Genomic DNA, 60,948 nt, shown 5'->3' on the forward strand with positions numbered 1-60,948 from the left:
CATTATTGCCAGATACAATATAGGTTTAATTATATTTTATCACTTTATCAGGGTTGTCAGCTCGCTGAAATAGGCGTTAAAACTTAAAATGCGTCACATAGTTTCATTTAGGCTGAATATACATGAGTGGATCAAGGCTTACATTTATATATTTTTATAGTTTTGATTATTTTATTAGTTTGTTTGTTCTTGGGAATAAATTACGCACAGTTTCACGAGGTCGACCTCGCCCTAAAATAGAAATTTAGATGTTCATAATTATAATTTTATCGTCTTTTGATTATTCAATTGAAAATTATTGGTAGACCGTATCCATAATATGGATGTTATAATGGATGCTCATGAATTTATAGATTTAAATTGGAAAATAAATAAGAATATCAATTCTAGTTTTAGTTCTAGTAGTGCCTATTCGTTAAATTGTGCACCGAGCTTTCTGAACAACGAAGGCTATACTAATGGTTTCCGAATTATCAATGATGGAAATAAATATTTAATAGAAATAACATATTTATAGTTAACTAGCGGTCCGCCCCGGCTTCGCCCGTGGTACATAATATTTACGTTTTCTCTACATAAGAACCATCCTCGTACTTCAAGGAATATAATAAAAAAAGAATTATCGAAATCGGTTGAGCCGTTCTCGAGTTATGCGCTTACCAACACATTTTGCGATTCATTTTTATATATAAGATGTATTCATAAAAAACATCGTGTCACAGACCGCAGTCTAATAAGTAACCAACACACATTTTTTTATATATTTTTTGTAGGTATGAGAATTCCTCGTAAACTATTCTATAAGGACAATAATTTGATATTACATCTAATTTACCTGAATAAAACGCAACGTGAACAAACCGCCTAAGATATACATTACGATTATTATTTTATAATTGATCTTTACAAGGCACCTTAACAGATGTAGGCATGTTTCTTGTTTGATAATATAATGTGAGAACTTATAATTATTGTTAAGTGCTAAAATGTCGTTATATACAGAATCATTGTGATGACGACGGCGACTAAACATTATTCATTATTCTTCACTCTGGGCGTTATCGAGAGATTTTTACCTGATTTTCTCATGTCAAAAATGATGGAAGTTTTTCATTTTGTGTTTTTTCACTGAACTGTTATAAGTAGGTATCTAAATTATATCTATCTATCCATTGAATATGAAAGAAAAAAGATTTTAACAGTTTTAACAGCCATCGTTTCGTTACCTATTTAATTAGTGTGACCAATATTGTAACTTCCAGTTTTGTATCTGCAATAACATTCACTACGGTCTTCTGTAAGATTTAACTCTGACTCTATAGTTACCGGGATTGAATGTTAATAAATATCAATATCAAAGGAAACGCTATAAAAGTTGTAAGTATTTTCATAATCAGTAAAGTAATTTTTGTATTCATCCATATCAAATTTACGAAAAATCTAACCTTACCCTTTATAATATTGCACTATATGTAAACTATTTGGATTCAGATCTAGTAGTATTGATCAGATTCTCGTCTCCATTCCATTTCTGAATTCCTGACCTTAATCAAGTGGGTTTCACAGCCACGTACATAGCTTAGTGCATTTCATTACACCGGGTAAAACCCCACAGATACCTGCTATTTTCCTAGAATATACCACACACACCACTATATAGAACTACCTATATATCTTTGTGACAAATGTCGTCTTGTCGTCAATCAATTGTGGTATTTTCATAAGTAATGATATGACGAATGTATCAAGGTTCTATTATAAGGTAAGTGGAATTTTAGGCGGAAATATCTCTGCTAACAAGTTAATAACTGCGTTAAAAACAACCGACTTCAAACTTGCACTTGCAACATTTACAAATACAGATAAAAATGCTCATACAATAAAAACTACTGGGCCCATCCGAATAAAATTTTTATGGGACCAATTCGACACCATCCCGCATCGAACAAAAAAAGAATCACGTAAATCGGTTCAGAAACCACGGAGTAATCGGTGTACATACATAAAATAAAAAAAACATACCGGCCGAATTGATAACCTCCTCCTTTTTTTTGAAGTTGGTTAATAATATTAACTTTCTGAAATTATTCTTTCGTGCCATCTAGCGGGATCTGTAATCTGTAGGTATGATTATTAAGTTTTATACAGAGAGAGATTATTGTCTGGATTAGCACATAGGCAAGCTTTTTCCTGGATGCGTGTGTGAAGGTACGGGTCAAATCTAGTAGAAAACGGATTTGCTGGCCAATTAAAAACGCCATTTAGTTTCAATTTCCGAAAAGCTTATTCAACGATTTTAAAATCTAAAGTGAATTAATTACATACGCTTTAGCATAGATTGATAGAAAAACAAAACTCAAATTATACACTACTTACTTTAATTGAATTCAATTTCTCAAGAAATATAAGTGTTTTCTACGTATTCCAATGCAAACTAAAATTAAATATAAAATTTCCATAACGATTTTCTCAATTCAAGTTCAAGTTAAAAGCTACCAACCGCAACCGGGAAATCCCTCAATGGGTGCAATGTACTGTTAATATTATGTAGTTACAGGTTTGTTTCTATACCTACTTTATATTATTTTTAAAATAATTGCTCTAATGAATTTTTGGAAAGGATTAAATAAATAAAACAACAATGTACTTTACAATTTATTATATTCATAAAATTAATGAAACACACATATCATATTAATAAATAATTTAATCAAGTAGATACTTTAAAACAGCAACCCCAACGTCTTCTTCAACGTGATTTCTAAGCACATATAGAGCATAATTTAAAGTAAAATGTATGCCTAAACTACAAAAATTTTACAGGTGAAAACGCGGGCTAAGATCTTCTTTCTTACGTTCAAAAGATGAAATATTTAATTTGTTTTGTGTACAGGGTAAAGACGTATACAGTATCTCTATAATAATTTAATTAGTACTTCTCTTATACTAATAGGTACTTATTAGCAATAACAATTGCACACTTACATCCAACATAATACAATTATTATCTAATTCAAAGCGAAATAAAAACTATAATTAAAACGCGCAATTAATTGTTCGAGAACTCATCAAGTTTTTATTACATTTTAAACGATTTGTTAACTGAAGTAGATACTAATACACGCAGAAACTGTGATTACAATTATTTATTTTTATTACCTACTAGCTCTCGCACAAACTATATATCTTCACGATTTGATAACATTTTTGCTCTAATCAAAACCCTACAGTCTATAATATTCCCCCTTTGCTTCCAAGAAAAAAGGTTCGATGCTCGACTTACGCTCAGGGACAACGGGTTTGTACACTAACAAACTGACTATATGTCTTCTACCTGTTATAGTACTTACAACAACGTATATATATAAGTACCTACATATAATATTATAATACTACTAAGTACTATAGCTTTCCACCCGCGGCTTCGTCCGCGTTTTCAAAGAAAAACCCGCATGGTTCCCGTTCCCGTGGGATTTTCGGGATAAAACCTATCCTTTGTGTTAATCCAAGATACCCTCTATATCTGTGCTAAATTTCATTGTAATCGGTTCAGTAGTATTTGCGTGAAAGAGTAACAAACATACACATACATCCGTCCTCACAAACTTTTGCATTTATAATATTAGTCGGAAAAGCATATTATCATTATTTACTTATTATATGGGGAATAGCGAGTGACTAATATTGGTTGATAATAGAATACAGATTGAGCGTACTAAAAGTGGTTTGTGATTCAAAAAAAAGATCAAAATTGTTTATTTGGAACAATAAAAAGTAAAAACACACATTACAAAAAATTATGAACGATGGCACCCATATAAGCTTAAATATGCTGTGCCACAGGTGCCAAGCCCGCCTTCATGCAGATATTTTTCCGATAAAACTTACCTACTTCTTCAGAATACTATTGCACTTTTTTTTATCTAGTAAACTAGCGCCCTCTAGCGTCTCAATATGGCAACACTGCGTTGAGCGAATGAATTTATTCACAGCATTGCATTGTTAAGTAATTGATCAATTATTGAGGCTAGTAACATTGTGTAAAGTATTTAATAGGGACACCTGACTGTAATCATTGTTGAGTCATTATGTCATCGATAGATATTGAAATTACTGTTATTTTATACATAATATTCATGACTACTTCCCTGTTGCGTTGCTCTTGTTGGAGAAACAAGAACACCTACATGATATACAATGAATATTAAATAAATCACACGTCGCAGGGATGACTGTTTGTTTGTTTTTCTAATTCAAAATCAAAACCTTTGAGACGATTTTCTCTCCTATGCTCGATAAATTGAGAATAGGAGGATTTGCGAGGAAATCGCTATGTATAAGACCGCCAAAATTATTAGGTTATGTTTTGGAGTAATAAAGTAATAAATAAAGAAGTTTTGAAATTTCTTCATTAATGGAGCCTGCAATTTTGCACTAATTAAGACTATTTTTTCATTAGATTCAGAACACAATTTATTATTTGAAAAACGACTCTTTAATAACATTTTCTAGTTATTATAAAACAAATTTATGTTTTGTGTTGATATTATTCGAAATATAATAATTAGTTTGGCTAAAGCACTAAGATAACAAATAAGTCGTGTAGTCTGCAGAGTTGTAGGTATTTTATAGACTTTCTTAGATCACATTACACGTGGAGTTTATCAAAGAAATATAAATAAATTTCTACATAATCCGATCATAATAATTTAATTAGCATAGTCACGGTGAATATCGCAATGCTTTTTTTTAGTACCTATATCAGACAAACTTGTAATTATGTAATACTGGTTTTCTTTTCCTCTGCTCCTATACATTTCCTATCCCTTTTCCAACCCCTCAAAGTTACTACAAACAAAAGCTTAGGTATACATATTAGTTACTAGCTTTCCGCCCGCGGCTTCGCCCGCATTTTCAAAGATAAACCCGCATAGTTCTCGTTCCCGTGGGATTACCGGGATAAAACCTATCCTATGTGTTAATCCAAGTTACCCTCTATATGTGTGCTAAAATTCATTGTAATCGGTTCAGTAGTTTTTGCGTGAAAGAGTAACAAACATCCATACAAACTTTCACATTTATAATATTAATAATTACCTATTCTCACCAGCTTTTTAAAAAAATCTGTTTAAACATACTTAACATCAAAATAGAGTTACTCTGCAATTATATTTGCTTCATGTTTAAAAGAATCTTACAAATATTTAAAGTGAATGGACGTATGTTTATTTTTATCGGGTCGTGAAATTTTGGAAAAACATGGCCTGGATTAGCAATAAGATTTTCAAGGTGAACACCGCGGCTTTTAGCTAAACTTTAATATTTATGGTATGTCAATTGAATTCGGTTTAAACAGTTCAAACAGCGTTTAAACGGTGTGACAATGATCGGGTTATCAACAGATTGATAGTGTAACAATCGACCGCACCTTACCGGACCTTGGTCGTCAAGGTTACAGTGAAACTTTCATTCAGCACTTCCTACATTTTTTCAAAATGAATTAATTATTTAGATAACATTATAAGGTCACGTGATTAGGGGTCAAGAACATATGGTTTGTGACACATACGGTCAAATATATGTGTAATATAATTTATAGCAAGCACGAATATGAATTTAAATAATGTGTTGAAATTTTTGTTTTTATTTTTATAGTGCATCTATTACATATAGGTAATATTGATTTGTCTGTTTGTTTTGTCAAAGATATTCATATGAAAGTAAGCTTATGCTATCCAGACATACCTACTATTACGTAATAAATTCATATAAAACATTTGACTCGGAAGTAAGTCCCTGGAGCAATTAGTTTTAAATTATATTTTCGTTGTATATTCCCAAAGGGTTCCCAAATCGCCAATTAAAATAATTAAAAAGCATGAATGGTTTTTCAAAAGCTGATTAAATTACAACCTCATTATTGCGAGGCAGACATTTGCAAAATCATTGTATTTCATTAATTACGCCATTTTGTTTTTCAAATATAGGATTGTTTAAGTATAAAAATGTGATAATTTTATAAATGCCGATGCGTGGGCTTACCGGAAAACTTATTTAGGTTGAATTATTGCGAATTTATAGCCCGGAAAATAGCTCTACCGTAGATAATGTAATGCTGTAAGTAAATAACAAGATTGTTTTCTGTATTTTATATTTTATATTATTATTGAAAATTTTAGAAGTCTTGTAATTCAGAGATGTCCACAAATAATAAGAGAAAAAAGTTTAATTCATTAAAACCGAATTGATTGAATGACAAAACAAAAACTAATGAAAATTTTGCTTTTCGAACAAAAAATATATCAAAAGAAAAAACTATGTCGCTTTATTATAACAGGCAAATCTAAATAAACCATCATCATCACCAAATTTGTTATTATGTTGAAATATAAGCTTCCTATAAAGATTTAGATTTATTACATATCTACTACGATTTTATGGCGCGACAAAGTGCACGTAGGCAGATTGCACATGTTTACAAACTTGTGATTCTTGATAATTTTCCCACGATTTTTTCCTTCACCAATAAGATGTGTTGTGTTATGTGTAAAGCGCGTCACACACGGTGACCCATCCTGTTACAAATGACCCACAAAATTTCGGGTCATTTGTAACAGGATGGCGGTTCTACAGGGGTCTTAGTACGCAATGCCAATAAGAAAAATGATGGTCAGAACGCTGATACCGGATACCTTAAGATACTATAATATAAAATATAACCGTATCTTAAGATAAAATATTATAGTATCTTCACCGTGTGTTACGCGCTTAAATGTAAATCATGCACTGTAATCACATATTGTGATAATCATAAGCTGAACATTTTGTTTGAATGCGCTCCGGAACTACTCGACCGATTTCGAAAATTATTTCAATGCTCGATATATACGTGATCTCTGAGTGAGTGAGAGCTATATAATATATGAACCACGTTCGAAGCCAAAGTACTACTAGTAGTAGCAAGGTAAGTAGTATTATAAATGCTATTTCAAATGTATATTTATAAAAAAACTAGCTGTGCTCCGCGGTTTTACCCACAGTGCTCAGCTCGTGTTGGTCTTAGCGAAATGATATATGTATAGCTAATAGCTTTCCTCGGTAAATGGGCTATCTAACACTAAAAGAATTTTTCAAATCGGACCAGTAGTTCTCGAGATTAGCGCGTTCAAACAAACAAACAAACTCTTCAGCTTTATAATACATATTAGTATACATAGATAACGATCCCATAGAGCGCGTGTTAAAATATCGTTGAACACGAGTTTATTCAATGTTTTGTGTTCACTTCACGCCTCAATAGCTCTCAACGGATATATTAAAACCTAAACACGACTTCAATAACTTCCAGAAACAGCTCGCGTGTGCTTTTATCTATTTGAGTGAACTTTTTCTGAAGCCCCTACTACGGTTGTCGATCTCACTAAATAGGTATCGAGTTTCGAGATTCGAGAAAATATGGTTGCGTTATTATGCAGTGTAAATAGCGGGTTATTTAAATTCTTTATTTGCATAAAACATGGTGTGGAGATGTTACAATTTTATACAGGAAGTCCATACATGTTATGCCATATAAATATTAGCATGCAAAATTTTGTATTTATGAATTCAAATTCAAAATATTTGCTGACTGTATGATTAGCAATGTTAAAATAACGTTGAATTTATTTAAATATTACATATACATATTGTTATGCTTAAAAATTATCTTATCGAAGACAAATGATAAAATTTGATTTATTTACACGGATATGTTTTTGTTTATTTATCTCTATGATTATTTTCATCTGATTTTCATCAATGAACGGCATGGCAAGGGCGCATCTAGTCATACTAATATTATAAATGCGTAAGTTTGTAATTTGTATGTTTTTTATTCCTTCAATAATCAATTGCTCATTGCTCATCACCGATTTCATGAAATTTGGCAAAGACAGAAAGAAGTTGCATTAACACACAGGATAGTTTTTATCCCGAAAATCCCACGGAAACGGGAACAATGAAAGGAACAAAGAAAGAAACCATTTATTCAAACACACACAACACACATATAAAATAGCATTGTAAATTATAAATCATAGGTAATAGAAAACATAAATTTAAGTGTGGTTGCATGCGCTAAAAAAGGAAGCCACTCAGGATACCTGAGGCATCAGCACTGATTTTCAGTGACCCCCTTACGACATCCAGATTGTCAGCTGCTTTACTGGATAATAATAATAAATAAGAACAAAGTAATAAATAAATATAATTCGTGGAGTACACAAATAAGATACCATAAAAATAACTACGCTAAAAATAACAATGCGGGTTTTCCTCCTCTCCTCCTCGAACGAAGCTGTGGGCGTAAAGCAAGTATTGTATAATTACTATTGGCTAATGACTGTGTTATTGGCATCAGTTTTTACAGCAATCGGAAGGCAATTAGCTTTATATATAAGTTTTTAGACTTAGGGCGTCTGTGCTTAGCTTCCGTTTCCTAATAACATGACCTAGAACAATGACAATATCACTTGTTACACAAATCATTGCTATTGCTTTGAGGAAACATGTCGTAATGGATTTATTCAAAACGGACGTTGGTATCGTGAAGGTACAATGGGAGCAAGGATGTTGGGAACAAAGAATATGTTTTAATAATTATAAGTTTATGTGGTTGTTTCGCTATCCTAAAGTTTTTAAGGGCGTGACATCGACGAACTATTATTAGGAACATTTATTCCATAATTTTTAGGACTAGGTACTTAATTTAAGAAGTCTTATATTGCATGCTATTTATATTAAAAACATCCTACCTGTTTTATTTCTAACTGTTCTCCTTTACAGAATATTTCCTGAAAGAAATTGCTTACTATAAAGCCTCCTGCTTTGCAGGTTCTTGGCACGCTTAATGAACAAATAGGTACCTATCTATTCCACTAGTTTTGTAGCCATTTCGGCGACATTGATTTTTTTCTAATACCATAAAATTGTTGCTATCTAATAAATTAATAATCTATATTTACATATAACAATGAGAGGATAATGTGTTTTTGTCAAAAAGTAATCTACTGATTTAACTTTAATAAAAGTTCTTAACCTAACATTTGGACTGTATTTTGATCTCGGGTCAACACGGGCGCAGTCGCTGTAAGTAGCTACTATCTATACAAAAGAGGGGTGAAATAATGAGCATATGGATTGAAGATTGTATTCCATCACCAAGAATAAAAAAACAAATGCTTTTTAAGGTAACATACAAAATTGGCTAATGCAACTAATTTCGTCGCGCCAAATTCCAAAGATTTTAAAACATTACAACCACAAAATACATTGAAATCTACTCGTATATATACGTAAAAACCCTACAATTCTCTACCTACAACCATAACACATTGAACTTAATAAAAAACACATAATTCATTTTAATTGGACGCTAATCGGCAAAAACTGTAACACACGTACGGGATAAAAATATCGACACGGCTATATACATCAAAATAGACGATAATTGGCGTTTACAAGGATAAGACATAACCAATGTAGAACCAATTAAAGTATTATATTATCTTAGGTATAACCAAGTATAGAGACAGCCTCTCGTAAATCTTTTAGCGGAAGTTCATACAATCCACAGACCGATAACAATTAAGCTATTAAGAGAGGTGATAATATTTGTTATTAGTTCTAATTACAGAATTCTTGAGACCTTCCATGTAATATAAACTATTGGGATACACGTGGCTTCACTCGAGTATATTTATTCTTCCTATTTGAAAGTTGAAGCTTTCATGTCTCAAAAGGGCCTGTATCTTTTCCATAGCATAATTTTCTATAATTCATTAAAATCAGCTTAACTGGTTTAAGGGTAAAGAATAGCGTAATAGATCTACAGACAGACAGACAGAAGTTACGTTTCGTAGAGGTAAAGTATTTAGAAACCGGAATATAACACATTCCTATACTTAGTTAATAGTTCATTAGATTGCTATCTTTAAATAAATGTTCACCAATTATGCGAGTTACTTAGAAAAACATTGCAGAAATTAAATTATCAACGCCTGATATGATAATCTTGTTCAACAACACTTCGGATAATTTCTGCGTGTTATTTTATCGAAATCATATTATGTGAGACGATTGCAAATCTACAGGTTAAGAGTTTGCTGAACAAAAACTATTAAATTACTAGCGGTCCGCCCCGGCTTCGCCCGTGGTACATATTTACGTTTTCTCTACATAAAAACCATCCTCGTACTTCAAGGAATATAATAAAAAAAGAATTATCGAAATCGGTTCAGCCGTTCTCGAGTTATGCGCTTACCAACACATTTTGCGATTCATTTTTATATATAAGACTAGCGGTCCGCCCCGGCTTCGCCCGTGGTACATATTTACGTTTTCTCTACATAAAAACCATCCTCGTACTTCAAGGAATATAATAAAAAAAGAATTATCGAAATCGGTTCAGCCGTTCTCGAGTTATGCGCTTACCAACACATTTTGCGATTCATTTTTATATATAAGATAAGATTTCTGTTAACACTTTTTTACCTGTTGAACACATTATACATATTTAATCTGTATTTCTTATCTAACATGATTATCCATTTTACTTATAATATTTTAAACAATGCATATTACCTATTTTTATGTCAATAAAGTTTTTCATGTCAATAATCGAAACTAATTGGAAGTTTGTTACGTTTTAACTCTTAACTAATCCGCGAATTTTAATAATTATTTTACCATTAAAAAGATTTTTGTTTAGCGAATGACATAATTATAGGTTATTTTTTGTTCCAGGTCAACCCGGGCGGTCCAGGATAAGCAGCTACATAGTACATATGTAATCTACAACGATAATTTGGAAATTGGAAATAGTCAGCTTTGAATTTTTTAAAGGTTTATTATATACCTGTAAAAAATCCTGTATATAGGTACTATAGGTAGTAGGGTTCGATAAGTCTCGTTTCAGCGTGACACAGAAACCTCATATTATTTATCATTATGTTCTTGGCCCTTCACCCAAATTATTTTAAAATTTCACAAACATCATGAATTTAACATTTCTTATAAAAAATCATATATTTCCTCATTATAAGGTCTGTTATAACATTAACTGCGCATTCAAATTGGGCGAAATTAAGAAATTTTCCGGCCACGGTAGGTACTTCATATCGTCGCGGAAAAGCCTTTTACAAATTTAAACCAACCTTTATTTCACCCCCTTTAGTTTTTAAGCTTTTCGAAAAATTCGTATATGGCTAAATCTAAAATGCCTTGTGTGCCTATAAAGGCATAGAGGTTCAATTTCATCAAAATCGAATAGAAAGTATTAGAGCTTATAATTATTAAGTTTGAACACCACACAAACTCTCCAACATACCTTATTCTATCCAATTCGTTTATAAAAACGTTACAATACAAAGAGTTAAAACAATTAATAAACGTTTAACTCTAGTAACTATATAAAATAACCTCTGACAATACATTGTCATGCAAAACTACAGAGGTCTACCTTCAGTACCTGTCACACGACTTATGGAAGGTCGCGAACTAATAAAAAATCTAACAATTGATTTATTACTATAAGTATTACTTTACTAAATTGCTATGTATGAAAAGGCAATATTAAATATGATATAAGGACCTTTGACTTGAGGGCTATAGAATTAATTAATGAATTCAAACTATTTTAAAATCTCAATAAGGTAATTAGGATAATCATCTAAGTCTATTGTAGTTTGAAATTGGCGACGGTATGGTTGGACGGTACGGTTGGGATGTATGAGAGAAAGTTTTCTAGGGATCGGTTCAGAAGTTTAACAGGTGAAATCTGTATTTATATATTTGAGAGCGTCTATTAATAATAAATTGTTTATATCTCAAAGCTTTCAGACAAAATTCAAAAGCTCAACATACAAAAATGACTTAAGCATTTTCCGCTACTCATACCAAACGAAACAAAAACCAAGTACCAATCCGTTGCAGTAAAAGCAATGAATAAGAAGACTGAATACACAAGAACCACGTTGAATATAATATTTGGTCTATCGCACTGCGGGGTCGCGCGCGTCATTAGGTAATCACTTCCCAGCCGTGTGAATTACCCGGTTAACTGCCCTCTATGAGTTAATAAAACCAACAAACAGATATACGCACTCTTCTTTATACACATTTTGTTTTTAGTGAATAAGAAACACGAGTAGACAGAGTACAATAAGGTATTTAGGAGGAAGATAATCAATTTCATCAATTTCATGATGATGTAGCCCAGTATGTTCCATCTGGTGATAAACTACCACGCTTCACCACTACCACGGTCAAGTCCAGGTTGGCGGAGGTCACATTTCAAACTTTTTGATTCTTCGACATGCCGCGCCGGTTACCTCACGATGTTTTCCTTCACCGTTCAAGAAGTGGTGATGTTATAAACAAAGGCGTACATTGATAAATCAATTTGTATCCTGCACTCCCGCCTGGTCTCGAACCCCTGACTTATCGATTTGTCCGAGGTTCTCACCACTGAGCTACCACTGCTTTTCTATTGCGAAAAATTCTATGGTCACCAATAAATATTTTTTAAAGCGCCTGCTACATTTATTAGAGCAAAATATATTATCCATGTCATGTCGCGCTAAAAACTGAACGTTTCAATAATCGTTTGAACTAATTATATGACAAGGAGGAAAGATTTTGTCGCTGCAACGATTTGATTTTTTGTTTGTTAGAAAATAATTCAGAAACAACTTGATAATTACAATTAAGTAACATTTAAAGACTATTTTAGCTCGAATGAAGCCGGGCCAATCTACAACAATAATAATTATTAGTATATAAGTAGGTTAGATAGATATACCTAATAAGTGTTACTACAAAAAGCATATAGTACATGTTTTTTTGTAGTTTCATATGGAATAAATGTTCCCGTAATATTTAACCCACTGGCCCACTTGGCTATATCATATACTCTCATACTCTGGTACTGAGAGAGTTTATTCTATTCTGGCAAACTAGGTAGGTCTTTGTTAAACAAACGTTGAAGAACATTTCCCACAAATCATTGCAAAAATTAAAAAAGCGTGTTTGCCGAACACACGTGTCAGAAGAATCACTTCAAAGATAAGAAAATCGTCGCCTTACTCTATGACGTGACGGTATTGCCATGACGCGATCTTAAAATTTTACTCTCAACGCACTTAAAGAAGTTTAACTTCAAAATAAATATACCTACATAAAATTTTGGTTTGCACACTGGTTACGCCCATGTGTGTTCGTCTGCTTTTCTATCTGCATGATAACAGCGTATCACGACGAAACTTGAATTCATACATATATTAAACTCAAGGTTCTATGTTCATAATATTCTTCCAATTTATTCACATTAAAATAAAAGAGGCGCAGGATAAAATTTTTGTTTGAATTTGTTTTTTATATGTTAACGGAAATGTATGTAATCCGTCATTGTATAAAATTCCTAGGAAATGTAATGTACTTAATTGCTAAAATCGCACGGAAATGTGTGAAATAAATTATTTTATACACATTTCCTAGGAAATCTATACATTTCCTAAATAGCAATTGGAAATGTAAAACATCTAAGATATTGGAAAGTACGCGGGACGAGGGGGGGAGGGCCGAAAATTCGTAATCAAAAATTTTTGGTTTGGATAAGGGGGTGGGTTAGGTTAGGTTCGTGTTTTTTAAAACTACATAGAAATAGGAGCCCCACGAGTGGGGCTCCTTTGGCTCGCGACCGTCTTTTTGTAGAATTTTGGAAAAAGACGAATTTCGGTATATTACAAAATGCCGGCCGTTTGTAATACGGCGCATTATACAATCCGACTGGGACGTGTACACGGGGACAGCGGGACGAGGGGACTGATGAATTTTAAATCTGTAATATCTTCGAAAATACATATTCACTTAAATCATACGGTGTAAAGGCCATATAGATCTATATTAAATGAACAATGTATTCAAGGTATTTAATTAATGAAATATTCCAGATTAAGATACTTACAAAGGACATTAAACATTACATACAAAAATATTGTTCTGCTGTTAAGAAAACGAATATTATGACTCCGAAGAATAGTCGACATGAAGGCAAAACTGGAATTTTAGATACTCAAACATTATTAATGTAAATGATCTTTTGTAGAATAATTTTATTCACGTTATACATTAAAATATGGAAAATTTTAAGGCGAGAGTTGGTAAAAAAAACATAATACAGGTTGTTTCTTAAAAAATAACTTGTTTAGCATCTTTTACAATCAAACGATTTTACATAATCGCTCAAATAATTAATTAAAGAACGTAGAGGTTCAAATAACCTAGCTTTTAATGCTCTAAGACCTAGCTTATCTTACTAATATTATACTTAAATGCGAAAGTTTGTGAGGATGTGTGTGTGCGTGTACATGTGTTTGTTACTCTTTCACGCAAATACTACTGAACCAATTACAATGAAATTTAGCACACATGTAGAGAGTAACTTGGATAAACACATAGGTTTTATCCCGGAAATCCCACGGGATCGGGAACTATGCGGGTTTTTATTTGAAAACGCGGGCGAAGCCGCGGGCGGAAAGCTAGTATGTATTTTATATATTCCTAGCTTTCAGCGGCTTCGCCCGCTTGATCTAACACTTAACAAAAAATTTACTAAATCCTTCCTCGAGAACCACAACCAGAAATTCCCCATCAACATTTGTTGCGTAATTTTAGAGCTAAAGCATATTGATACACAGACATTTGTTTAGTGCTATGCCCTATATTTTAGTGATGATCAACGAATAATATGCGAATGTCCAGAAATCTAGTTGCGACAAAAAAACATAGGAACTATATTATAAAATCTTCTCTAAAAAATCTGTGCGGATCAGCTGATCCGTACACGGTACAGTACAGCGTTTTCGCGCTTTTACATTCGAATACAGTCGAAGGGTGGTATGGTGGTGGTGGTCCAAAGGATTCAGAGATCAGTGCGCTCAAATAAACAAACTTTTAAGTTTTCTTAAGACCGTGCACGCGGTCCGTGCGCTGTTTGGCTCAAATATGTGATTTTTCAAACCAGATTATCCATCAACCACTTATCTTACAAACATGTGAATTATTAATAATTTTAGGAAATGTTATTGTCTATGTTGTTAGTTAAGAGTTTTTTTTCAATTAATAAAGTATTTGTGAATACCATCCAGATAACTGAGCCGACAATTACTTGATTTCACTTTTATAGTGTCAATTTCGAAGTTAAAATTATCTTGTCCCAAACAACAATAAAATAAATTAATAATACTTACTGGTTTTCGCTGCATACATTTATTCTGTATTAAAATATATTCATAAAATAGTTCTTGGAATATCATAAAAAAACTAGATTTTTAAATATTATAATGTCATAGTAAAGTGTTTTTGTGTGAGCTTTCAAGCGTCTGCCAGATTTAATAGTCCACGGAACGTGTCTAACGTTCAAACGTTATAACGTTGTTCTCACGTTAAACGTGTCTTTGCTGAATTTACGATATTCGATTACTGCGAATAATATTAACACACACTACATACACCCCCTTCTAAAATAAAAAAAAAGAATGATTTGCATAATTGACAAAAATTAGCAAACATTAACATTTGGGAGTCACAGTCAACTCAAATTTATATACCTATTACTAGCGTCCCGACTCCCGCCCCGGCTTCGCACGGGTGCAATGCTGATAATAAATACACTACAGAAAAACTGTGAACGTTGTACATATATAAAAAAGCGGCCCGCTCCGGCTTAGCACGGGTATAAAATAATATATAGCCTATAGCCATATAGATCTATATTAAATGAACAATGTATTCAAGGTATTTAATTGGTTAAGGATTAATGCTGTATTGGCTAAAATCGCTTCGAAAATTAGCCATTATTTGTCGTAAAAAGTAAATGACAAAAAAAAGTTATTGTGGGTTATCCATAAGAGATAGACATATATACCATCGCGGACTTTTCTGTAGACCTTTTCAATGTGTACAATACTTAGTACAATATTTTGATAAAACTCGTAGGGTTCAGCCTGCGTTTGCAATCTAAGCGGAAAAAATGTAACTATTTACGACATCACATTAGAAACCTCAAAAATAACAGTACTTCTCCACTATTTAGTGGATGTTATTATACATATAAACCTTCCTCTTGAATCACTCTATCTATTAAAAAAAACCGCATCAAAATCCGTTGCGTAGTTTCAAAGATTTAAGCGTACAAAGGGACATAGGGACAGAGAAAGCGACTTTGTTTTATACTATGTAGTGATGGGTTGTATGGGCGGACAATATCCTTTAAAATGATATCAGACTTTAATATCTTATATAACTTTGCATGCGAACAAATTATGACATGATTTGTAAATAGTTCTGTAAGTTACGAACACTTTTTGATGATTCCCAAAAACAAGAATTTCGTATTAGGTCACTTTCATTCTCAGCGTGCGATATGACTAGACAGTGCATAAAGAGAGGTAACCGAACGAAAGAACACGAGCAACCACCTGCAACCGAGACAGAAAGGTAAACGGGTGACCCTGAAAATTTTCCGGCGATATTTTCACTAAAGGTTTAAAATAGTCGCCGTTCCAAGGGGTGAGGAATTACTGTGGGAATTACATATACTGTTAGAGAAGATCGCCGACGCGGACGCTGCAGTTTCAGCGTATTGTGGATATGACGACGGCTGACCTCAATTCGGCGACTCATGTTATTTTAATTTAATTAAAAATTCATTCTATATTCGATCGTCAAGTAGATTAGAATATTTTTTAGATATAATATTTTATTGTAATTTTTTATTAATTAAAGTAAGTATTAGAAAGTTTTTGGTTTTTTTCCAATCTGTGGCTGTCGCATACTTATTTCACCTCAAAGATATTTTGTTTTATCGTTGTATATGATTATCATTGTTTACATTGGCTTATTTTCGTGTTCTCTCTTAGGGTTTCCTGATACCAGATAACAATCTACTATATAAAAAAAGAAGGATTTTCCTTCCTGACGCTATAACTCCAGAACTCACGAACCGATTTCCACGGTTCTGCATTCGTTGGAAAGGTCTCGGGTTCCGTGAGGCTTAAAGAAAAGAAAAGTTGTCTCTGGTGGCGAAACGGAGTTCGCCCGGTTTGCTAGTTGTAAATAAAAATGTATATATTATGTCAATTTTCCTGTTTGATTAAAAATTCGCATCTATAAACTATTGATATTAGATACAACCTTGAACCTGACGAACTAGTCTTCTTCTTCTAGGTATATAAGTAGACGATATTATGGCCGCTTCGCATTCAGTCGTGAATTGCCTTCAAAATGGCCTATCTCATATTCGCGTTTTTAGTGATTACATTATCATTATGTTATTATTTAATTACAAGGAAGTACGATTATTGGAAAAAACGGAATGTGCCTCATCTCGAGCCAACCACGTTTTTCGGGAATTACAAAGACTACCTCCTATTTAAGACATGGTTGCCGAAAGTAATCGATGATATTTGTAAAAAATTCCCAAATGAGCCGTACGTTGGTGCCTATTTCGGCACGGAACCCGCCCTCATCGTCAAGGATCCTGAATACCTGAAGCTTATTATGACGAAGGACTTCTATTACTTCAACAGCAGAGAGGTCAGAGACTTCACCGACAGTGAAATTATTACACAGAATATATTTTTCGAAAGCGGTGACAAATGGAAGATCCTCAGACAAAACTACACGCCGCTGTTCTCATCGGCTAAAATGAAGAAAATGTTCTATCTAATAGAAGAATGTGCAACAGTACTCGAAAAAATATTGGACGACGCACCAACTGTACCTAGCACCGAAGCAAGATATCTCATGGCCAGGTTCACCATAGACTGCATTGGATCTTGCGCTTTTGGGCTGAACACAGAATGCTTGACAGCCAACGACCCCAACAACCCCTTCCTTCATATTGGCAAAAAGATTTTCGAGATAAGCAACAACAGAGCTTTGAGAACCATTGGCCGTTCCCTGTGGCCGTCAGTGTTCTACAAGCTAGGTTTTACCGCTTTTCCCTCTGAAATCGGTGATTTCTTCTCAAAGCTGCTAGTGAACGTGTTCGAGCAGCGCAAGTACAAGGATTCGGGCAGACACGACTTCGTGGATCTGATGCTCAACTTGAAGCAAAACAAATATATAACCGGGGACAGTATTGCCAACGTAAAGGGCGATGACAAGAAAACTACCATGAAAGTTGATAACGCTCTCCTGTCTGCCCAGGCGACGGTGTTCTTCGCAGCGGGATACGAAACCTCTTCAGCCACCATGAGTTTCGCACTTTACGAATTAGCAAAGAACCCAGAGATTCAGGAGCGTGCCATTGCTGAAGTTGATGAATACTTTAAGAAAAATAACAAGTTATTCTATGAAAGTATTCATGAAACACCGTATATTCAGGCTACTATAAATGAAACTTTGCGCGTATACCCCATACTTGGTATGCTAACCAGGGAGGTGGTAGAAGACTACACGCTTCCCTCAGGACTCGTGTTGAACAAAGATCTGCGCGTCCACATCCCAGTGTATCACCTGCACAGAGATCCCAACAACTTCCCAGAGCCCGATACATTCCGCCCGGAGAGGTTCTTGGAGCCAGACACCATTAAGCCGTTCACTTATATGCCATTTGGAGAGGGACCTAGAATATGCTTGGGTAAGTGATATTGTACTATTTTTAAGTATTATAAAGAATCATAGATACATATTTGAAAAGGAATGATTCTCATAGATATTTTGTTTACTTTATGGTTGCAAGTTTATTGTTTTATTTATATTGTATACTAGCGGTCCGCCCCGGCTTCGCCCGTGGTACATATGAAAAATAGATGTTGGCCGATTCTCAGACTTACCCGACATGCACAGAAAATTTCATGAGAATCGGTCCACCCGTTTCGGAGGAGTATGCAGACTAACATTGTGACCCGAGAATTTTATATATAAGATTTCAAAATAATTGTTATTAAGAATAGATAGAAAATTACACTATGTTTGAGCTTCCATTAAAAGATAAACAGTAAAAGAACAAAATAAATAATAATAATATAATAGAAGAGAATACTCATTTCATTGAAGTATACTTAACTTAAAGTTTGCTTATTTGTTGTACCTAGATCTAATAAAATGTTCTTTGTTCCAGGTATGAGGTTCGCCAAGATGCAAATGACGGCTGGTCTTCTCACCGTTCTTAAGAAGTGCAGGGTGGAGTTGGCGGATGACATGCCAAAGACACTAGAATTCGACGCTCGTGCCCCCACCACGCAGACAGGTTCAGGCATTTATCTTAAATTCATCCCACGATCATACTAAGTAACTTACGACATAGTGAAAAAATGGTTTAAAAATAATCCAAAGTATCAATTCCTTGCAACCGGATTTAGTTTAATAATATTGGTCTCTTAAAAGCTATAAGTAGCATAAAAATCCTTTCCATTTAAGTATGGATTTTTAAAGTGAAACTTTTATTACATCGTCTCAAACTTTTTGGTCTGTGTAGCGCATGTCGCGTGACGGTCGAACCGTACGATAATTATCGTACAATACGATAATTTTGTGCCTAAGTTTCACTTTTACCGTGGTTTCATAAAACCACACAACATTTTTTTTTATTTACCTATGGCAAGTTTTATATCGTAGTCTTAAGGATATTATAAACATTTGTATAAGTCGTTGTAAGTTTTTTTTTTTGTAGAAAGTCGTTTAGTATTACCAGAGCGCCGAGACGAACGTCAAAACGCCAAGGGCCTGTAGACAAAGTAACAATTACAAAACGATAACGAAGTTAGAAATCGCAAAAATGTATGGGATTGACATACGCCGCGTTAGATCACGTGGTCTATCTAATGTCAATCCCATACATTTTTGCGATTTCTAACTTCGTTATCGTTTTGTAATTGTTACTTTGTCTAAGGCCCAAGGATAGAATCGAATACGCTATCGAAAGAAATTGACATAAGCGTACTGATATTGACGATATTTCGCTAAGGATTTGTTCACCCTGCCAACGACGAAGACGACCACAAACAAAATTTTCATCCAGTCGCAATTAAATAAAATTGTGCAAAACACAATTAAAAATGAAATATAAGAATTTCATTCAATTGTCATATTGGTGTTTGGAATTTTTTTTTTTGAGTTCAATGGATAAACAAACAGGTCTTAGGAGTACCAGAATGACGGGAGATTTTAATATTGATTTTGAACAAATTTCGGCAAGATTGGAATTTTAGTCGTGGTCGTCTTCGTCGTTGGTAGTGTGACCGAACCATTACCAAAATGTCAGGAGCTTATGTCAATAAATAGCGTTAGCAGTTTCTATTCCATGGCGTTACGTACGTATATATCTGTGGTCATAATTTCATCGCAGGGGCTTAGTTTCCTAACTGTATGTACGTATATATCCGTCAGCTGTGGCGTTATGTACGTTTGTATTGTTTGTCTTAAGGCCCTGAGGGCATAATAAAGTTGATAATGTAAAATTGTGGAAATGGCACCGTTCACCACTGTTGCTAGTGCCCACAGCACGAACCAACCTTCTTGCGAAAGCACCAATAGTACGAGCCATCCGCATAATAAATTAAGCGCACGAAAGAGCGGACTTATTTCATTTAATTATCCTATGAGTGAATTCTTGCGAATTCACTCATCAACAGATTAACTGCAATATCACCCGCAATTTTTCTATGTTTATGTTAAGTTATGTAGTTATGTAATTTTAAGTTAGTTAAGTTAATTTTGTAAAATAAAATTGTATCTGTGTCGCATTGGGCATTGTCTTGGGCATTGTCCTGTAATGACATGTGATGTTTTTGAAGTGAAAACTTCTTTAGCGGCGTTGGGTATAAAATCTTAAACTCGCGTCAGGACACGTGGCCTGATCGAAAAAGCGTAAGACGGATACCATTCCAAAATATCAAACATGCTGAACGTTAATAATCAAGTTTTCACTTCTGCCGGCACTCCTGGAGTGCAACCCGTCTTTTTTTTTAATAAATAAATAAATATTTTAATGCTTTACCCCCCTTACCACCAATGCAAATGCTCTATCGTAGATACTAGGTAATAGATGTATTTTATATTTTAACTAAATAGTTAATAATATGTAATAATCATCACTACATAGTATAAAACAAAGTCGCTTTCCCTGTCCCTATGTCCCTATGTCCCTTTGTACGCTTAAATCTTTGAAACTACGCAACGGATTTTGATGCGGTTTTTTTAAATAGATAGAGTGATTCAAGAGGAAGGTTTATATGTATAATAAGATCCATTAAGTAGTGGAGAAGTACTGTTATTTTTGAGTTTTCTAATGTGATGTCGTAAAAAATTACATTTATTCCGCTTACATTGCAAACGCAGGCTGAACCCTACGAGTTTTATCAAAATAATGTACTAAGTATTATACACATTGAAAAGGTCTACAGAAAAGTCCGCGATGGTATATGTCTAAGTATCTCTTATGGATAACCCACAATAACTTTTTTTTGTCATTTACTTTTTACGACAAATAATGGCTAATTTTCGAAGCGATTTTAACCAATACAGCATTAATCCTTAACCAATTAAATACCATGGATACATTGTTCATTTAATATAGATCTATATGGCCCTTTACACCGTATGATTTAAGTGAATATTTTCGAAGATATTACAGATTTAAAAATTGCAGGACATAGCGTTTGCGGCCGCCCGGCTATATATTTTATACCCGTGCGATGCCGGATGCCGGAGCGGGCCGCTATATTTTTATACCTATACAACGTTCACAATTTTTCTGTAGTGTATTTAGTATCAGCATTGCACCCGTGCGAAGCCGGGGCGGGTCGCTAGTAAGTAATATACTAATGCAAACACAAGTTCACTCACTTTCAATAAATTGTGTAACGTTTTGTGGATAAATATAAAAATGCAGATATTAATTATAAATACATTCAAAGAAATTGAAGTGATTATGATGTTTCAATACTTCTAAAACACGTTTAGATAAATAAATTTTAATAATGTTCAATCAATTTAACACAACGAAACGTAATTTTCATTTATTATTACCAATTTTTACCGTTCTCTGTAATGTGGGGACAATTTTACATCGATAAGTTACATAACTATTTTTTTTCCTTACTGTATTTTTATATATGCACTCTAGCACTCGACACGACGTATGCACTCTATCCGACTCGGATGGGCAGCGTTCGGGAAGTTACATAACATCTGTTCATCCAAAATCCCTCAGTGCCTGAAGACAAAAGTCTTCGAGCAATGTGTGTTGTTAGTGATGACATACGGTACAGAAACGTGGTCTCTAACCCTGGGCCTTGTGCACAAGCTCAGCTTCGCTCAACGTGCTATGGAAAGGGCTATGCTCGGAGTTTCCCTACGAGATCGAATCAGAAATGAGGAGATCCGTAGGAGAACCGGTGTCACCGACATAGCTCGCCGGATTAGCACGCTGAAGTGGCAATGGGCTGGGCACATAGCTCGCAGAATCGATGGCCGTTGGGGCAGAAAGGTTCTCGAATGGAGACCACGTACCTACTGGGCGACGAAGCGTGGGACGACCACCCACAAGATGGACAGACGACCCAGGGCTATTGTCCGAGTGGCAGGGAGCCGCTGGATGCAGGCCGCCGGTGACCGGTCGTGGTGGAAAACCCTGAGGGAGGCCTTTCTCCAGCAGTGGACGTCCCACGGCTGAAACGACGACTCTAGCACTCTATGCACAGTGACATATTAACATAAAACAAATTATTTTGTGACAATGGTCAGCGTTGGCCCAACAAACGATGGTCATTGTTTGCCGCCATAACGGCGGTCGGTGATTATGAAAACATCTACAATGACGGCCGATCATCTACCTTAGAGTCTCTCTACACTATCGCGATTACCTCTTCTCGCATAACTTATGAAGAGGTCCCATAAAGGTATTATAAAATAAAATGTCTATGTGATATAAAATTTAAAAAAATTACGGTTACTGTCACTGTTTCATCACAAGTGAATCTTGAGTTTGTCATATTTTTTAAACCTATCAAATGTCGTTTCAATGTAAAGCAGTGCCACAATGTACGTTTATATTCCTACACAATATACAGAATATACATACAGTAAGGAAACTTCATACAAAACGTTCAAAATGGCACACGCACACAAGCAAGCATGTTTACGAGAATCATAAGGGTATTCAGGGGGATCGATAGTAGCGGGTGACACATCCACAGATTTTGAATGACAAAGATACATTGTATAGAAAAGTGATGTCAATTACTTCACGTTAAATAAATATCGATTGTTTCAGTTTGTAGCCTAATTATATTTTTGGCTTCGGTATATTAGTGTCCCAAGCATTCTTTTAAAAAAATATTCAATCTACAGTGTTGACTTTCCTACGATTTTATTATATGTATTATAGATATTAAAATAACCATTACATAAATATGCATTTATTCGAAAAAATAATTACAAATTATTTACTGAAAAATACTTTCGTCTACTACGACTAATTCGGAATTTATTGTTAAATTATATAGTGTAAAATATTCTCAATCTTACGAACAGTTTTTTTAAGTAACTGATGATTATGTTTAATTCCTTGTAAATTATTTCAGCCTCTTTACAGTTTATGTGTTCACTTTTAAAGCAGCAACGAAAATGTTATGCATTTTCTCGACATATTGAACAAAATCTGGTGGTATAATTGGTATAGTTGAATTCAAGCAGCCGAATACTGCGCAATTAGTACGTGGCATTTTTAAAATGATCGCCGAAATCAACTTATCTACAAGCACGTGTTCAAATTAAACTGAAATAATATATTTCACGAAAATGTTAAAACATAAATACATACCTAAAAAATAGATATTAACTATAATTATTGTATTTTTATCGATACGTGACGTCACCACTTTGTCAAGCACTATTAGCCTGTCAGACTATTTTCTTTTTCATCCTAAAACAAAAAGGTGGAGGTTCTATGCTCGTTTAATAATAATTTTAATTTATTTCTGCTTATTTAACTTATTCAACGCACTTAAAGTTTCACTTCAAAATGTAATCACGTTCCTACTTGTGCAGATGAACGTGGTATCAAAACAAGCATTGTCATCATTATAAGCTATTTATTATATTATAATGTAAATAAGTGACTGATCATTGATATTCTCAAAGGCGAACAAAAATCTTTTGTTCCTTGGTGCCCATGCATCGAACGCAGTTGATAAAATTTATCGACAAAAGAAATCAATCAAAATAATCAACCGTCAATCTGTTACAATATAGGAAAAGATTAGGAAAATTAAAATATCTAATTTTTTAACAGTTATTTAATAATGTAGATAAGTATTGAATGATATATCAAATTGAACGTTTCATATTATGTACATATTAGTATAATTATAGAAGTCTATACTGTATACAAATATTGTATAGCTATTTTATGTTTTAGGCTTATTCGTCGAATAACGTATTAAACCACCATTTCAAAAATGTATTCTTTGCCCGTCTTTGACAGTTTACGAGTGACATTTTAATATTATCGTGTTAATTTATTGGGCGGATAAGTTTTAACCATGGATTGAAAAATCGCCGGGCCGATTTTGCAATGCTTGGATAAAACTTATCCATCCAATAAAGTACTACACGATAATATTAAAATGTCAAGTAAACTGTCAAATACGGGCAATTAGAATAAGTTTTTAAAATGGTAGTTTTATACATTATTCGACGAATAAGTTAAACCAAGGATTGAAAAATCAGCCATAAATAAATTATAATTAATTTAGTTGGGCTCTTGAAGTGGGAAGCTACTGACCACCTCCAACCAACTCCAATTTTAATGCATCTAAGCAAAAAAGCGTCGTGTTTTTCAACCGACTTCTACGAAAAAGAGGAGGTTCTTAATTTGACTGTATTTTTATTTTTTTACCTCGGAAATTAGAAACTTAGTTTTTTTTATATTTCCTTACTTTCTTATCGATGTATGACAAAAAGTTTCATTCATCTTTTTTCCTTAACAATTTCTTTTGACCCGCCCCTTAAAAGATCAAAATATCTTCAATAAACAGAACCTAAAGATAACCTTTTATGTCATATTTCTCATATTTGTCTGTATCTTGACCGCATATCACGTTATTACTATAGAATGTATTAAAACACAACTAAGCATGATTTGTGTAATATATTTCTAAACACATAATATTATAATTAAATTAAAAGATGCGTTTAATCTTTTATTTTATCGATATTCAGCATGAATACGTAGTGGTCATTTAAAAACTCGTTGTACTTTACACTTACTTACAACATTTTTACAAAAAAAATATGTGCGTGCACTAGTGTACACACGTAAGAAGTGACACTTCTTTATGACCTTTATTTTTTTAAAAATAATTTACTATATGCAACTTTACAGAAATAAATCACGCGTGGTAGGGATAAGAAAAAGATGGCGCGTAACGGGAAAGGCAAGAGTGAATAGGCTCTATCTAGGGAGGCATGCCCTTTCATAGACTGCATCACTACTTACCATCAGGTAATGGTGCAGTCAAATGCCTGGCTATTTCTAATAAAAAAAATATATATATGTCACGCGTAACGAAAAAATGTTACACTAAATTTTTTTCTTAACTAACTACCTCGATAAAGAAATTTCACTTCAAAAATCTAAAAAACATGCTTACATTAGATAAACTTCTAACAGGTGAGTACCTACATTTTGTTCACATATTTTTGTACGGCATTCTTTACCACCGATAGATCCATTAAAAATAATAAAAAAACGCACAGTGCCGTAAAAAAATTATGGTCCACAAAGTTGGAATTTATTTTTATTTTCCTACAATTGCCGTTCAATACTGCTTTTAATCCATTATTCCCCAACGCCGTACACAAATCATGGAGACGAGGGGAATAAATATCTACCTGTACTTTCGAATTCTCATCTGCACTCAGGTGGACATGCAGCATACAAGTGACGGCATAGTGCTGAATCTTATTATTTTATGCTCTTATATCGTTCTAGATAGGTCTGCACCTGGTGGTTCAAATGACCCATAACTTTTTCAACATGGGCCTGTAGTGCAATCCACTTCTTAAGGACATTGATAAGGTTTTAAAATCGTCAACAACAATTATTAATGCTTCAAATTGCATCGAAAGTATGACTTTGCTGTTCTGTCTTCGTTTCAAGCACCACTGAGCTGGTAATCGATATTTATTTATTTATGCTTTATTGTACATACATACCAGGGCAAACAAACTTAGACTATAATTTTATACAATAATAACACGGGCACATATGCACGAAAAGACGGCCTTATTGCTCAAGAGCAATCTCTTCCAGGCAACCCTGAGTATATATACTGAGCAAATATATTCATTTACTTATTGAGTATTTTTGTTACTTGCAATCTTTAAATTTAACCTTCAAGGCGATTTATTTAAAGATAACAAGGTGGGGCAGTGGGCGGACTGCACTCTGGTTACGCCCATGTGTGTTCGTCTGTTTTTCTATCTGTATGATAACAGCGTATCACGACGAAACTTGAATTCATACATATTTAACTCAAGGTTCTATGTTCATAATATTCGTCCAATTTATGCACTTTAAAATAAACGATGCGCTAAATAAAACTTTTGGTCGTCTTTTTTTTTAATATTCCAAATTGAATGAAAAATGAATTATATTTAATTCAAATTCAAAATTATATTTATTTGTGAAGTGAGAATATAAGAATGTAAAAATGGAAATTTCGACGTAGTTCAATGAAAAATTTTGAAACCTTCAATAGCTCTACATGAGCTCTACGAAAGATATGATCGAAAATTCTGAAGTTTGCGTTTATCCATCCGAAACTAATATAAATAATAAATAGGTACCTACCTACTTATACCTAGTTAATAGTAAAAAGTAAAAAAATATATATATATTATATATATAAAACTCAAAGGTGACTGATATAGTGATCACTGATCTATCAACGCACAGCCCAAACCACTGGACATATCGGGCTGAAATTTGGCATGCAGGTAGATATTAGGACGTAGGCCTCCGCTAAGAAAGGATTTCCCGAAATTCTTGCGGGAACGGGGAAAAACGTTGATGCACGTACAAAGTCGTGGGCGGAAGCTAGTTTAAAATACAGTTAAAAATAAAAATTAACTTCTTATTGTCATCTGATAAGTGAACAAAGTTTGAATTGAATCTGCTTCTTTAAAGTTGGTCAAAATATATACTAATTTTTTCGGTTACATACAAACACATAAGCATACAAACATACAAGTGAAGCTAATGGAAGCATATTACAACAGTCCTTGAATAAGTACCAATATTTTTCATATGCATGCAAGATATCTTTGCAGGTGGTAATCAACAATTACTTAACTATTAAATGGAAATTATTTTACCACAAAATATAGGTACCTACTAATTATTAAAGGTTAAATTTGCATGTGATATTTATCCATACTAATATTATAAATGCGAAAGTAACTCTGTCTGTCTGTCTGTTACTCAATCACGCCTAAACTACTGAACCAATTTGCATGAAATTTAGTATAGAGATATTTTGATACCCGAGAAAGGACATAGGATAGGTTTTATCCCGGAAATTCCACGGGAACGGGAACTATGCGGGTTTTTCTTTGACTGCGCGAGTGAAGCCGGGGTATACGGGGTATAATAAGAATAAATTATTATACCCCGTAATAAAGTTCAGTGGAAGCTGATAAAAAGATTATGAGTTTAGGTTACTTTTTCTTGTGATAAGAATAATATAAATAAAAAAATGCATAGATTTTTATATGTTTATCTAATCTAATACTACCTTAAGTTTTATTTTCCTTTGTTTATATTCGCAAAACATAATACACAACTTTTTGTAAATGCGTACATGCAAATATACAATCCTATCCTATCCTACTGGTCCTTCCTAATAGCACAGACTAATAATAATATACTACGTATACAACTAATAGGTATATAATATTATAAATGCGAAAGTTTGTGAGGATGGATGTGTGTATGTTTGTTATTCTTTCACGCAAATGCGACTGAACCGATTACAATGAAATTTAGCACACATATAGAGGGCAACTTGGATTAATACATAGGAACGGGAACTAGATAACTTGGGTTTTCTTTGAAAATATGGGCGAAGCCGCGGGCGGAAATCTAGTTATGAATATTTCCATAATTATTAAAAATCTGTTTTTCCGCATTACATATTATTATTACAACAAGCCACTTCAATAGTATAATTATTATCTTAGATAATATAATATAATAAAAGATAAGTTATCGGTTTACATAATACATTCCGACAAGCTACTTGCTAAAGACGGATTTTCCTGAATCCTTCCTCTTTTGGAGTCGCAAGTTGTGACTTATTTCTTCAATGCTTTTCTTACTTATTACTTAAACTACTTAGCTTTTTTCGAATACTTCTCTTAAAAATTAAAATTCATAACACTCATATTACTTGTTAGTCCGACTATTCCAATAGCCATAATTAAAAGCGTTTTTAAGCTATTGCATAGCTTCTATCGCGGGCCTTGAGCGCGGGGACCAATCGAGAAATTCCGTAACGAAAAAACCTCACGCTCCCCACTCCGACGGGCTCGAAAGTGTGGATTGAAGGCATGCTATGCAATAGCTTTACCGCGGCAGTCCCCGAGTGCCACACGTCTTTTTTTTTTTTGTATCACAAAATCTTACCCTATTCCAAGCAAGACGTATTCATTGATCCTTGATAGTAAAATACTTTTAATATCAATATAAAAATTTAATAGCTATTCTTATTTTTTCAATGTATTCAAACTTCAAAGTTCATCTTCTTCACCAAAACCTATGAGTATTTTTTCATATGCATTTTGGCTTTCGGCGCTCCTGCTCATGTTGTCTATAGTGACATTTTTATTCGTCCAATAGACTACAGGCCCATGTTGAAAAAATTATGGGTCATTTGACCCACCACCTGACCTATCTAGAATGATATAAGAGCATAAAATAATAAGATTCAGCACTATGACGTCACTCGTAAGCTGTCCACCTGAGTGCAGATGAGAATTCGAAAGTTCAGGTAGAGATTTTCTCCCCTTGTCTCCATGATTTTTGTACGGCGTTGCGGAATAATGGCTTAAAAGCAGTATAGAAATAGTATGACACAGATGCCGTACAAAAATGGTGGTCCACAAAGTCGGAATTTATTTTTATTTTTCGGCAGTTGCCGGGGTAAATTTGGTCATTTGATTTTGTACGGCATCTGTGTCATACTATTTCTATACTACTTTTAATCAATTATTCCGCAACGCCGTACAAAAATCTTGGAGACAAGGGGAGAAAATCTCTACCTGAACCTTCGAATTCTCATCTGCACTCAGGTGGACAGCTTACAAGTGACGTCATAGTGCTGAATCTTATTATTTTATGCTCTTATATCGTTCTAGATAGGTCACCTGGTGGGTCAAATGACCCATAATTTTTTCAACACGGGCCTGTAGTCTAAGCCGTTCGTACCATCTAATCATGGAATACAAATTCATATAACGGCCAATAATTCATTCCCTTGCTAATAATTTTAACTCAATAATGTGCCGAGTCATGCTGTGTTTTACATATGCGAAATATCAAAACATTCAAATAGTTATGTAACTTATTATAATCTCAATGTTTTTAAAATTCAATTCACAACATCATCATGACGAAGCAGTTTTATAATCTTTTACGTTTATATTTACAGGTTAATACACAGGTTTATATATTACTAGCTTTCCACCCGCAGCTTCGCCCGCGCAGTCAAAGAAAAACCCGCATAGTTCCCGTTCCCGTGGGATTTCCGGGATAAAACCTATCCTATTTCCCGGGATAAAAAGTAGCCTATGTCCTTTCTCGGGTATCAAAATATCTCTATACCAAATTTCATGCAAATTGGTTCAGTAGTTAAGGCGTGATTGAGTAACAGACAGACAGAGTTACTTTCGCATTTATAATATTAGTATGGATGTATACTTATTCTTATTAAAGGATCGGTATAATATTATGTGTATTTGGGATTTCTATACTAATATTAAAAAGAGGTAGAGTTTCGAACTTTTGTTAACGTTTATGGGATCTTGGAAAGCACTGATCCGATCATGAAAATTCTTTCTCTGATAGAAAGTTAGGTATAATATTGGCAACAAAGGATAAACAGGGTTACTTGTAAAACACCAGCAAACTCTCAGGACAAGATAGCTTAGATAGCAAAAGTCGTAGAACAAATGTTGTTACTTATGATGTTAGCTATCTTGTCCTGCGAGGTTGCTGGTGTTTTACAAGTAACCCTGTATATTTTTCTGGTTCAACTTGGTGAAGGGGAAGCAGTTATTAGTGTGTTTATTACCTGACATTTTATATTTTAAACTTACTAACAATGGTGATCGCAAACTTAACAGGTTGTAGTAAACTTAAATTTCAAAATAGTACAACAAAAAATATATTTTTTACCCTGTGCACGAATAAGGGTAGTGCTCCGTGTTATATTTTTTTAAAGTTGTAAGATTCGTTGTAATTTGCAAGTATACCTATTTATATAAAAATGATATAAAATAATCGACGGATATAACATAGCAGCTGCTTATATAAGATTGGAAATATTAGATAACAGATATTATTTTAAAAGATAATTCGGATTCCTTTTTTTCATATCATTGTTGACTATAGTAGAGCCCGCAGCTTCATTCACGCGGGTATTTACCCGCAAAATAATAATAAAAATAAAATAGGCTTTCCTAGTAAAGAGTAGTCCTAGTAAATTACTAATAATATAAGTTAAAAACTTCCCACATATATTTCATATATATTTTTAACATAAGGGTTTTACCTAAGGGTTTTACATTAACACAATGAGAATTTATATTGACTTACTAGCGGTCCGCCCCGGCTTCGCCCGTGGTACATATGAAAAATAGATGTTGGCCGATTCTCAGACTTACCCGATATGCACAGAAAATTTCATGAGAATCGGTCCACCCGTTTCGGAGGAGTATGCAGACTAACATTGTGACACGAGAATTTTATATATAAGACTAGTTAGTTAAAAGTATTATTTATAATATTTTCGCTCTCCGTTCTTAGTTTTAACTATATACTTATTAGAGCCTTATCTTATTTATTTTAATAAAGTTTTTTAAGTTGAATTTTCTCTCTATCTCTTATAAAAACATTGCAAAAATCAATGCATGTATATGTATAAAAGGAATGAATGAATGATGAATGAATGATGAATTTCCAGTGTTGGCGTATTAAAGAAATATAATATCTTCCTCGATTTACTGGTTACTGGTCTGGTTACATCGTTATAAAAACAAATTGACCTTGTGACCTTCTATATAAAAAAGTGTGCAGCTAATTCTTTTATATTTTATAGCTGCTCCGCGCACTCGGGGACTGCCGCGGTAAAGCTTTTGCATGCTATGCCTTCAAGCCACACCTCCGCGCCCGTCGGAGTAGGGAGTGTGAGGTTTTTTATGTTGCGGAATTTCCAAATTCGGTCCCCGCGCTCAAGGACCGCGATAGAAGCTATGCAATAGCTTAAAAATTAATGAAAATCTTTTCTGTATTAATCCTTTCAAAATAAACCAATAGAATATAAGTAGAGTGAACCATTTCTAAAGTTATCTTCTTCGCCTATTAGAAGTTTTCGGTCTGTTAGCTGTCAGTTGCCAGGGGAATAAATATGTTATTTATGTTTAAAATAATCACAACATATAATATTAACACCGGACATTACAACAGGAATAAAATAAAAGTGTTTTCTGGTCGCCTTATAGCTTAATAAATATACTGTTTCTTGACTGACCGGTTGTCTTGGTTGGTAGTGACCCTGCCTTCCAAGCAATTGGTCGTGGATTCGATTCCCACCCAGGGAAAATATTTGTGTGATGAACATAGATGTTTGCTCTATATCTGTGTGTTAATTATCTATATACCTAAGTATTTATTTAAAATTATATATATGTATGTTTATCAGCCACCTGGTTTCCATAACATAAGCGAAAGCTTAGTATGGGACCAGATTGTGCCGTGTGTGAAATTTGACCAGAAATATTTATATATATATAATATAATATATAATATGTATATAACTATACTTTGGAATATTTCGTGTGTCTTATAACAATCACCTCAAAGATATGTATTTTGTTTTATCGTTGTATATAATATGTTGTATATGATTATCATTGTTTACATTGGCTTATTTTCGTGTTCTCTCTTAGGGTTTCCTGATACCAGATAACAATTGTAAATAAAAATTATGTCAATTTTCCTGTTTGATAAAAAAATTGGCATCTATGACCTATTGATATTAGATACAACCTTGAACCTGACGAACTAGTCAGTAATAACCATGTAATAACTGTTTATTAATTATTGACATATTGTAAACAATCTCATATACATATAGAATATAGATATACACTTCGGAGTGTTTTGTAAGTGAATGTTATCTATAATGACTTGAGAAAAATTCACCAACGTAATAATCAAACTTAGTTCCCAACGCTCAATTAGGTACATGTTCTTCTATATAAGTAGACGATATGGCCGCTTCGCATTCAGTCGTGAATTGCCTTCAAAATGGCCTATCTCATAATCGCGTTTTTAGTGATTACATTATCATTATGTTATTATTTATTTACAAGGAAGTACGATTATTGGAAAAAACGGAATGTGCCTCATCTCGAGCCTACCACGTTTTTCGGGAATTACAAAGACTACCTCCTTTTGAAAACATATTTGCCAAAAGTAATCGGTGATATTTGTAAAAAATTCCCAAATGAGCCGTACGTTGGTGCCTATTTCGGCACGGAACCCGCCCTCATCGTCAAGGATCCTGATTACTTGAAGCTTATTATGATGAAGGACTTCTATTACTTCAACAGCAGAGAGATCAGAGACTTCACCAACAGTGAAATTATTACACAGAATATATTTTTCGAAAGCGGGGACAGATGGAAGATCCTCAGACAAAACTTCACGCCTCTGTTCTCTTCGGCTAAAATGAAGAAAATGTTCTATTTAATAGAAGAATGTGCAACAGTACTCGAAAAAATATTGGACGACGCATCAACTGTACCTAGCACCGAAGCAAGATATCTCATGTCCAGGTTCACCATAGACTGCATTGGATCTTGCGCTTTTGGGCTGAACACAGAATGCTTGAAAGCCAACGACCCCAGCAACCCCTTCCTTCATATAGGCAAAAAGATTTTCGAGATGAACAACATCAGAGCTTTGAGAACTATTGGCCGTGCCCTGTGGCCGTCAGTGTTCTACAAGCTAGGTTTCACCGCTTTTCCCTCTGAAATCGGTGATTTCTTCTCAAAGCTGCTAGTGAACGTGTTCGAGCAGCGCAAGTACAAGGATTCGGGCAGACACGACTTCGTGGATCTGATGCTCAGCTTGAAGCAAAACAAATATATAACCGGGGACAGTATTGCCAACATGAAGGGCGATGACAAGAAAACTACCATGAAAGTTGATAACGCTCTTCTGTGTGCCCAGGGGACGGTGTTCTTCGCAGCGGGATACGAAACCTCATCAGCCACCATGAGTTTCGCACTTTACGAATTAGCAAAGAACCCAGAGATTCAGGAGCGTGCCATTGCTGAAGTTGACGAATACTTTAAGAAAAATGACAAGTTATTCTATGAAAGCATTAATGAAACCCCGTATCTTCAGGCTATTATGAATGAAACTTTGCGCCTGTACCCTGTACTTGGTGTGCTAACCAGGGAGGTGGTAGAAGACTACACGCTTCCCTCAGGACTCGTGTTGAACAAGGATCTGCGCGTCCACATCCCAGTGTATCACCTGCACAGAGATCCTAACAACTTCCCAGAGCCCGATACATTCCGCCCGGAGAGGTTCTTGGAGCCAGACACCATTAAGCCGTTCACTTATATGCCATTTGGAGAGGGACCTAGAATATGCTTGGGTAAGTGATAGTGTACTATTTTTTCACTATTGTAAAGAATCATACGTGCATAATTGAAAAGGAATGATTCATTATTGTTGCAAGTTTATTGCTTTTAGTTATTTATATTGTAAATTTCAAAATGAATTAAAAGAAAAACAGTAAACACTTTCTCTCCGTCTATTATATTACATATAAATTATTTTGTTCTTTTATACACGCGTAAGTGTTTACTGTTTTTCTTTTAATTCATTTTAGTTTATTTTCATTTACCTACATTTTAATTTCGCTTTAGTTGACTTATTTGTTGAAGATCTAATAAAATGTTCTTTGTTCCAGGTATGAGGTTCGCCAAGATGCAAATGACGGCTGGTCTTCTCACCGTTCTTAAGAAGTGCAGGGTGGAGTTAGCGGATGATATGCCAAAGACACTAGAATTCGACGCTCGTGCCCCCACCACGCAGACAGGTTCAGGCATAAATCTTAAATTCATCCCACGATCATACTAAGTAATTTACGACATAGTGAAAAATGCTGTAAAATAATCCAAAGTAACGATAATTATTGTCGAGCCAATTTAATAGGCAACATTTGACGTCTATCAATTTTATCTTCATAGGGTGGTAACCTGCTTAAAAACATCGATTAAAGTATGATTAAAGTGAATTAATCGATACGGACTTGAAACATTTGTCAATCGAACTTGAAACACATGTCAATAATTTATGATCATTTTTTTGATTTTTATTCCCAAGTAATCAATGCATTCGATTCTAGATGTCAGATTTCGATTTTTAGAGTAACGTCTCTGGTAAGTAAAAAGAAAAAAGGTTTATTGACACAAAATTGTAGCGACGTCAGTTCTTTAAATCATAAATTGTTTATTATGTTTAGAATGGTTTATCAGTAAAATCAAATACTAAAATTACTTGTATCGGTCATTATTATTATAAATATGTAATCGTAATTGAAAAAAGTTAAGCAAATGTGCAGTTCTAACAAAACGAAATATCATGTTATTCTATGACGTCGTTACTAGGTTACGTTGTTGAATTTTGTTGAACTGTCAAATGTTGCCTATTAAAATGGCTCTACTATAGGCTTCAATTCCTTGCAACCGGACTTAGTTTAATAATATTGGTCTCAAAACCTAAGTAGCATAAAAATCCTTTCCATTTATGCATGGAAATTTTTTATTTACCTAAGACAAGTTTTATAACGTAGCCTTAAGGATAATAAACATTTGTATAAATCGTTGTAAGTTTTTATTTGTAGAAAGTCGTTTAGTATTATCAGGAAATAGCCACGAAGCGTTGAATTGTAAGACTTCGTTCAGTCAGACTTTATATTGTAAATATTGTAACTGCGAAAAACAAGATTTTTCCTAATTTCTGAGGGCATTATAAAGTAGATAATGTAAAATTGAATCATGGCTAGTGATTGTTTTAATAAATGTGATTGATATTATAATCAAATCTGTTTCTTTTAATGCTATTCCATTCACCTTACCAACAATGCAAATTCTCTATCGTAGATACTAGGTAATAGATGTATTTCATATTATAATTAATAATAGACTGAAGAGAGCCGACGTGCTCCCTAATTAAGACGAACTAAGGCACTGGCCTTAGATTCGCCCAATCGTCCACACATTTCTACCGATCTGCTTATAGTTTTTTCTGACTGATTGCAGATATGTAACATCAAAAAAAAAAAAAAAAATTATAATTAAATAGTTAAGTAATAATTATAAGTAATATACCAATGCAAACACAAGTTCACTCACTTTCAATAAATTGTGTAACGTATTGTGGATAAATATAAAAATGTGTGCTTGTACTAGTGTACACACGTAAGAAGTGAAACTTATTTATGACCTTATTTTTTCAAAAAAATAATTTACTATATGCAACTTTACAGAAATACGTCGAATCACGCGTGGTAGGGATAAGAAAAAGATGGTGCGTAACGGAAAAATGTCACGCGTAACGAAAAAATACACTAAATTTTTTTCCAACCCCGATAAAGTTTCACACTTCAAAAATGCAGATAAATTAATTATAAATACATTCAAAGAAATTGAAGTTAATTAAAATTTTATTATGAGTTTTTATAGGTACATATTACATTATTATTTTGTGATAAAAATAATTAAAAATATGTAGTAAATAATTATTTTAAAATAAGTAGGGCTTTTTGTTATGATTAAGTATCAAATCAACTATGTAAAATGCCAGATAAAATATAATCTGTAAATAAGATAAGGGCAACAATACAGTATTCAAAGTAAATAGCGTACCTCGCCCTTTCCCAGGGACTGTTTTGATCTTGTTTTGATAAATATAACATCGCTATAAAATACCCTAAAATTAAAGCAGTATGTAATAAATCACTTTTTTTTAATCTTGCGAGATAGAGTACAATCGAAGGTCATGTATGCCTTTGGTAAATAATATATATAATAATATAAATTTCAGGACAAATTACACACACGGTACGATGATCCCATACTAAGCTTTCGCTTGTGTTATGGAAACTAGATGGCTGATAAACATACATATATAATTTTAAATAAATACTTACATAGATAAGTAACACCCAGACACAGATTAAACATCTATGTTCATCACACAAATATTTGCCCCGGATGGGACCCGAATCGAACCCACGACCTCTGGCTTGGAAGGCAGGGCCACTACCAACCAAGCCAACCGGTTGGTCAGATATTAATTACAAATACATTGAAAGAAATTGAAGTAATTATGATGTTTCAATACTTCTAAAACACGTTTAGATAAATAAAAAAAGACGTGTGGCACTCATGCTATGCCTTCAAGCCACACCTCCGTGTCCGTCGGAGTGGGGAGCGTGAGGTTTTTCGTTACTAAATTTCTGGATTCGGTCCCCGCGCTCAAGGCCCGCGATAGAAGCTATATGCAATAGCTTAAAAAATACGGTTATTGTCACTGTTCTATCACAAGTGAATCTTGAGTTTTTCATATTTTTTAAACCTATCAAATGTCGTTTCAATGTAAAGCAGTGCGCTCTGCGGTTTCACCCGCGTTGCTCCGCTCCTGTTGGTCTTAGCGTGATGTGATATATAGCCTTCCACGATAAATGGGCTATCTAGAGAGAGATATATATATATACACCAAAAGAATTTTTCAAATCGGACCAGGGTTCCTGAGATTAGCGCGTTCAAACGAACAAACAAAATCTTCAGCTTTATTAGTATATGGATATAGTATAGATTACTATGAGTTTCTTAGAGAATAAACTACATGATATTGTTTTGGTTTTTCGAATTAATTTATTTTGTGAAAGAGTTCTGTAAATGCACTTGGGGGATGTTGATAACATCGCAACAGATATTTTAACAATGTCTTTGCTAATAATAATAATAGTCCTACATCGGCCGCAGACTGCACAGGGCTGTATCTGTGTATACAAATACAGCCCTGTATCTGTGTGTATCAGGATGTATAGTGCAGTCATGGGCAAGCAGTGGCTGGTCTGTCACAACACAGTTAAGTTCTCGAAGGGCCTACAAGCCATAGAAGGGATAACAATTACATACTTTAAAACATCACACAATCCATAACAACTTTTAAGCTTGCTCAAACTTTTAAGTAGTGCAATATTTAAAACCTGAAATATAAAAATCGTCTCTATCTTAATATTTAAAGTGTCGTCTCTGCATTTTCAGTCGCTTACGATGTTGGGTGATTTTTCACGATGCACCTGAACGAGAAATTTGATCATGAACTCATTGAGCCGTGCTATGTAGGTAGAAACTTGGCTATGAACGATAGCTTTTCCTGGAGTAGGTAGGTATCCAATATTTGAAAGTCATCAATATTTCTTAGATAACACTTTCAGCAGTACGTTCTTTTGTGTAATAACAGACTTACTGACCCAGAGATGTAAATAACAGTAGGTATTGATAGTAAGGTCGCGGAAGAATTCTAACAAATACCCGCGGCCCCATCACTAAAGCGGCTCGACGGAACACAGTGGGGTTTTAGTCGGTAAGAATCCGACATAACCCACGGCTCCTTCCCCGGGGGCCGTGGGTATCTTTGGAAGATTTCCCCACTATAAAAAAAAAGGTATTGATAGTAAAACATAATAGTTATATTTTTTTAACGTAGTCTCGTTACAATTTAAGACATACCTATCTCACAATATTTCTTAAAAAAGGCCCAACAATTCTTACAATTTACAAAGGAAATCGATTTTGCCAAGGTGGCTCATCATCACTTCATCTCATCGGTGTTTCATAAGTCACTTCGACTTATGTCTTACTTATGTTCTTACTGGTTATTCTCTGAAGAAAATGCTTTCTACTTGGTTTGTTAATTATTTATCTGAATCTAATCGACTCAAAAGCACTAAACAAAAACCTAGTTGAAAAGAAATATTTTTGTTGCTGTTATGCTATTTGCATAGCTTCTATCGCGGGCCTTGAGCGCGGGGACCGAATTGAGAAATTCCGTAACGAAAAACCTCACGCTCCCCACTCCGATAGCATGCAATAGCTTTACCGCGGCAGTCCCCGAGTGCCACACGTCTTTTTTTTTATTAAGAGTCTCCCGTAATCTTCTTAATTAATCTTGGTAACGAATGCCTGAAATAAAAGTTCATGTTTCCACCCATAATTATAACGTCTGTCAATATTTTATAGATGACGTTTTTAATGAAAGAAATGGTATAAAACATAATTTTTAACTTTATTTATTTAAATCTTCTACTAAGGTTCCCTATTCACTTACCTATACGATACCTCCTGCCCGATATAAAATTGAGATAAATCGTCATGTATAAACAATTAACACATTAAAAAATGTTGTGTGGTTTTATGAAACCACGGTAAAAGTGAAACTGTTCGAACGGTTCCGAACACTGCTTTGTGTAGCGCATGTCGCGTGATGGTCGGCTGCCGAGTAGGTATACCTACTCGGCAGCCGCGATGCACGCGACATGCGCTACACAGACCAAAAACACAGTATTACAATATTATTTAGGAAATAATGGTAATACTGTGCCAAAAAGTTTGAGACGATGTAATAAAAGTTTCACTTTAATAAACATGAATAAATCATTTTATTTTTCTCCTTTACTAAGTGTATGTATTTTATTTTCATTGGTGTATTTTCCTACCTCTTTTTCTAGGTGTTGTTGTGTGTACAGAAATTTGTGTATACCTTTGTGTAATATTTAAATTCCTAATGTTTAAATTATATTATTATAAAAGAATATCTCATAAATAAACATAGTATATTAAGGTGATGAATTAATTTTTCTAACATTTACGGCCCTTTTTAAACCTTCGTAATTTTTATATTATTAAAGTTGTCGTGATGAAAATTCTTGACAAGAAAGTTCAATAGTAACACAATACGTCTACCGTTTTAGAAACATGATTCCATGATATTTTCTCGATAGAAAAAAAATACAAAGTTCTCATTGTTATTTTTTTTTAATCTCTGGCATCTTCAAAATAACAAACGTAAAGTTACGACTTTTCGGATATTAACTATAAGACATACAACCTATACGTCTACCGATTTAGAATTTTGAAATATGCGATGGTTTTGAAATAAACAAGAAATACTTGAAATTAGCGCGCGACCAGCCAATATAGCGAGAGCCGCCCTGTACCTTCCTACCCCGATCGCTGCACGAGTCATTCCCGCTACGGCCGTCACACGGGGAACTTGTGTCGCTCGCGCAATCGTAACAAAGGGTGACAACACGATAAGACAAAATGAGACAAATGGGGACAATAAAGAAAATAAGAAGAAGAAACATAAAGGTTGGAGGAAAAAGAATGCTTACAATTGGAACAAATTAATGAAGTAAGTTGGTTTTATTTTAAATTTGATGATAATTGTAGTATAGACGATGTTTGATATGTACCCCTGTTTTAAGTACATAACGAATGTGTAAGATTTTTTTCATTTAGAGCATAGATAATCTTTTCAGAAATCCGGAATCCAGAAGGAAAATAAACCCACTGATTGTTCACAATGTGAACCCACTCCTTCGTAAGTACCTTTATTCAGTCAAAAATGTATGTTATCAACGCTCTACTGGTTTTATCGCATGATTCCATTTTTAGCAAAAAGCAACAAAGTGCAAAGAAATAAAAAATCATGGTGAACTTAGTGGAAATATGGTGGCCGTAATATGGAACAGGAGCTCATTGGAGTAGTATTATATTTAAAAAAATACGAAAAAATTTCAAGAATTACATTTCTTAGTAGGTGGTAGATAAGTATGTTGTATAAAGAATTTGATGTTGATATTTATTTCATTTATACTTACTACACCTGTGCGGGAAATTGCTTAGTACTAAAACAGGTTTATATTCATATTTACATAGTAATGTGAGTTTTCATTTCGAAAAATTTTGTGTAAGTATATTAAATTGAGTTCCTGGGTGATCTGGAAACACAATTGGGCCCGGAAGATGGCGCTGCAGTCACTCCTCCTAATCACATGAACCGATTTGGATGAATATTTGTGTGCACATTTCATTGTTGTGGGATGATTGGTTGATTCGTTTTCACATTAGCTAATATTATGTATTTTTGTTGTAAACTTAATTTAATGTTTATAATACATTATTATTGGTATAAATAAGCCAGTGTTCGTCTCACATTGCTGTACCTGCCTACCTACCCTACCAGGGCCTAACTTTGTTCTGGCTATTTTATTTTGATTTTTTGTAATGAATAATTACAATTATAATAGAGTGCAAAAAATAAATACATGCGTCAATATGTTTTGTGTTTTTTTTAAAACAATTTTTTTATTTAAAAAAATATCATTCCGACCGCGGCTTTGCCCACGTGGAATTAGGTTATATCGTGAATCCTGTTTTTTCCCACAGAAGTGTTCAGTTCGGATAAAAAGTATCCTATGTGTAAATCCAGGCAATTAGCTATATTTTATCAAAATTGGTAATGTAGTCTTGACGTGATTAAGTAACAACTAACAAAAAAATATACAAATTAACATCCAAAGTTTCGCATCAGTTTTACTGTATTAGTGATATCTTCCACTCTTGACTTTGACTGAGAAGAATTAGGGTTTATAACTTCTTTCAGAAATAGTACCTTTCATTTCTGGGCATGATGTAATATCTACGTCAGCATCAAATTCTATCTAAATCAATTCAGTAGTCCGCGTTATTGAGTACCATTTCATTTTTTTAGAGTAACAATATTTTTTGTTATTTTAAAGATTATTTATAACCTGTATTATTTTGTAATAAAGTAAACATTACGAAATGATAATAATTATTAATAATTTATTTATTTATTTATTTATATAAGGCACAGTTACAGGATATAATCCAAGAACATTTACATCAACTTACTAAATTAATAATGTCTAAGTAGTTGTTAAAAAGAAGATTATTTGTTTATAAGCAAGAAAATAAAACCAATAAATCAACAATTAAATAAATGTATGACAATATTATAACTGTATGACGACTCCATACATGTTTGTCCCGAGTCGGCCAGCGGCAGCGCGGCGAGTTTGCAAGAATGACTTCGCGCACACCCGCGTTCGCGATAGCGAGCTATTAGACTCCGCCCGCCAAGCAGTGGATTTTTTTTCGTGTATCGTCTTAAGTTACTTTTGATGTTCGCTTTACTGAAGCTTCTCTACTTATGTATAAAACAAAGTCGCTTTTTCCCTTTGTATGCTTAAATCTTTGAAACTACCCAACGGATTTTGATGCGGTTTTTTTTAATAGATAGAGTGATTCAAGATTTTATTGATTCACGGTTTTAGTAGATATCTACTTCTCTATATCTAATAAATTATATATATAATTTATTAGGTATTAGACAAAGCAGGCGAAGCCGCGGGCGGTTAGCTAGTTCTGCATATTGTGCCCATTCGGAGGAGTTTCTGAGGACTTCAAACACTGAGTCACTGAACTCCGTTTCGCCACCAGAGACACCTTTTCTTTGATATAAACCTCATGGAACCCGAGACCTTTCCAACGAATGCAAAACCGTGGAAATCGGTTCGTGCGTTCTGGAGTTATAGCACAGTATTACAATATGTTATAGTGTCAGGAAGGAAAACCCGATTTATTTTTATATAGTAGACAAAATTATATAATATGATTTGCCCTTCTATTATATAATTTTGTCGATCGATCGATCGATTCCCGGTTGTCTGGAAGAAATATTAGCTAAGTAAGCCGTTAAGACGATACACAAAAAAAAATCCACTGCTTGGCGGGCGGAGTCTAATAGCTCGCTATCGCGAACGCGGGTGTGCGCGGAGTCATTCTTGCAAACTCGCCGCGCTGCCGCTGGCCGACTCGGGACAAACATGTATGGAGTCGTCATACAGTTATAATATTGTTATACATTTATTCAATTGTTGATTTATTGGTTTTATTTTCTTGCTTATAAACAAATAATCTTCTTTCCAACAACTACTTAGACATTATTAATAATTATTATTATTTCGTAATGTTTACTTTATTACAAAATAATACAGGTTATAAATAATCTTTAAAATAACAAAAAATATTGTTACTCTGAAAAAATGAAATGGTAATCAATAACGCGGACTACTGAATTGATTTAGATAGAATTTGATGCTGACGTAGATATTACATCATGCCCAGAAATGAAAGGTACTATTTCTGAAAGAAGTTATAAACCCTAATTCTTCTCAGTCAAAGTCAAGAGTGGAAGATATCACTAATATAACTTTGGATGTTAATTTGTATATTTTTTTGTTAGTTGTTACTTAATCACGTCAAGACTACATTACCAATTTTGATAAAATATAGCTAATTGCCTGGATTTACACATAGGATACTTTTTATCCGAACTGAACACTTCTGTGGGATAAAACAGGATTCACGATATAACCTAATTCCAAGCGGGCAAAGCCGCGGTCGGAATGATATTTTATTAAATAGAAAAATTGTTTTAAAAAAAGCACAAAATATATTGACGCATGTATTTATTTTTTGCACTCTATTATAATTGTAATTATTCATTACAAATAATCAAAATAAAATAGCCAGAACAAAGTTAGGCCCTGGTAGGGTAGGTAGGCAGGTACAGCAATGTGAGACGAACACTGGCTTATTTATACCAATAATAATGTATTATAAACATTAAATTAAGTTTACAACAAAAATACATAATATTAGCTAATGTGAAAACGAATCAACCAATCATCCCACAACAATGAAATGTGCACACAAATATTCATCCAAATCGGTTCATGTGATTAGGAGGAGTGACTGCAGCGCCATCTTCTGGGCCCAATTGTGTTTCCAGATCACCCAGGAACTCAATTTAATATACTTACACAAAATTTTTCGAAATTAAAACTCACATTACTATGTAAATATGAATATAAACCTGTTTTAGTACTAAGCAATTTCCCGCACAGGTGTAGTAAGTATAAATGAAATAAATATCAACATAAAATTCTTTATACAACATACTTATCTACCACCTACTAAGAAATGTAATTCTTGAAATTTTTTCGTATTTTTTTTAAATATAATACTACTCCAATGAGCTCCTGTTCCATATCACGTCCGCCATACTTCCACTAAGTTCACCATGATTTTTTATTTCTTTGCACTTTGTTGCTTTTTGCTAAAAATGGAATCATGCGATAAAACCAGTAGAACGTTGATAACATACATTTTTGACTGAATAAAGGTACTTACGAAGGAGTGGGTTCACATTGTGAACAATCAGTGGGTTTATTTTCCTTCTGGATTCCGGATTTCTGAAAAGATTATCTATGCTATAAATGAAAAAAATCTTACACATTCGTTATGTACTTAAAACAGGGGTACATATCAAACATCGTCTATAATACAATTATCATCAAATTTAAAATAAAACCAACTTCTTCATTAATTTGTTCCAATTGTAAGCATTCTTTTTTCTCCAACCTTTATGTTTCTTCTTCTTATTTTCTTTATTGTCCCCATTTGTCTCATTTTGTCTTATCGTGTTGTCACCCTTTTTTACGATTGCGCGAGCGACACAAGTTCCCCGTGTGACGGCCGTAGCGGGAATGACTCGTGCAGCGATCGGGGTAGGAAGGTACAGGGCGGCTCTCGCTATATTGGCTGGTCGCGCGCTAATTTCAAGTATTTCTTGTTTATTTCAAAACCATCGCATATTTCAAAATTCTAAATCGGTAGACGTATAGGTTGTATATTTTATAGTTAATATCCAAAAAGTCGTAACTTTACGTTTGTTATTTTGAAGATGCCAGAGATTATAAAAAAATAACAATGAGAACTTTGTATTTTTTTTCTATTGAGAAAATATCATGGAATCATGTTTCTAAAACGGTAGACGTATGACAAGAAAGTTCAATAGTAACACATTACTATTGAACTTTCTTGTCAAGAATTTTCATCACGACAACTTTAATAATATAAAAATTACGAAGGTTTGAAAAGGGCCGTAAATGTTAGAAAAATTAATTCATCACCTTAATAAATATCTAATAGGTACCTACAAGAAAACAATTAAATCTCAGTGTAGTCTGCGTACAGTGAATTATAAATAAATGAATGATAATAAAATATATTTTTGGATTTTTATTACTGGAAAAAATTAATAGTAATTTCCAGTAGGAATATTCCTTTATTCCCGTCGACAATCCTTTTCTTATTTCTAACCCATAAAAAACTGGTAAAGGTTTTCTAGAGGCATATGTAACTCACAACGCTTTTGTAGAGTTACTTACACTACGACTACAAATTTTATATTTGTAGTCGTAGAGCCTACAAATATTCATAGCTGGTTGTGATCGCTAACCATCAGGCGGTATCTACTAGCTCGGGGACCCGCTCAATCAAATAGGTATACACCACAGACATGTATATATAAGTAGACAACGCAAGTACCGCGATCTGTATGAAAACCAAGCGTGTCATATTTTTTGTACTGACCTTGACGCGTTATGACGTCACGAGCGCTTTTTAGTGATGTTAATTTCATTTTACGCTAAATCGATTAGGCCGCCACTCGCGCGGCGATTCTAGTATCGTCCTATCCCATCGAAGTAAATCGAAAGAAATCAGATCAAACTAGATCTATGTCTAAGAGGTAGTCAAATAAATGAATCGTAATCGATTACTAAATCGATTCAAGACAGAAAAATGATAATTACCATAGACAGAGGGATGATAAAATAAAGTTTAAACCTTTTAATATTCTAACAAGTAAACTAATGTGTTTTAGCTTTTTCTTACATATGCCCATTGAGTTACCATGTACTACGTACTAGAGAGGCCATCGAAAGAAAGTAATGAAACTGTCAATCAATCAATCTTTATGTCCCGTTGCATCGATCCATTTTCCTTTTATGTTCGGGTTACTTGGAAAACTGAAAAAACAAACATAGTCTAAGCAATAAGGAGTTTTCTTAAAAAACTCCCAAGATGACACTTTAACTAATGGCGTCCATGTCATAATATTTATTTTTAGTACCTTTGTATTAAAATACTTAAAAGTTCTAGGTCAAGTCGTATTAAATGACAAAAAAAAATTATGCCTTTTTTTCTGAAAAATTGCTCCTTCAAATTATCATTTATCTGTTCGATTATAAAATCGATTAGAATCGAGAACTGTTGCATCAAATGAACATCACTAACCACAAAATTGGACAGAAAAATGAGAACAGAAAAATGAGAAGACGCTATTCATTGCTTGTTATCATACGACGCGATCTTTACCGTGCCAAGTAAAAGCCGCAATGTATTCCGAATCATTTCGTATGATTTGGTATCCGTGTTTGTCACGATCGTTTTCCACAGATATTCTTTATTTGATTTTAAAATAAATAGTGCATATTCTGATTAGAAAATTACTTACCGGTGGAAGGAAACATCTCTGCTAACTCGGCCACTCACAGCTGTGGAGTTTCTACAGTTTATAACGGCGTAATTCGGCATTTTACTTTATTCAGCTTCACGTCTTTCCTTGGCGAACTGCAAGCGCGGACTGAGTGTAGGCCAGCGTCAAGTAAGTTTCATAATCGTAGTTTGGACACGGGAAGTACATACACTCGCTTAGTCTATCTTGATATATGTCCGTGGTATACACACTTCGTGATGCCTCACATACCTATTGTTCTTTTAAAATTAAAACTGTTTTTCCTATTCCTTAATATACATATTTTTTTAATATTTAGAGTCTATTTTTTATAACAATCTCTTCAAAAAAGATTTGCAAAGTGCGCAAAAATTATGGAATAATTCAGATAAGTATATCGGTACTATTTCCTGTTTGCCTAGAATAAAAAAATTCATTACCTATGTACATTTTTCCGTTTGATTAAAAATTCGCATCTATGACCTATTGATATCGATTCAACTGATTACCTCTAACCTAACGCTATATTTTAAAAATGTCATGAAATATTGTAAACAATCGCATATACATTTTGAAATGTTTTTGTAAGTGAATGTTATCTGTAATGACTTGAGAAAAATGAATAACGTTTTAATCAAATTGTGTGTTCCGAACGTTCAATTAGGCTCCAAGTTGTCCTATATAAGTAGATGGCATGGCCGCCTCGCATTCAGTCGGTAGCTGCCTTCAAAATGGCCTTTCTTATAGTCGCGTCCTTCGTCACTATAATAATAACTTTATGTTACTATTTATTCACAAAAAAATACAATTATTGGAAAAAGCGCAATGTGCCCTATCTCGAGCCGACCACATTTTTTGGGAATTACAAAGATTATCTCCTTTTGAAAACATATTTGCCGCAAGTAATGAGTGATATTTGTAAAAAATTCCCGAAAGAACCGTACGTCGGGACATACTATGGAACGGAACCCGCCCTCGTCGTCAAGGATCCCGATTACATCAAACTTATTATGTTGAAGGACTTCTACTACTTCAATAGCAGGGAAGTCGGAGAATTCACCGACAACGAAGTTATTACGCGGAACATATTTTTCATTGGCGGAGATAGATGGAAAATACTCAGACAAAATTTCACGCCGCTCTTTTCGTCAGCTAAAATGAAGAAAATGTTCTATCTGATAGAAGAATGTTCCACAACTCTCGAAAAATTATTGGACCAGGCTACATCAGTACCGAGCACTGAAGCCAGGTTAATGATGTCCAGGTACACGATAGACTGCATTGGATCTTGCGCTTTTGGGCTGAACACAAAATGCTTGACAGATTCCAGGAACCCCTTCCTTAGTATTGGCCAAAAGATTTTCGAGATGTCCAGCAGCAGAGCATGGAGAAATATTGGCCGCGCTCTGTGGCCGTCGGTGTTCTACAAGTTAGGTCTGACCGCGTTTCCCGCTGAAATCAGTGACTTCTTCTCAAAGCTACTAGTGGACGTGTTCGAGCAGCGCGACTACAAGGACTCGGGCAGACACGACTTTGTTGATCTCATGCTCAGCTTGAAGCAAAACAAATATATAACCGGGGACAGTATTGCCAATATAAAGGGCGGTGACAAGAAAACTACTGTGGAAGTTGATAACGCTCTCCTGTGTGCTCAAGCCACGGTGTTCTTCGCTGCGGGATACGAAACCTCTTCGGGCACCTTGAGTTATCTGCTTTACGAATTAGCGAAGTATCCAGAAGTTCAAGAGCGTGCTATTGCTGAAGTAGACGAGTACTATAAGAAAAATAACAAGTTATTCTACGAATGTATTCATGAAACGCCATTTCTTCAGGCGTGTATAAACGAAACGCTGCGCCTCTACCCTGTGCTCGGGATGTTAACCAGAGAAGTGGTAGAAGACTACACGCTTCCCTCAGGACTCGTGTTGAACAAAGATATGCGCGTCCACATCCCAGTGTACCACCTGCACAGAGATCCCAACAACTTCCCCGAACCGGACACATTCCGCCCGGAGAGGTTTTTGGACCCAGAGAAGGATAATATTAAACCATTCACCTATATGCCATTTGGAGAAGGACCAAGAATATGTTTGGGTAAGTGACACTGTACTATTTCGTGAGAAGATAAAATCAAATATATAAGTAGCACTTAATATAGCAATAATTATATTATACTAATCCGTATTAATCATGGCGAATATTGATTGATAAGTAAATTGCAATGAATACATAGTTAAATAGATAATCTTAGGGTTTTTTTTACAATTAAAAAACATATTCCTGTTTTTGTCATTTTATAACAAATTTCAAAAAACTTATTATAAATTTCACATAAAAATGACTAACATCTAAACTTCTAAAAAATCGGTGCAATAAAATATGTTATATCTTTAACAATTAATGTTGTCTCAATTTAAATTTTTTTAACTAGGCAATATTTTTTTAACTAAACTAGGCTAATTTAGATTTTTTTAACTAGGCAATATTTCTTTGTATTTGATTATACGCGAGTATTATACATTTTAAAATTAAAGACTATGACGGAAATTGTGTGAAACATCGGGTCAATAAAATAATGTATAAGTCAGTTCTTTAAAGAAACGAATCTTCAATGGCGGCGCTTATCATTCCCTCTCGCTCACACACGGCCGTACGGTATGCAAAAAAAAAATGGAAAAATAAAATCACTAAAATGTATTTTATTTTCCCTATAATAGTTTTTATAATAAATTTACAATGACAATTATGCATTTGCGAAAGTAAATAATGTTCTATTGGAATTTGACAAAATATGTTCTTTGGGAAAAGTTGTTCAGTTTTATGGGCTTATTACAAGTATTATGGGGATTTTATTACATTCTGTATACGTAAATATGATAATTCATATAAATACACAAATACAATAACAAAAAAGTTTGTCAACAAACAATTTGAAATAATTAATAAAATAATTATCAATTTACGTTATTTTTATTTTCTTTTTTGCTGATCCTACCATCTGTCAAAGTCAGCTTTGGCCGCCATTGAAGATTCGTTTCTTTATTGAACTGACTAATATTTAAGTCGTATTTTAAATCCGTTCAAGTTTTTAATTTCAAAATATTATTTCCTCTGTTACATATAACTAAGATACTTGTATTGATTATTGGTTGAAAAACTAATAAAATATTTTTTCAGGAATGAGGTTCGCCAAGATGCAAATGACGGCTGGTCTTCTCACCGTTCTGAAGAAGTGCAGGGTTGAGTTAGCCGACCATACGCCCAAAACCCTTGTGTTCGACGCACGCCCCATCACCACACAAACAGCTACGGGCATTCATCTTAAATTTATTCCACGTCAATAAAAATATAATCCAAAATAATTAAGAGCCAATTTTGTGTAACCGAACATTTAAAATGTAAAATTAAAATTATTTTTAAAATGAAAAATATTTATATTATTTTTAAAATGTGAAATTGAAATTAGAGGTATAAAATACCCATTCATAATTTTATTTAGAGCTAGTTTTTAACTTATCATAAGGGTAATGAAAAACACATGTACAAATTGTTTTAAGTTTTAATTTTCCCTTAACATTAAGTAGATATATTATATACAACCATTTTATTGTAACTTGGTGCTTTGGTGTATGTCTGGTAATGTAAAATTAACACAAGTTTTTGAAATAAATGTAAATGCTATTATAATAAATCTGTATATTTTATAACTATACCTACCCTAATTCATTTCCCCAATTTAATAATAATATGGATAGGAGATATTGAAATAAATTAGTAAAACCTTAATGTACACGTACAGTTTACCGGTCGTTGATAAGTGTACAAAGTTTGAATCAAATCTGTAAGTTTAAAGCGTATCAAAATCTCATCAAAAAGAGTCGGTTACATATAAACATACAAGTAAACAAAAATTACAGATGAAGCTAAGCAGTATTAAAATAGGCATGTTAAAGGTGCCGTAGCTTAATGCGACTTGCTCTACTACTGAACTGGCTCTATCGAAAATTTTTATAAAACGTCCTTATATGAGAGAATAAATAAAATCTTTTAAAACACTAAATTACATTCGTTGTTTTTTTAACTATTTTTCTTATAATAAAAGATATATGGTATTGAAACTAATCATAGCGAGAAATTCATGTGAAATGCCAGGGAAAATGTAAATTTGGTGCACAGAAAGAGACCAGACTATGATTCTAAGCTTTTGCTCTCTGTTTAAAGTCGCGTTTAATTAACTGTGATAAAAGAAGTAACAAATATCCATTTTTCCATCCTCACAAACATTTATTATTACGATTTGTGTTGTTGTAGGTACGCTAGGTAGTATATTATATTTATTCAATAATTATTACTTATGTAGAAACTATTAACCGCACGCAATTTAAACGTCATAAGTCATAATGTACCATGGTGCCCTAAAAATTTCCATTAATTTAATTTGTTTCTACAAAAAGTAAAACGTTTTGTCTCGTCTTATAATCTGTCAAATTGTAAATTGTAGCCCCCATCGCAAATTGGTCAATTATTTGTTACGAGCTGAAAAATTTGTAGAGTACTTAGAAAAGCGTATCATTAGGACATAATGATAATAACATACGTAGTATTGTGATCGTCAGCTTCATCTCTCGGTAGGTTGAACTGTAGTGACCTTCCAAGTACGTACAATACGTTATTACAATTAAGAATTCTTTGGTACAGGCATCAGCGTAAGTTATGGTGCATTTACATATTCGTGCGATTAGCGAGGTGAATTACGAGCACGCAAGTGTAAATACTCGATATTCACTTTGTGAAGTGTGTGTGAGTGGTTTTTGACGCGTTTTAATAAAAGCTTCACCTATATTTTTAAAGTGAAACTTTTATTACATCGTCTCAAACTTTTTGGTCTGTGTAGCGCATGTCGCGTGACGGTCGAACCGTACGATAATTATCGTACAAATACGATAATTTTGTGCCTAAGTTTCACTTTTACCGTAGTTTCATAAAACCACACAAATTTTTTTTATGTATCTGACATCTTTCCTTCACCTTTCGACTCGATTTTGGCTACTTAAAACGGACAAATTTAATTCAAACTATGTACACAGGACACTTATCTAGGATCAGGGACAAAATATACAAGAGATTATTTTATAAAAGTATTTGTGCGCTTTGCTTAACAACTTATGGGGTTACATATGGGGTGTCATGGCCATATAACACCTTTTGGCCAAAGCCAACCTCACCTGCTCGTGGTGCACCCTGCTGGTCTACAAACGAGGCTCTGGCGATTAGTTTAGAGTGGTAGAACTACAGCTGCATACAGTCTCTGTATGTAGCACGAACGGGCTGTAGTTCGTCCGGGGCAGGACCACTACCTCACAGGAAACCGGCGTGAAGCATTAATTTGCGTTTCGCATAGGGTGAGTGAGGAATCCGGTAGCCCATTCCCCCCCCCCTCCCTTTAAGCATCATGGCAGCGGTTTTTAACAGAAATTTACCCCAGGAGGGTACCAGCTCCATTGATGCTGGAGAATCCCTCCCTGAACAATCTTGTTCGGGCCGCCCTACGTATTCTGGGGAGGGCAAAATACCGCTCGTTACCTCCTCACCAGGCAAAAAGAGCAGAAAGACCAGCGCACCCCTTTCCACGCTCCGCGTTAACTTTTGCAATATCAGGGGTATTCATTCTAACATCAACGCCGTGCATTACCACCTCGAAACGGCGAAGCCGGCCTTACTGTTTCTAACCGAAACTCAGATATCTTCACCGTCTGATGTATCATACCTTAGTTACCCAGGCTTTAGCTTGGAGCACAATTTTCTACCCCGCGCTGGTGTATGCGCTTACATCCGGGAAGATATCTGCTTTCGTCGCCTTGGTCATCTTGAAGGTAGGGACCTTTCCATCCTTTGGCTACGTGTGGAATGCGACGACCACCCGCGCATCTATGCGTGCCTCTATAGGTCCCATAGCGGAAACGACGAATCGGACCGACTCTTTGAGCACATTCAGTCGTCGGTTGACTCCGTGCTTAATCAGACTCCTGCTGCAGAAATTGTTGTCCTTGGTGACTTTAATGCTCATCATGCTGAATTTCTCAAGTCACGAACAACCGACCACGCAGGTAGATCTGTACACGACTTCGCTCTTGCCTATAACCTCACTCAATTGGTATCATCGCCCACGCGAATTCCCGATATTGAGGACCATACGCCTTCTTTGTTGGACCTTCTGCTGACTTCCCATCCGGAGGGCTACCAGGTAAATGTCGATGCTCCTATGGGCTCTTCCGACCACTGCCTAGTCCGGAGTTCAGTGCCAATCTTGCGCCTACCTCGGCCTCCACGTGCAGGCCACCGTCGCGTTTGGCACTATAAGTCTGCAGATTGGGATGGGATGCGTACTTTCTTCTCATCATATCCCTGGAGTCGAGTTTGTTTCTCCGCGAATGATCCTAGTGCGTGTGCTGACTCTGTCGCCGATGTGGTGCTTCAGGGAATGGAGCTCTTTGTTCCAAACTCCGTTGTTCCCGTGGGCGGCAAGTCCCAGCCTTGGTTTGGTCGCTCTTGCAAATCGGCATCTCGCCGTAAACAAGATTGCTACCAGGCCTGGGCCAATGCACTCGCATCTAGTGATCCAAACGCCCGTACATTGAAAAGAGAATTAAACTCGGCCTCTAGGTCCTTCAAGAAGGCTATTGCAAGAGCGAAGGCAGAGCACATTGCTAAGCTTGGCGAAAAACTTGCCCTACTTCCTTCGGGAACTCGAGCCTTTTGGGCCCTCGCTAAAGCTGTGCAAGGGAATTTTTGTCAGCCGTCCTTACCATCTCTGCGCATGGAGAATGACTCGTTAGCCCACACAGCAAAAGAGAAAGCCGACCTTCTTGGCTCTCTCTTCGCTGCTAATTCGACGTTGGACGACACAGGGTACTTACCACCTACCATTCCACGATGTGATGCATCTATGCCCGACATTCGTTTCAGTCAGAGAGCAGTGCGTAAAGCACTCCTTTCCCTGGACGTCCATAAGTCAAGTGGCCCTGACGGTATTCCTCCCATAGTGCTTAAGATGTGCGCACCTGAATTGGCTCCGGTTCTCACGCGACTTTTCCGGCACTCCTACTCTACTGGCGTTGTCCCGAACTCATGGAAGACAGCTTTAGTGCATCCTATCCCGAAAAAGGGCGATCGCTCAGACCCGTCCAATTATCGACCCATAGCTATCATTTCTTTGCTCTCCAAGATAATGGAATCCATTATCAATCGCCAGTTGCTCAAGTATCTGGAGGAGCACCAGCTGATCTGTGACCGTCAGTATGGATTCCGTCACGGACGATCGGCTGGTGATCTTCTAGTATATTTAACACATCGTTGGGCGGAGGCGATTGAGAGCAAGGGTGAAGCGTTGGCGGTCAGCTTGGACATAGCGAAAGCCTTTGATCGGGTCTGGCACAAAGCGCTTCTTTCGAAGCTTTCTTCCTATGGGCTTCCCGAGAAATTTTGCCGATGGGTCACCAGTTTTCTCACTGAGCGTAGTATGACAGTCGTGGTCGACGGTTCATGCTCCGAACCTAAGCTCGTGAATGCTGGTGTACCTCAGGGCTGCGTTCTGTCTCCCACACTGTTTCTTCTGCATATCAATGATTTGCTGCGCGTTAGCAGCATTCATTGCTATGCAGACGACAGTACGTGTGATGCAGTTTATGCCGGCTGCAGCAATATTTCTCGGGATCGCGTCATTGAGTGCCGGAACAATCTTGTGTCCGTAATCGAAACTTCCTTAGATGAAGTCTCGAATTGGGGTCGAATTAACCTGGTCCAATTTAACCCCAATAAGACACAAGTCTGCGCATTTACCGCTAAGAAGAATCCCTTTATCGCGACTCCCGTTTTCCAAAGTACTCCTCTAAAAGCCACAGCCAGTATCGGAATTCTTGGACTCGAAATCTCGAGTGATGTGCAGTTCTCTTGTCATCTGGAAGGTAAAGCTAAGTTAGCTTCGCAGAAACTAGGTGTACTCTGTAGAGCGGGGCAGTATTTCACTCCGAGCCATCGCCTTAACCTTTATAAGGCGCAAGTCAGGCCGCATATGGAATACTGCTCCCATCTCTGGGCCGGTGCACCTCAACAGTATCTCCTTCCATTTGACCGAATTCAACGGAGAGCTGTGCGACTCGTTGGCGAGCCAAGTCTAACCGATCGGCTTGATTCTTTGGCATTGCGTAGAGAAGTCGCTTCCTTATGCGTTTTCTACCGCATTTATCATGGGGAGTGCTCTGAAGAACTGTTTGGTGCACTGCCTGCTGCTGAATTCCACCATCGTACGGCACGTCATAAGCTGAAATTCCACCCATACCATCTGGACAGCTGGCGATCAACAACTGTTCGCTTTAGAAGAAGTTTTTTGCCTCGTGCTACCGAAATTTGGAATCAGCTCCCGCGGGCAGTGTTTCCAATGAGTTACGATTTGGGGACCTTTAAGAAAAGAGCGTACACCTTCCTTAAAGGCCGGCAACACACTCGCCATACCCCTGGTATTGTGGGTGCAAGTGGGCGACGATGATCATTTACCATCAGATGACTCGTCTGCTCGTTTGCCTGCTCTTCACATTAAAAAAAAAAAAAAAAAAAAAAAAAAACTTAGGGCATAAAGTAACCAATTTTTGCACTCCTAATAGTTCATTTACATATATCATGAATTCGTTAGATAATTTTAGTTTTAAGGAAAATAGTATTGTTATTATATTATACGGAGATAGTTTTAATTTAAAAAAACATGACATTGATATAGGATTTCAAAAAATGTTGAAAATTAGTAGTGAGACAAAATGCAAATTTATGTTGTGTACATTGCCATATTTGCCTGGTTTGACACAAAATCAAAACAAGTTTATCTATAATATCAATTTAAAATTATATAATTTAACAAATCATCATAGTGATGCATTTATATATTTTGACATAAATTCTTGTATAAAATCTTTTTGTTTGACAAAGAATACAGTGTATCTGCCATCTAGATATAAGAGAGAACTTGCTATGTTAATAGCATATAAAATTATTAACCAGTCTGATACATGTTCAGTAGCAGACCATCGATCTACTATAATTTTATGTAGTAGTAATTATATACATCAACCTAGGTTAAGTGTTGATAGACAAACTAGCCCTAAGCTAGATTTAAACTAGTATGTAAGACAACAGCTAAGCAGCCTTTTTCCATTGTACATCAAAATATTCAAGGCTTGGCTAGCAAATTATTAGAAATAGAATTATTTTTAAATCATAATAGAATTAAAATATTTTGTGTAACAGAACATTGGCTTAAACAATGTCAGTTGTTAATAAATATTGATAATTATAAATTAAAAAGTATATACTTTAGGACAAATGCTATTCATGGAGGTTCTCTTATTTTTGTACACAATAGTTTAAAATGCAAGGAACGAACTGACATTGTTAGCCTTTCTGTAGAACGCACCATTGAACTGTCCTGTGTTGAGCTTGAGCGTTACATTATTGTTTGCGTATACAGACCTCCTTCCAGTGACTATAATTTGTTTGAGACAGTCATGGAAGAAATATTAAAGCGTTTAGGCAGGAGTAAAAAGAAGGTAATAGTATGTGGTGATTTTAATATTGATTTACTTTCACACACACAAACGGCAACACGAATAGTTAATTTGTTTCATTCATTTAATCTGTATAAACTTTTTGATGAGCCTACACGAATAACACCTACTTCTGCAACTTGTATTGATAATATATACTGTGATTGCAAATGTTTAGAAAAATATATTCTCAACACGCTAACTTCGGATCACTGTGGCCAGAAAGTAGTTTTTGAATGGGATTGCATACCTACATTTAAAAGAATTAATGTTAGGCCTATAACTAGAAAAGGCATTCATACATTTAGAAATAATATTGATAATAAACTACCTGACCTGAATAATCAATCCTTTCATAAAAATCCTTGTGAAATGTTTACAAATCTTTTTAAGTTCATTCATAGTGAATATGAAAAAATATTTAAAATTAAATCTTTAACTATTACCAAGGATTTACCATTCAGCCAATGGGCAACTCCTAGTATACACAGATGCAGGAACGTTCTTTACGAGTTATATGGTATGAAACAATATAACAAAGACTTATCATTTCTTAGTTATGTTAGAAATTATTCAAAAACATTTAAAAAAGTTTGTTTCACCGCCAAGAGTTTGTATATCAGAGACAAAATACGCAACTCTGACAATAAAGTTAAAACGGTTTGGACAATTATTAATGGTGAATTGGGCAAAATCCGATCAAACGATAGTACCATAAAACTTGTCAACTCTGGTAGGGTCATTGACAAAAGTGCTGATGTTGCGCTTGCTTTTGAAGATTTCTTTAGTAGTGTCCCTGCTAGTTTAACTAAGAATTTAAATTCGTCTTCAGCGCTTGCAGAGTCTTTATTGAGGGATCACGTTGCTGAGTGTAACAAATTATTTGAATTGCGACACGTGACTGCTGATGAAATTGTTAAAACTTTTAAAACATTAAATTTAAAAAAAACATGTGATCTCTGGGGTATGTCTGTAAATTTAGTAAATAATATCATAGAAAACATTGCCAATCAACTAGCGTTTATATTTAATCAGTGTTGCGACTGTGGTATTTTCCCTGATTTACTAAAGTTTAGCAAAGTTATTCCTTTATTTAAAAGTGGTGACCAAGAAGACAGTAATAACTATAGGCCAATTTCCATATTACCAACTTTGAGCAAAGTCTTCGAGAAACTAATTTTAAACCAATTAAATAGTCATTTTGCATCAAATGGTTTACTGCACGCCAAACAGTATGGTTTCACAAAGGGGCGCTCTACCACTGATGCCGGAGTAGCTCTTTTATCACATATATACAAAGCATGGGAAAATTCAAAGAATGCTTTGGGGATATTCTGCGACCTTTCTAAGGCTTTCGACTGTGTAGAACATTCCACTCTATTACGGAAACTAAATTTTTATGGTATCAAAGGTTTAGCTCAGGATCTCATAGCTTCATATCTTCAGAACAGGGTACAAACCGTTGTCGTTAATGGAGAGAAATCTCGCGGTGCGCCGATTAACATAGGTGTTCCGCAGGGATCTATCTTAGGACCGTTTTTGTTCTTAGTGTATATTAATGACCTACCTTATTATTTGCAGGATATGTGTGAAATAGTACTGTTTGCAGATGACACCTCATTAATTTTTAATGTGGATAGACATGACACAAATGTTGACGAAGTAAACTCTGCTCTTTTACGCATATCCAATTGGTTTAATGCTAATAATTTACTATTAAATACAAAAAAAACAAATTGTGTAGAATTTATCCTCCCAAATGTAAAAAAGGTGCAAAGGAATATTATTTTAAACGGGGAGGTATTATACCCTGTGGAATCGACTGTTTTTCTTGGTTTGACATTAGATGAGAAGCTTCAATGGGGGGCCCATGTTGCCACCACCGCTGCTAAGCTCAGCTCAGCTGCATATGCAGTTAGAAGAATAAGGCATCTCACCGATGAAGAAACGGCTAGATTGGTTTACTTTAGCTACTTTCACAGCATAATGTCCTATGGAATCCTGCTATGGGGCAGGGCTGCAGATATAGAAACTATATTCATATTACAGAAAAGAGCCATACGCTCTGTATATAATTTGCGTGCTCGAGACTCACTAAGAGATCTCTTTAAGAATACTGGTATCCTTACTGTACCGTCGCAGTATATATTTAATAATATTTTATATGTACATAATAACGCTTACTTACACACAAAAGTAGGAGATAGACATTGTTATGACACAAGAAACAGAAATAAAATTGAAATGCCATTATTCCGGCTAGCTAAAGTTAAAAATTCATTTATGGGCCAAGGTATACGCTTTTACAACAGAATTCCTCATAATATTAAAGAGTTTAATAGTTCTACATTTAAATCTTATATAAAAAATGTACTTGTCAAGAGAGCCTATTACAGTATTAAGGAATATATGGAAGATAAAAACCCATGGAGGGTTGTCGCGTAAAAACCACAGGACAGTTCTTTGGTATATTATGATAATATATTATGATATTACATATTATGTAATTTGTAAAATTGTAAATCTGACATGATTTAAAAGAGCAACTATGGAGTTTCTTGCCGATTCTTCTCCGTAGATACTGCTTTCCGAATCGGTGGTAATGTTAAAAACATGTACTTAATGACGTTTCAAAAGTGCTTCTAGAAGAAGTCTAATTGAATAAATAAATGTTTGAGTTTGAGTTTGAGTATATTTTTTGTGATTTTGAATATGTGCTTTATTTATTCTACTACTAACGAATGCGTGTTCACGCACGCACTTACGTGGTTTGTAACGACGCGACGTTCGTTTACGAATGTTTCGTCTACTGATGACGCGAATGGCGAATACGAATGTGTAAATGCACCATCAAGTTACAATCATTGCAACTCATTATAAACGAACGTCATTAATAATTATATTACGGCGACACACACATTAGGTACATGGTAAATATTATTCTATCATCTATGCGATTGAATAATGCTACTGTGTTTCATTAGAAGTAACAAATAATAGGGAAATATCAATTAAGTATATCAGAAATTTCACGAAATCCCTAGGGATAGGTACCACGAAATCACGGAAGATGAGAAATAGTCTTATCTATTACGTCATTTTCTTAGTGCATATGACAAAAAGCTACATTACCTCTTAATTAATTTTGTAACATGAAGAATGTCAGTAGATGGTTGGTAGGTACTTGGTTAGGTAATGATTTCCTCATTTCCCTGCGACATACTTATACATTTATTATTGTGATGTGGGTTTATAATTCTTCCCCTTAGCACAGAATAATGAGTGGTACCTATAGCAACAGTAATGATCAATAAGCTTGTATTTATAAGTTACTTCTTATTGCGGACTAGCTGGTACCCGCGACTTTGTTCACTTTGCACGCCTACTCTATTTCTTTATAGATAAACCTTTTATTCTATCTATTATTATATTATAATATCTATTGTTATTTTGTCTAGATATTTGTAATGGATAAAATCAAAACCTACTTTAATTGCATGTAAATCTATAATTTATTTTTTATTTATTTAATTTGTCACTGATTTTTTTCGTGTCGTGTTACTGTAAATGGAAGACACAGGCTCCTGAAAAACAGTTCTTACTATCTTAGGAGCCTGGGTCGCTCTAATTTGTTAAATGTTTTAAGTGAAATAAATGATTTATTTATTTATTTATTTATTTACTTATCTGATTTAAGCAACCAATAATGACCTTATTTTTTGCAATATCCCAATATAACCCGAATAAAACTGGAGCTCTAACAAGTAGCGTAAGAATTTTAACCTTTGTATATAACCTACCCCTATCGACATACAAATCATAAAAATCAGTGTAAGTACCTACTTAATAAACAAGAGCAAGTCAAATGTTTACATTCAATACATCTCTTATATATAAAAAATAAAAATGAATCGCAAAATGTGTTGGTAAGCGCATAACTCGAGAACGGCTGAACCGATTTCGATAATTCTTTTTTTATTATATTCCTTGAAGTACGAGGATGGTTCTTATGTAGAGAAAACGTAAATATTATGTACGGGCGAAGCCGGGGCGGACCGCTAGTATCAAATAAATTTAATTCGATATACTTAGGTATAAAAATATAACCGCCCCATACCCCAGGAGGGGCCAAGGTTTGGCCCTGTCAAGCAGACTTTGTATAGTAATATTTATTGACACGTGTGAGTGCAATTTTAATGCCCCGCTGAGGGCCACGCATGCGCAGAAAGAGTAATGGGTCACCACACGTGCTGTTCTTCTGGGATTTATTAAATAAGTAATTTTTAAAAACCATCCTATGTCCTTACTCAAGTTTCAAACTACATCTGTATCTATATATGTATTTCATGATTCATCCAATATCGATTCACTGGTTTAGATGTGAAGAAGAGACAGGGAGACTTTACATTCACATTTAATAAACATAATAAGTAAGGATTATTTCTTTAATTTAAAGTAAAACATTGTACTTAGTACAGAATAATTTAAATCTTAAAAGTTTGATTTACAGACATTTTTATTAACAAAACAATGACACAGGTGGGCAATTTAATCTTTAATATTGTATTTAATTTATTACCGCTTTCCTATCATCAATCACCATTATCGCATGCATCAAAATACATGTATGATTACGTTCGTTATTTCACTAAGTATATAACAGATGTTTAAAATCGATATGATTCACATCATGATAAGTCATATTGTTTGTCTGCTATGGACTCACTACCGAACCGATTTTAATAAAATTTTGTTTTACTAATAAAAAGTCATCTATAAACATCGAGCATATATGTTGAGCAGATATGATGTCTGTAAGAGTCATGTTTTATATTTTTAAATAAATAAAATGAAAGCTGTCCACCACATAGCATTGTCACCCGAAGCTCCAGACGGCTCGAAGCTCAGTGTATCCCCAACCCTGCAGGGCTGCAAACGTATTGATAACATATCTGATATCAGTGGAAACATATCTAGCTTTCAGTGCTTCTAATGTTAATAAACACACTCTTGTTACCGAAGGTACGATCTTTGCATTTATATACTTATAAAACTTTGTAAGTGACGTTTCCTTATATGACCTTTTGTCCAACCCCAATCACACTGTATATGGACAGATGGCTCTTAATCACAGAACCACCTATAATCGCTTTTCCCACTTATTTTCATCTATTTGTTTATAAGTCAGTAAGTGAAATAGTTACGGCCAAAGATGGGATTGGGAACATAGTATGGGTTAAGTTTTTTGTGTGTATATTTGTATGTTTGTGTGTGAAATTAATAATGGGATAAAATGCATATTCAATTAAAATAAGCGAATGTTCAAATAGAATTAACTGAATTAAAAATATTTCATAGTGTGTACATTGAGTAAGTAGGTAACTAGGTAACTACCTATTGATTTTGCACGTTCAAGATTGTAAGAAAATTGTTTTAAAATAAGTAGGTAATGAAATATGTTTAAATTACTCGTATGTACGT

At 34.6% G+C, this 60,948-nt stretch overlaps 3 protein-coding genes and 2 long non-coding RNA genes across 5 annotated transcripts; 4 read left to right on the forward strand and 1 right to left on the reverse strand.

The window, feature by feature from the left end:
* The first annotated feature begins 17,311 nt into the window (after positions 1-17,311).
* LOC149899383 (cytochrome P450 6B2-like) lies at positions 17,312-19,344 on the forward strand. Its single transcript, XM_090114409.1, has 2 exons — positions 17,312-18,682; positions 19,166-19,344. The coding sequence occupies exons 1-2, from the start codon at positions 17,323-17,325 to the stop codon at positions 19,333-19,335; spliced, it is 1,530 nt and encodes a 509-aa protein (XP_089970535.1). The 5' UTR covers positions 17,312-17,322; the 3' UTR covers positions 19,336-19,344.
* Positions 19,345-32,607: 13,263 nt separating this feature from the next.
* LOC149899384 (cytochrome P450 6B2-like) lies at positions 32,608-35,452 on the forward strand. Its single transcript, XM_090114301.1, has 3 exons — positions 32,608-33,998; positions 34,317-34,539; positions 35,075-35,452. Exons 1-2 carry the CDS (start codon positions 32,639-32,641, stop codon positions 34,484-34,486), a joined length of 1,530 nt encoding a protein of 509 aa, XP_089970427.1. The 5' UTR covers positions 32,608-32,638; the 3' UTR covers positions 34,487-34,539; positions 35,075-35,452.
* Positions 35,453-39,264: 3,812 nt separating this feature from the next.
* Positions 39,265-40,744, forward strand: LOC149899385 (uncharacterized). The gene is made up of 3 exons (XR_016457987.1): positions 39,265-39,835; positions 39,963-40,024; positions 40,099-40,744. It is a non-coding gene; the product is annotated as an uncharacterized LOC149899385 (long non-coding RNA).
* Positions 40,745-42,974: 2,230 nt separating this feature from the next.
* On the reverse strand, positions 42,975-44,232 carry LOC149899386 (uncharacterized). Its single transcript, XR_016457995.1, has 3 exons — positions 43,890-44,232; positions 43,705-43,766; positions 42,975-43,630 (listed from the first exon to the last, which is right to left on the reverse strand). It is a non-coding gene; the product is annotated as an uncharacterized LOC149899386 (long non-coding RNA).
* A 2,373-nt stretch (positions 44,233-46,605) lies between these two features.
* Positions 46,606-49,334, forward strand: LOC149899387 (cytochrome P450 6B2-like). The gene is made up of 2 exons (XM_090114132.1): positions 46,606-47,968; positions 49,052-49,334. The coding sequence occupies exons 1-2, from the start codon at positions 46,606-46,608 to the stop codon at positions 49,216-49,218; spliced, it is 1,530 nt and encodes a 509-aa protein (XP_089970258.1). The 3' UTR covers positions 49,219-49,334.
* Positions 49,335-60,948: the final 11,614 nt, after the last annotated feature.

This window comes from Colias eurytheme, chromosome 21, assembly GCF_061535395.1.
Source record: "Colias eurytheme isolate Ceu_HAF_F1 chromosome 21, ilColEury1 Martin Lab GWU primary, whole genome shotgun sequence".
Classification (NCBI taxonomy): domain Eukaryota; kingdom Metazoa; phylum Arthropoda; class Insecta; order Lepidoptera; family Pieridae; genus Colias; species Colias eurytheme.

Coding starts and splice junctions, on each gene's coding strand:
- LOC149899383 (XM_090114409.1), top strand. CDS start 17,323: ATGGCCTATCTCATATTCGCGTTTTTAGTGATTACATTATCATTATGT. Junction 18,683..19,165: donor GGGACCTAGAATATGCTTGG/GTAAGTGATATT, acceptor TCTTTGTTCCAG/GTATGAGGTTCGCCAAGATG.
- LOC149899384 (XM_090114301.1), top strand. CDS start 32,639: ATGGCCTATCTCATAATCGCGTTTTTAGTGATTACATTATCATTATGT. Junction 33,999..34,316: donor GGGACCTAGAATATGCTTGG/GTAAGTGATAGT, acceptor TCTTTGTTCCAG/GTATGAGGTTCGCCAAGATG.
- LOC149899387 (XM_090114132.1), top strand. CDS start 46,606: ATGGCCTTTCTTATAGTCGCGTCCTTCGTCACTATAATAATAACTTTA. Junction 47,969..49,051: donor AGGACCAAGAATATGTTTGG/GTAAGTGACACT, acceptor ATATTTTTTCAG/GAATGAGGTTCGCCAAGATG.